The 69666-nt window shown below is 46.8% G+C and overlaps 2 protein-coding genes, 1 non-coding gene and 1 pseudogene across 8 annotated transcripts; 3 read left to right on the forward strand and 1 right to left on the reverse strand.

The window, feature by feature from the left end:
- Positions 1–12988: 12988 nt before the first annotated feature.
- SP1 (Sp1 transcription factor) lies at positions 12989–40451 on the forward strand. 3 transcript variants are annotated; one of them, XM_064377139.1, is made up of 6 exons: positions 12989–13110; positions 14462–14619; positions 14910–16422; positions 34050–34218; positions 37169–37368; positions 38125–40451. In XM_064377139.1, exons 1-6 carry the CDS (start codon positions 13104–13106, stop codon positions 38436–38438), a joined length of 2361 nt encoding a protein of 786 aa, XP_064233209.1. In that variant the 5' UTR covers positions 12989–13103; the 3' UTR covers positions 38439–40451. The 3 variants fall into 3 exon arrangements, with proteins under 3 accessions (XP_064233209.1, XP_064233210.1, XP_012305741.2); XM_064377140.1 differs by having other exon boundaries at positions 15054–16422; XM_012450318.3 differs by lacking the exon at positions 12989–13110 and adding an exon at positions 13661–13849.
- Positions 29615–30516, reverse strand: LOC105715867 (small ribosomal subunit protein uS5-like; annotated as a pseudogene).
- A 13862-nt stretch (positions 40452–54313) lies between the features above and the next one.
- AMHR2 (anti-Mullerian hormone receptor type 2) lies at positions 54314–63598 on the forward strand. Of its 4 annotated transcripts, XM_012450321.3 has the most exons (11): positions 54314–54630; positions 54935–55117; positions 55354–55545; positions 55810–55887; positions 56096–56214; positions 56330–56560; positions 61126–61240; positions 61377–61549; positions 61755–61902; positions 62070–62206; positions 63109–63598. In XM_012450321.3, exons 1-11 carry the CDS (start codon positions 54582–54584, stop codon positions 63349–63351), a joined length of 1668 nt encoding a protein of 555 aa, XP_012305744.1. In that variant the 5' UTR covers positions 54314–54581; the 3' UTR covers positions 63352–63598. The 4 variants fall into 4 exon arrangements, with proteins under 4 accessions (XP_012305744.1, XP_012305748.1, XP_012305743.2 ...); XM_012450325.3 differs by lacking the exon at positions 63109–63598 and having other exon boundaries at positions 62074–62207; XM_012450320.2 differs by lacking the exon at positions 54314–54630 and having other exon boundaries at positions 54661–55117.
- Positions 56956–57062, forward strand: LOC135275459 (U6 spliceosomal RNA). Its single transcript, XR_010343092.1, has one exon. It is a non-coding gene; the product is annotated as a U6 spliceosomal RNA (small nuclear RNA).
- Positions 63599–69666: the final 6068 nt, after the last annotated feature.

Below are 69666 nucleotides of genomic sequence, written 5' to 3' on the forward strand. Positions count from 1 at the left end.
TTGAGACCTTTGGTCAGGCACACTTCTCAAGCTGTGTTTATTTTCTAACCTTTAGAAAGGGATAATATATCTACAGATGTTAGTTATGAGTTTGTGAGTGACTGGAGAAATTCTTCCTAGGACACTCCCAGGGACCTTTGCCCAAGCACGTCCGATCGCCTACAGCGGCGGGGGAGGGGAGGGGAGCGCAGCGCGCTGGCAGGCGGTGGTGAAGGTTAGCGCTTCTAAGTAGGGCATCTGGGGCGCATGCAGCGGTGCGAAAAACCCCTCTTGGAGACAGAAATCTGTGACGCTCCTGTCCTCTCCCTCCTTCCTTTCTCCACTATTTTCCTGACCATACCAAGAAGGAATTAACGTGGTGTTCCAGGGCCTTTCACCTACAGGAGCCACCCACTCGCCCAGTTTTTTTCCCTGGGGCAGTGAAGGCCTCCGGAAGAAGCGCTGAGAGGTCAGGCGTCAGGCCTCCACGAACCTAGGCTAGCTTCTCGGGCTCGAGGGAGGGAGGTCAAACCAGGAAGGAGGGGTTTGCGGCTGGGGAAAGCCAGAGGCCCCACCCCTAGCCGGAAACTGTGGGTGGAGAGGCCCCAGTCCAGCCCACGCGTCTTACAGCTCCGGGCGGGGCCGGAGAGGCCGGCAAGCCCCACCCCATTCCTCTGGGCACCTCGTGGCCCAGGCGGGTTTGTTTACGAATCCGGCTCCCTCCTCCTCCAGCCCAGCCTCCGCCCGCCCCCAGGGTGGCCCCAGTTCCGTGGGAGGGGGAAACAGAGCCAGCCCCTGGCCCGCTCTCGCCTCTCCTTCCCTTCCTTCCTCCAGCCTCTGCCGTGATTCCCGGGGAGCGCAGTTCCTTTTCCCACACCTGTCGGGGCCATGCTCCTTTTCTGGGAATGGGGTGGTGTCCCTTTCTCCTCAACTCTGGACTCTGGAGCGGACTCAGGGCTACTTGTCTCAGGAGAGGAAGGAGGAAAGGAAACTGCTTCACTTTGGTTAAAAGAGGAACTTTTTTTTTTTTTTTTTAACAGAGCTGGGCCAGGCCTGAAGGCTCACACCTGTAATCCCAGCACTTTGGGAGGCTGAGGCCGGCGGACCACTTAAGGTCAGGAGTTCGAGACCGGCCTGGCCAATATGGTGAAACCCTGTCTTTACTAAAAACACAAAAATTAGCCGGATGTGGTGGCACAAGCCTATAATCCCAGCTACTGGGAAGTGTGAGGGTGAAGAATTGCTTGAGCCAGGGAGGTGGAGGTAGCAAGGAGCCGAGATCATGCCACTACACTCCAGCCTGGGCAACAGATCCAGACTTAAAAAAAAAGCTAAATGTTTAGCCACCAGGCAGGACCCCATCACCCTTAGGGTGCAGGGGTCTGGGTATGTGTGGGTACCACAGTGAGGGGTTAGTTCACATTAAGCAGGCCTTCCTGGGGGTGGGGGGATGGCAAGCCTAGGTTCCCTGAGGAGCCTTAGGGGTTTGAGTATTTGGGGAAGGGAAGGGAAATGTTTTAATTATATGTTTATTCCAATCTGGAATTCCTAGGGGTCAGATTTAAATTTTCAGGAAAGCTGTATGTCTGATCTGTTTGGGGTCTAAGATAGTCTCTGACCCTCCTCAGTTCCCTGAGCCTGCCTTCTCCAGTTCTGAAGAAAGCACATGGATTGCCGGGCGTGGCGGCACGTGCCTGTAGTCCCAGCTACTCGGGAGGCTGAGGTGGGAGGATCGCATGAGCCCAGGAGTTCTGGGCTGTAGTGTGTTATGCCAATCGGGTGTCTGCACTAAATTCAGCATCAATATGGTGACCTCCTGGGAGCGGGGGACCACCAGGTTGCTTAAGGAGGGGTGAACCAGCCCAGATCGGAAACGGAGCAGGTCAAAACTCCCGTGCTGATCAGTAGTGGGATCGCGCCTGTGAATAGCCACTGCACTCCAACATAGCGAGACCCCGTCTCTTTACAAAAAAAAAAAAAAGGGCCGGGTCGGAAACGGAGCAGGTCAAAACTCCCGTGCTGATCAGTAGTGGGATCGCGCCTGTGAATAGCCACTGCACTCCAACATAGCGAGACCCCGTCTCTTTACAAAAAAAAAAAAAAAAGGGCCGGGTGTGGTGGCTCACGCCTATAATCTTAGCACTTTGGGAGGCCGAGGCGGGTGGATCACGAGGTCAAGAGATCGAGACCATCCTGGTCAACATGGTGAAACCCCGTCTCTACTAAACATACAAAAAATTAGCTGGGCATGGTGGCGCGTGCCTGTAATCTCAGCTACTCAGGAGGCTGAGGCAGGAGAATTGCCTGAACCCAGGAGGCGGAGGTTGCGGTGAGCCGAGATCGTGCCATTGCACTCCAGCCTGGGTAACAAGAGCGAGGTGGCTCATGCCTATAATCCCAGCACTTTGGGAGGCCGAGGCGGGTGGATCACGAGGTCAAGAGATCGAGACCATCCTGGTCAACAAGGTGAAACCCCGTCTCTACTAAAAAAAAAAATACAAAAATTAGCTGGGCATGGTGGCGGGCGCCTGTAGTCCCAGCTATTCGGGAGGCTGAGGCAGGAGAATTGCTTGAACCCAGGAGGCGGAGGTTGCGGTGAGCCGGGATCGCGCCATTGCACTCCAGCCTGGGTAACAAGAGCGAAACTCCGTCTCAAAAAAAAAAAAAAGAAAGCACATGGATTGTGAAACTTCCAGTCTCTCAGCAATTTCTCTTCCTCTTCCTCACCATGCCTCCAACTACTGTTGGTTTTATTTGGTAAAGGATCTTCCAGCTCCAGAGACCCTCAAATGGGCTTACTGACAGGGAATATTACAAAAGGTTGAGCCAGAGTTCAGCTCCAACATTAATTAAATTGTGTTCCTGACCATGCCTCCCAATCCTCACACAAAAACTCTCATTTTATCCCCAGCCTTTCTCATCCAGGGCCTTTAAGACCACCACAGCCACAGACTCTGCAGAACTGAATTAATGCCTTCCTAGTATTACTAGGTGCAGCCTAGGCACGGATGAATCATAATGCTTCTCAGATAAGGAAACAAAGACACAGCAAAGGTACAGAATGAGTCATTTTAAATCATGTTAATATAAAGAATATCAGCAGGGCGAGGTGGCTCACGCCTGTAATCCCAGCACTGGGTGGCCAAGGTAGGCAGATCACCTGAGGTCAGGAGTTGGAGACCAGCCTGACCAACATGGAAAAAACCCCTTCTATACTAAAAATACAAAATTAGCCAGGCATGGTGTCGTATGCGTCTAATCCCAGCTACTTGGGAGGCCGATGCAGGAGAATCACTTGAACTCAGGAAACGGGGGTCGCGGTGAGCCGAGATTGCACCATTGCACTCCAGCCTGGGCAACAAGAGCCAAACTCTGTCTCAAAAAAAAGAAAAGAAAAGCAAAAAGAATATTAGCAGCCAGTTAGCAGCAGCCAGACCTGAATTCCTCACAAGCTCTGGGTTTACCAACTAGAAAGAAGCCCGTCTTGTTTCAGTTTCTTTTTAGATCAATTTTTTGCCTTTCCAGGGCTCTTAAAGGACTTCGGGGGATGTATGTGATGTTCCATCCAGCTTCTATAGTCCTAATTGCACTGAGTGAGCTTAGCCTGCTTATCACAAACTTGTGATGTGGAAAGTCTAGGCTTGTTTTCTTGTTCAGAGAAGTGAAAAGTAAGAATTTAGAAGACTGCAGGACTTTACTATTTTGTCAAAAGACTTTTTTTCTAGCCTCTTTTATCCTAGAGTAGGCAGGAAATGTAAAAGAATTTCAGTTAGTCCACTTTGTACTTAGCTGTAGTTGAGAGTTTACTGCGAGGGAACGTTACAATGACCTTGTAAAAGGAGGGCTTTAACCACCTGTGTATTATATTTTCTAAAATGTTCTTTTATTTTTTTGAGATGGAGTCTCACTCTGTCACCAGACTGGAGTTCAGTGGCGTGATATCGGCTCACTGCAACCTCCACCTCCTGAGTTCAAGTGATTCTTCTGCCTCAGCCTCCCGAGTAGCTGGAATTACAGGCGCACGCCACCACACCCGGCTAATTTGTGTATTTTTAGTAGAGTCGGGGTTTCACTATGTTAGTCAGGATGGTCTCAATCTCCTGACCTCACAATCCGCCTGCCTGGGCCTCCCAAGTGCTGGGATTACAGGCGTGAGCCACAGTGCCTAGGTTTTTTTTTTTTTTTTTTTTTTTTTTTTAAGACAGAGTTTTGCTCTTGTTGCCTAGGCTGGAATGCAACAGCGCAGTCTTGACTCATCACAACCGCCGCCTTCCAGGTTCAAGTGATTTTCCTGCCACAGCCTCTGGAGTAGCTGGGATTACAGGCATGCGCCACCACGCCCAGGTAATTTTATATTTTTAGTAGAGATAGGGTTTCTACATGTTGTTCAGGATGGTCTCCAAAAGTGCAGGCATTATAGGCGTGAGGGCGTGAGCCACCGCGCAACCCGGCCATTTTTGTTTTTTGTTTTTTTGGGGATGGAGTTACACTTTTGTTCCCCAGGCTGGAGTGCAATGGCGCCATCTTGGCTCATCGAAACCTCTGCCCCCCGGGTTCAAGTGATTCTCCTGCCTCAGCCTCCCGAGTAGCTGGGATAACAGGTATGTGTCACCACACCCGGCTCATTTTGTATTTTTAGTAGAGACAGGGTTTCTTCACATTGGTCAAGCTGGTCTCGAACTCCCGACTTCAGGTGATCTGCCCACCTCGGCCTCCCAAAGCGCTGCGATTACAGATGTGAGCCACCAAGCCCAGCCTGTAAAATGTTCTTAATTATCAGTTTGCTAAGTGGGAGACTGATGAAAGCTGAGGATTGGCTTCAAATTCAGGAAGAGGCTTGGAGCAGTGGCTCACACCTGTAATCCCAGCGCTGTGGGAGGCCAAAGGAGGGCAGATCACTTGAAGTCAGGAGTTCAAGACCAGTCTGGCCAACTTGGTGAAACCCCGTCTCAACTAAAAATACAAAAAATAGCTGGGTGTGGTGGTGCACGTCTGTAATCCCAGCTACTCCAGAGGCTGAGGCAGGAGAATCACTTGAACTCAGGAAGCAGAGGTTGCAGTGAGCTGAGATCACACCACTGCACTCCAGCCTGGGCAACAAAGCAAAACTCCATCTAAAAAAAAAATTAGCCAGGCTTGGTGGTGTGTGCCTGTAGTCCCAGCTACTCGGGAGGCTGAGGTGGGAGAATCACTTGAACCTGGGAGAGGGAGGTTGCAGTGAGCTGAGATCGTGCCACTGCACTCTAGCCTGGGCGACAAGAGTAAGACTCCATCTAAAAAAAAAAAAAAAAAAATGGCTGGGTGCAGTGGCTCATGCCTGTAATCCCAGCATTTTGGGAGGCCAAGGACGGCACAGATCACAAGGTCAGGAGTTTGAGACTAGCCTGACCAACTAGTCTCAAACATGGTGAAACCCCGTCTCTACTAAAAATACAAAAAATTAGCCGGGCATGGTGGTACAGGCCTGTAATCTCATCTACTCAGGAGGCTGAGGGAGGAAAATCACTTGAAACTGGGAAGCGGAGGTTGCAGTGAGCACTCCAGCCTGGGTGACAGAGTGAGACTCTGTCTCAAAAAAACAAAAATCAGGAAGAGTGATTTAACTTTTTTTCTTCTTCTTTTTCTTTTTATTTTATTATTATTTTTTTAGAGATGGGGTTTCACCATGTTGGCCAGTCTGATCTTGAACTCCTGACCTCGTGATCCACCCACCTTTGCCTCCCAAAGTGCTGGGATTATAGGCGTGAGCCACTGCACCTGGCCTTTTTTTTTTTTTTTTTTTTCTGAGACAGAGTTCCACTCTTGTTGCCTAGGCTGGAGTCAATGGCACGTTAGTGGCTCACTGCAACCTCCTCCTCTTGAGTTCAATTGATTCTCCTGCCTCTCAGCCTCCCAAGTAGCTGGGATTGCAGGTGCCCACCATCACACCCAGCTAATTTCTTTTTTCTGTATTTTTAGTAGAGATAGGATTTTACCATATTGGCCAGGCTGGTCTCGAACTCCTGACCTCAAGTGATCCAGCAGCCTCAGCCTCCCAAAGTGCTGGGATTACAGGCATGAGCCACCATGCCCGGGTGAGTGATTTAACTTTTATAAGGCACCCAAATGAAAACTGAGAATCAATCTTAGTATTATCATACCTGGAGACCATTCAGAATGGTGGATTAGGCTTCCCCTCCCACTTAACAAAAGTGCTTACTGGGACTCAACTGTATTCCAGGCCCTGAGAATCCAAAGTGAAAAGGCATTATCCCTGCCCTCAAATAGCTTAATCTAGTTGGGGGAGACCAGATACTTAGATACCTCTAATGGAGGCAAATAAAAAGAACACAGTGGCCAGTGTATTCAACGACTGAGGGAGGTAAGAAAGGCTTCATATAAGTTATTATTATTATTTTTTTTTGAGACAGAGTTTCACTCTTGTTGCCCAGGCTGGAGTGCAGTGACTCGATCTCAGCTCACTGCAACCTCCGCCTCCCTGATTCAAGTGATTCTCCTGTCTCAGCCTCCCGAGTAGCTGGGATTAGAGGCATACACCACCATGCCCAGCTAATTTTGTATTTTTAGTAGAGACAGGGTTTCTCCATGTTGGTCAGGCTGGTCTGGAACTCCTGACCTCAGGTGATTCACTCGCCTTGGCCTCCCAAAGTGCTGGGATTATAGGTGTGAGCCACAGTGCCCAGCCAAATCATTCTTATAAAAGATAAGAATTTTAAGTGCGGTGTGGTGGTTTATGCCTGTAATCCCAGCACTTTAGGAGGCTGAGGTAGGAGGATCCCTTGAGCTCAAAAGTTCAGGATCAACTGGGCCACATAATGAGATCTTGTCTCAACAAAATATCAAAAAGTTAACCAGGCACAGTGGCTCACACCTGTAATCCCAGCAGTTTTGGAGGCTGAGGCGGGCAGATCACCTCAGGTCAGGAGTTCAAGATCAGCCTGGCCAATGTGGTGAAACTCCGTCTCTACTAAAAATACAAAAAACTGGCCGGGCATGGTGGTGGGCACCTGTAATCCCAGCTACTTGGGATGCTGAGGTAGGGATAATTGCTTGAATGGGAGAGGCAGAGGTTGTAGTGAGCCAAAATCACGCCACTGCATTCTGGCCTGGGCAACAGAGCAAGACTCCGTCTCAAAAAAAAGAAAAAATGGCAGGACTTGGTGGCTCATGCCTGTAATCCCAGCACTTTGGAGGCCTGGTTGGGTGGATCACCTGAGGTCAGGAGTTCGAGACCAGCCTGGCCAACATGGAGCAACCCCGTCACTACTAAAAATATAAAATTAACCAGGCATGGTGGCATATGCCTGTAAACCCAGCTACTTGGGAGGCTGAGGCAAGATAATCGCTTGAACAGGAGATGCAGTGATAGGTGGGGGATGTGATGAACCAAGATCACGCCATTTTACTCCAGCCTGGGCAATAAGAGTGAAACTCCATCCCAAAAAAGAAAAAATTAACCAGGTGGTGTGTGTGACTGTCACCCCAGCTACTCTGGAGGCTGAGGGGTGAGGATGCCCTTGAGTCAGGGAGGTCAAGGCTGCAGTGAGCTATGATCCCACCACTGCACTCCAGCCTGGGTGAGAGTGAGACCCTGTTTCAAAAAACAAACAAAAAACAAAAAAATGGCTGAGGAACAGTGGCTGAAACCTGTAATCCCAGCATTTGGGAGGCAGAGGCGGGCAGATCAGGAGGTTAAGAGATTGAGATCATCCTGGCCAACGTGGTGAAACCTTGTCTTTACTAAAAATACAAAAATTAGCTGGGCATGGTGGCCTGTGTCTGTAGTCCCAGCCACTCTGGAGACTGAGGCAGGAGAATCACTTAAATCCAAGAGGCAGAAATTGCAGTGAGTCCAGATTGCGCCACTGCACTCCAGCCTGGCGACAGAGTGAGACTCTGCCTTAAAATAAATAAATAAGCCAGGTGCGGTGGCTCACGCCTGTAATCCCAGCACTTTGGGAGGCCGAGGTGGGTGGATCACGAGGTCAAGAGATTGAAACCATCCTGGTCAACATGGTGAAACCCCGTCTCTACTAAAAATACAAAAAATTAGCTGGGCACGGTGGCGCGTGCCTGTAATCCCAGCTACTCAGGAGGCTGAGGCAGGAGAATTGCCTGAACCCAGGAGGCGGAGGTTGCGGTGAGCCGAGATCACGCCATTGCACTCCAGCCTGGGTAACGAGCGAAACTCCATCTCAAAAATAAATAAATAAATAAACAAACAAAAGAATTTGGTAGCCCAGGAGGACAGGCTGAGTGAACTTTGGTTATAAAGTTCTGGGTTTTAGCTGGGTGTGGTGGCTCACGGCTGTAATACCAGTACTTTTTTTTTTTTTTCCTGAGACTGAGTCTTGCTCTGTCCCCCAAGCTGCAGTGCAGTGGCACAATCTCAGCTCACTGCAACCTCCGCCTCCTGGATTCAAGCAGTTTGCCTGCCTCAGCCTCCTGAGTAGCTAGGATCACAGGCGTGCACCATCATGCCCAGCTAATTTTTGTATTTTTAGTAGAGACAGCGTTTTGTCCTGTTAGCCAGGGTGGTCTCCAACGTCTGACTTTGTGATCCACCTGCCTTGGCTTCCCAAAGTGCTGGGTTGGCAGGCATGAGCCACTGTGCCTGGCCTACTTTTTTTTTTTTTTTTTTGAGAAGAGTCTCTGTCACCCACTGGAACTCCTGAGCTCAAGCTATCCTCCCACCTCGGTTTCTGAAAGTTCTGTGATGTATCACTTTCAGTTTTCCTAGGAGACCCAAGAAAGCATGAATTTTAGGGGGGCACTTCAACAAAGAATAAAGTAAAGGGCAAGAGAATGCAGTGGACAGTAGTAATGGCTGATGAGCCCGAATATGTGCAGGGAAGATCACTAAAAGCATTGACAGCCATGCTGGAACATTTTACCACTTGGTACATATGAGGCTTGCCACATCATAGCCAAACATAAATCACATTCATATGAGTTGTTTTGAAGTCAAACAACCATCATATGATCGCATTTTTTTTTTTTTTAATAAAGATGGGTATTGGCCGGGCATAGTGGCTCACGCCTGTAATCCAAGCACTTTGGAGGCCAAGGCGGGTGGATCACCTGAGGTCCGGAGTTCAAGACCAGGCTGACCAACATGGTGAAACCCCGTCTTTTGATTAAAAAAAAAAAAAAACAAGATGGGTTTCACCATGTTGGTCAGGCTGGTCTTGAACTCCAGACCTCAGGTGATCCGCCCGCCTTGGCCTCCAAAGTGCTTGGATTACAGGCGTGAGCCACCACGCCCAGCCCATATGATTGCATTTAAAAAAAATTCTTTTTAGAAGTTCTTTTTCTCTTTTTTTTTGAGACAAAGTATTGCTCTGTCGCCAGGCTGGAATGCAGTGGTGGGATGTGGGCTCACTGCAACCTCAGCCTCCTGGGTTCAAGCGATTCTCCTGCTTCGGCCTCCCGATAGCTGGGACTAAACAGAGCAGTCATAATTTAACCAAAGTATTTGAGCCTCAGTTTTCTCATCTATAAAAGGGGACAACTATCTCTTAAATTGGTAGAAAGAACTAATTTAGACAAATATGTGAAATGTTTAGAATACTCCTCCACAGTGTTAGTTTCTCTCCCACCCCCAAGCAAGTTTAGGTGTGTATCCATAGTTGCTTAATGCAGTAAACAGCTATTAGAATCTCCAGAGCTTGGTTTACAAAGATGAGTAATGCAGATTCTTCATTCCAGGAAATTTCTCCCTTTCTGGAAGTTTCTTTTCTCTAGTTTCTTCTCTTGGTGTTGTTTTTTTAAATTTGCTTTTTGAGACCAAATCTTGCTCTTTCGCCCAGGCTGGAGTGCAGTAGTGTGATCTCTGCTCACTGCAACCTCCACCTCCTGGGTTGATGTGATTCTCCTGCCTCAGCCTTCTGAGTAGCTGGGACTACAAGCATGTACCACTATGCTGAGCTAATTTTTGTATTTTTAGTAGAGACAGGTTTTCACCATGTTGGCCAGGCTGGTCTCAAACTCCTGGCCTCAAGTGATCTGCCCACCTCAGCCTTCCAAAATGCTGGGATTACAGGCATGAGCCACTGTACCAGGCCTTCTTGGTGTGAGTTAAACTGGGTTTAAGGACTAATCATTTGAAAGAGCTACTCAAAAATAGGGTTAGGATGAAAGTCTAGGAATCTGCCTTTTTTGAAAAAGAACCCCAGAGGATTCTGAGAGTGTGTGACACTACGTTTTTTGTTTTTTGAGAAATGTTTTCGCTCTTGTTGCCCAGGCTGGAGTGCAAAGGCATGATCTCAGCTCACCTAACCTCAACCTGCGACTCCCAGGTTCAAGTAATTCTCCTGCCTCAGCCTCCCAAGTAGCTGAGCTGGGATTACAGGCATGCACCCCCATGCCTGGCTAATTTTGTACTTTAAGTAGAGATGGTGTTTCTCCATGTTGGTCAGGCTGGTCTGGAACTCCCGACCTCAGGTGATCTGCCCGCCTTAGGCTCTAAAAGTGCTGGGATTACAGGCGTGAGCCACCGCGCCCTGCCGGTGACATTATGTTTTGAGAAACCTTGATATAGGCCGGGCGCGGTGGCTCACGCCTGTAATCCCAGCACTTTGGGAGGCCGAGGCAGGTGGATCACGAGGTCAAGAGATCGAGACCATCCTGGTCAACATGGTGAAACCCCGTCTCTACTAAAAAATACAAAAAAATTAGCTGGGCACGGTGGTGCATGCCTGTAATCCCAGCTACTCAGGAGGCTGAGGCAGGAGAATTGCCTGAACCCGGGAGGTGGAGGTTGCGGTGAGCCGAGATCGCGCCATTGCACTCCAGCCTGGGTAACAAGAGCGAAACTGAGTCTCAAAAAAAAAAAAAAGAAAAGAAAAGAGAAACCTTGATATAGTGAGAGATGCAATTAATTGTCTTATAATCTGATAAATTTTTAAGAGGTATATAAGAGGATGATGCCTTATGAGCTGTCCTGGGAGTAGGGGCAGGATTTTTTTTTTTTTATGAGCTAGACGGTAGAAATCAAAAAGCATTTACTTATTTAAAGACAGTGTATCGCTCTGTCATCCAGGCTGGAGTGCAGTGGCACTACCTCAGCTCACTGCAGCCTCAACCTCCTGGGCTCAAGTGATCCTCCCACCCCAGCCTCCAGTGTAGCTGGGACTACTGGCGCACATCAGCAGGCCTGGCTAAGTTTTGTATTTTTTGTAGAGATGGGGTTTCACCATGTTGCTCAGCCTGGTCTTGAACTCCTGGACTCAAGCAATCAGCCCGCCTCGGCCTCCCATAGTGCTGGGACTATGGGCCTGAGCCACTGCACCCAGCAGCATTGTTTAATTGTTCTGAAGAAATTATAGAAAACTTTTTGTGGAACTATTCTGGGTTGGAAGGTAACACTACAACTCACTTGCTTTGTGACCTTGGGTAAGTTATTTTTCAGCCTAAATGTCTTCACTTATAAAAAAACATAATGTAGCTAATACTTAATAAAATCTTCCTTATAAGGATGACATGGAATACCAACTGCTTCCTTGACTTAGGCACCTAACACGGTAGGCAGTCAGCAATCGCTTCACCTTTTTCAGGTCCTGTCTAAAGCAGCAGAGGCCTTGGTTCCTACCTTCAAAGGGCTTAAAATAGGAGAATTCCGATTTTAAAACAGAAGAACATATAAACAAGTGACAACATAAAAGATTACTAAAGGACATGACCTCATCGTGTCATTGACAAGCTATCAAGGCGGGCTCCACCAAAACAAGGATTACAAGAGGAGGCCGGAAATCCAGGTGCCTGCAGTAAAGTTTCTTAACCTTCGTGATTGCAAAAACCAGGAGCTCAGCTATCTTGCTTTATGCACAGGCGGTATTTACCATTAAGGGGGAAAAATGGAAGTGACTTATTTGCACCTTAGCCTCAAAGCTCTTGAAAAGTTAACCAGCCGTAAGTGGTTACCGCCTTTGTCTGGGGGAACTTAATAAAATGGCGTTTTCTCGACTCTTACGGAGACTGCATATTGGTCAGCTCAGTATTAACTTATTTGGTGAGCGCTGTCCCCAGATCTCGTCCCGCCTGCACTAGCAAGGCTTGCGGCGAGATTGATGCATCTGCCTGCCTGTCCGCCCGCCCCGGGAGGGGGTAAGATTTGAGAGGTACTTTATTCATAGAGACAGTTAAATGAAGACATAAACAAGTCCTGATGTTGAGACAGAACTGCGCGCCGAACGCCTTGGCTCCAACACCTGTTGAGCCGCAGGACTCCGCTAAAGCATCCCACTAAATAACTGCAAAGACGTCCCCCGAAGAGGGCCAACATGGCGACGGTCTCCTCTTGGCACAACCCTCTTCCCTCCCTCATGATGGGCGGCTCCAGTAACTCCCATTGGCCAACTAGGAGGCGGTGCCAGGCTTACTTCGTCCCCTCATTGGATTGAATAACTGAGGGAGCCGCCAATTCTCCTCTGCCCACTCCGAGTTTCCGCCCTCAGAAATAATTCTGCGTTTAATTGGATTTTAGTTCACGTCAATATGTGTCCTTTCCTGTCTCTTTTTCAGTCTTAATCCAATCATAACTTCCCTGGCTGCCCGCCTGATTTCTGATTGGTTTTAATCAGCTTCATCCTATCCTAGTCCTGCCTATTTCTTACCTCTCCTCCCACTAGGATTTTGCCCAAGCACATCCCGGATTCTGGTTGGCCGTTGTTCTGTCATTCCTATCAAAGTTTTCCCTATCCCTACGTCTCAGGGAGCCCGCCTGCCGGTTGACTGGTTTTTTTTCACGCCAATCACTTCCAGTTCCCGCCCATCTTCACTTCCTGCATCTTTCATTGGCTTTTAACACTGAGAGGGCGGTCTTTTTGGGCGGACACCAGGCACGCAACTTAGTCATACACGCCTTAGAGAGCAAGCTTTTCTTGCCATTGGATTATCTCACCGTCTTTCTTCTGCAAGTCCCTCCTTTCCCCCTCCCTCATTGGGCGGGGCAGCAGCGAAGGGGCGGAGCCTAGGTTGGGCTTGTGGCGCGCTGCTCCCTCCTCCTTACCCCCCCCCTCCCTGTCCGGTCCGGGTTCGCTTGCCTCGTCAGCGTCCGCGTTTTTCCCGGCCCCCCCCAACCCCCCCGAACAGGACCCCCTTGAGCTTGTCCCTCAGCTGCCACCATGAGCGGTAAGGATGAGTCCACTCCAAGCTTAGGGGTGGGAGGGGAGTGAGGGGGCGCGCGCGAGGGCCGACCGGGCGATCCCCGCCGTGAGGGGGGGCGGGCGGGAGGCGGCGGCGGCGGCCTAGGTCCCGCCCGGGGCGGAGGGAAGGGAGGGAGACGGGGCAGTGACGGGGCCTCCGAGGAGGAGGGGGATGGGCCGCCCGCCCCGGGGGAGGGGGCAGCGTGGCCTCGCCCGCCCCCTGCCCGCCCCGGCCACGGGGGACGGGCTTTACCCCCCACTACTCGGCCGCCAGCCTGAGCTCCTCCCGCCGGGGGCTGGAGCCGCGGGGGCGGCCCGAGTAGTGAAGGCCCCGCCTGGGCCTACCGCCTGCCTGGTCCGCCCCTGATCCAAGGCCCTCCTCCCCCCACTTTCCGTAGATTTCCCTTCCCCCCCACCGTCCCGCCCTTTCCACGCCCCTCACCCCGAAACCGCCCTTTCCCTCAGGGCCCGCCCTCCGCCCCGAAACCTCCTGATTACTAACCCGTAGACCCCTTTAGTCCCTTATCAGTATTCACAAATGGTTTCCTACTCACATTTTTTATTTCTTTTTTCTCCCTTTCCCCTCTCCTCTTGTTATTTTTCTCACTTGGATTTTTCTTTCTCCGTCTCTTTTTTTTTTTTTTTTTGAGATAGAGTTTCGCTCTTGTTTCCCAGGCTGGAGTGCAATGGCGAGATCTGGGCTCACTGCAACCTCTGCCTCCCAGGTTCAAGTGATTCTCCTGCCTCAGCCTCCCGAGTAGCTGAGATTACAGGCCTGCGCCACCACGCCCGGCTAATTTGTATTTTTAGTAGAGACAGGGTTTCTCCATGTTGGTTAGGCTGGTCTTGAACTCTCGACCTCAGGTGATCTGCCTGCCTCGGCCTCCCAAAGCGCTGGGATTACAGGCGCGAGCCATTGCGCCCGGCCTCTCCATCTCTTTTAACCTTAATTTTAGCAAGCTTTCTATCCACCCACATGTTGTTTTTTGCCTTACCTATTCTTTTCTTTTGTTTCCCCCAGGATACTTTTTCTCATTTTGAAACTCTTTCAACATGCCTACCGTCCTTCACATTTCCTATCCCCAAAGCACTTTTTGAATGCTTTCTTAGTTTAATTTTGTGCAAGGGAGAATTGAGGCCCACTTTTGGCACCACTGAGCCTATTTCATGTCTTGCGTGCCCTGCAGCTCCCCTCTGTCCTCTAATCCATTTTCTTTATACTGGCGCCTTTCGCCTTCTGTTAGTCATTGCTGTTTCATCATAGCCTCCTTTTATCCTTGCTACTTCACTTCTTTTCTTCCCTCAAGTTTAAGTTGCTTGTTTTTTAATTCTTTCAGACCAAGATCACTCCATGGATGAAATGACAGCTGTGGTGAAGATTGAGAAAGGAGTTGGTGGCAATAATGGGGGCAATGGTAATGGTGGTGGTGCCTTTTCACAGGCTCGCAGCAGCAGCACAGGCAGTAGCAGCAGCAGTGGAGGAGGAGGAGGGCAGGTAAGTGATCATCACAGAGTGGGGAAGGTGTTGAGAGGATGTAAATATTATTAGATAGTTGCCTTACTCTTCACAGAAAGCTTTTTAGGGAGGGACTAAAACATTTTATAGGTGAGGAAGTAAGCACAGAGATTGGAGATCCCCAAAGACAGCAGTTTCAGCAATACAGATAGGTGTTTCTGTTTTTTGCTCCTTGTCTGCACTACGTTGCTGTTTATTTGTTGTATACTGCCCCCTAGGCTGGCAGCTGGGTGTCACTAACTCCTTTCCTCTCCCTTATTTTCGGCCAGGAGTCCCAGCCATCCCCTTTGGCTCTGCTGGCAGCAACTTGCAGCAGAATTGAGTCACCCAATGAGAACAGCAACAACTCCCAGGGCCCAAGTCAGTCAGGGGGAACAGGTGAGCTTGACCTCACAGCCACACAACTTTCACAGGGTGCCAATGGCTGGCAGATCATCTCTTCCTCCTCTGGGGCTACCCCTACCTCAAAGGAACAGAGTGGCAACAGTACCAATGGCAGCAGTGGCAATGAATCTTCCAAGAATCGCACAGTCTCTGGTGGGCAGTATGTTGTGGCTGCCACTCCCAACTTACAGAACCAGCAAGTTCTGACAGGACTACCTGGAGTGATGCCTAACATTCAGTATCAAGTAATCCCACAGTTCCAGACCGTTGATGGGCAGCAGCTGCAATTTGCTGCCACTGGGACCCAAGTGCAGCAGGACGGTTCTGGTCAAATACAGATCATACCAGGTGCAAACCAACAGATTATCACAAATCGAGGAAGTGGAGGCAACATTATTGCTGCTATGCCAAACCTACTCCAGCAGGCTGTCCCCCTCCAAGGCCTAGCTAATAATGTACTCTCAGGACAGACTCAGTATGTGACCAATGTACCAGTGGCCCTGAATGGGAACATCACCTTGCTACCTGTCAACAGCGTTTCTGCAGCTACCTTGACTCCCAGCTCTCAGGCAGTCACGATCAGCAGCTCTGGGTCCCAGGAGAGTGGCTCACAGCCTGTCACCTCAGGGACTACCATCAGTTCTGCCAGTTTGGTGTCATCACAAGCCAGTTCCAGCTCCTTTTTCACCAATGCCAATAGCTACTCAACTACTACTACCACCAGCAACATGGGAATTATGAACTTTGCTCCCAGTGGATCATCAGGGACCAACTCTCAAGGCCAGACACCCCAGAGGGTCAGTGGGCTGCAGGGGTCTGATGCTCTGAACATCCAGCAAAACCAGACATCTGGAGGCTCACTGCAAGCAGGTCAGCAAAAAGAAGGAGAGCAAAACCAGCAGACACAGCAGCAACAAATTCTTATCCAGCCTCAGCTAGTTCAAGGAGGACAGGCCCTCCAGGCCCTCCAAGCAGCACCATTATCAGGGCAGACCTTTACAACTCAAGCTATCTCGCAGGAAACCCTCCAGAACCTCCAGCTTCAGGCTGTTCCAAACTCTGGTCCCATCATCATCCGGGCACCAACAGTGGGGCCCAATGGACAGGTCAGTTGGCAGACTCTACAGCTGCAGAACCTCCAAGTTCAGAACCCACAAGCTCAGACAATCACCTTAGCCCCAATGCAGGGTGTTTCCTTGGGGCAGACCAGCAGCAGCAACACCACTCTCACACCCATTGCCTCAGCTGCTTCCATTCCTGCCGGCACAGTCACTGTGAATGCTGCTCAACTCTCCTCCATGCCAGGCCTCCAGACCATTAACCTCAGCGCGTTGGGTACTTCAGGAATCCATGTGCACCCGATTCAAAGCTTGCCGTTGGCTATAGCAAATGCCCCAGGTAAGGCTTCCAATCTTTTGCATTTATTGGGAAGTAACTCTAGCATCTTAGCTGAAACTTGAGTTTAAAGAAGGGAATAGAGCCTTTTGAGATAACACTTTGTTGAGGACTAGTCGTTTAGGCAAATAAATTAGAGAAATATAGATTCTGTTAAAGTAATTTGGAACTGAAGTAAAGGAAACTTCTCCAGTTAGTTTGATGAGAAAGGAGCACTTCTGAGCAATACTCTGGAGTCTGTGTACCACTCAGTGTTTTTGGTGCTGCAGAATAAGGGTTGACAAACTTTTTCTGTAAAGGGTGAGATAGTAAATTTTTTAGGCATTGTGGCCCAGATGTCACATTTTCTTTTTTTTTTTCCCCCCCACGCTTTATTTTTTTGGAGACAGTCTCACTCTGTCACCCAGGCTGGAGTGCAGTGGCTCTATCTCGGCTCACCACAACCTCCGTCTCCCGAGGTTCAAGCAAATTTCCTGCCTTAGCCTCCTGAGTAGCTGGGATTATAGGCACCCGCCACTATGCCCGCCTAATTTTTTGTATTTTTTACTAGAGATCAGGTTTCACCCTGTTGGCCAGGCTGGTCTTGAACTCCTAACCTCATGAGCTGCCTGCCTCAGCCTCCCAAAGGGCTGGGATTACAAGCATGAGCCACCCAGCCCAGCCTCTGCACCCCTTTAAAAATGTAAAACTGGCCGGGTGCGGTGGCTCACGCCTGTAATCCCAGCACTTTGGGAGGCCGAGGCAGGTGGATCACGAGGTCAAGAGATCAAGACCATCCTGGTCAACATGGTGAAACCCCGTCTCTACTAAAAATACAAAAAATTAGCTGGGCATGGTGGCATGTGCCTGTAATCCCAGCTACTCGGGAGACTGAGGCAGGAGAATTGCCTGAAACCAGGAGGTGGAGGTTGCAGTGAGCCGAGATTGCGCCATTGCACTCCAACCTGGGTAACAAGAGCGAAACTCCGTCTCAAAAAAAAAAAAAAATGTAAAACCGACAGGGAGCGGGGTGGGGGAGGTTGTAGTGAGCCTAGATTCCGCCATTGCACTCCGACCTGGGCAGCAAGAGCAGAACTCTGTCTCAGAAAAAAAATAGATAAATAAAAATGTAAAACCATTCTTAGCTCTAAGACCTTCTTTGGCCTGTGGGCCAACTCCTCGATAGGATAAAAATTGATTATGAGTGGGGTGTGGTGACTCACGCCTGTAATTCAAGCACTTTGAGAAGACAGGTGGGTGGCTTGAATTCAGGAGTTCAAGACCAGCTTGGGCAACATTTTGAAACCCCCGTCTCCAACAAAAATACAAAAATTGGCTGGGTATGGCACATGCCTATAGTCCCAGCTACTCTGGAGGCTGAGGCTACTTCGGAGGTTGCAGTGAGCCAAGATTGTGCCACGGTACTCTAGCCTGGGCGACAAAGCAAGATTGTTAAAAAAAAAAAAAATACAAAAATTAGTCAGGCAGCTGGGTGTGGTGGCTCATGCCTGTAATCCCAGTACTTTGGGAGGCAGAGGAGGGCAGATCACCTGAGGTCAGGAGTTCAAGATTAGCTTGGCCAACATGGTGAAACCCCTTCTCTACTAAAAATAGAAAAAATTAGCTGGGTGTGGTGGCACGCACCTGGTAGTCTTAGCTATATGGGAGTCTGAGGCCAAGAATTGCTTGAACCTGGGAGGCAGAGGTTGCAGTGGACTGAGATTGCCTCACTGCACTCCAGCCTGGTCAATAAAGCAAGACCTTGTCTCAAAAAATAAAAATAGTCCAGGCGTGGTGGCTCACGCCTGTAATCCCAGCACTTTGAGAGGCTGAGGCAGGTGGATCATGAGGTCAGGAGTTTGAGACCGGCCTGGCCAACATGAAACGCCATCTCTACTAAAAATACAAAAATTACCCAGATGTAGTGGTGGGCACCTGTAATCCCAGCTACTTGGGAGGCTGAGGCAGGAGAATTGCTTGATCCCAGTAAGCTGATATCCACCACTCCACCCCAGCCTGGGTGACACAGTGAGACTCCGTCTCTAAATAAATAAATAAAATAAAACTTGATTATAAACTTGACCTGTTTGTAGAACACAGATTAAATCATCAGATATTTCTTGTGAACTGTAACTCCTAATTGAAAGGAAAATGTTGTAACGGATTCCGGAATGATTTTTCAACAAAATAAGTTGCCTGGTTAATATTAACCAGAATATCTCACACTCTGAGTGTGCTAGTTAATCAGGGTTTAATTTTTTTTAACTCCTAGTTATCTTTTTTTATTTTTCTTTGGAGTCTTGCTCTGTTGCCCAGGCTGGAGTGCAGTGGTTTGATCTACGCTTACTGCAACCTCCACCTCCAGGGTTTAAGCAATTCTCTGCCTTAGCCTCCCTAGTAGCTGGGATTACTGAGGCCGCCACCACGCCCTGCTAAATTTTTTTTTTTTTTTGAGACGGAGTCTCGCTCTGTCACCCAGGCTGGAGTGCAGTGGCGCACTGTTGGGTCACCACAACCTCCGCCTCCTGGGTTCAAATGATTCTCCTGCCTCAGCCTCCCAAGTAGCTGGGATTACAGGTATGCGCCACCATGCCCGGCTATTTTTTGTATTTTTAAGTAGAGATGGGGTTTCACCATGTTAGTCAGGCTGGTCTTGAACTCCTGACCTCGTGATCCACCCACCTTAGCCTCCCAAAGTGCTGGGATTACAGGCGTGAGCCACTGTGCCCGGCTCTAAATTTTTGTATTTTTAGTAGATACAGGATTTCACCCTCTTGACCAGTCTGGTCTTGAACTCCTGACCTTGTGATCCACCCACCTTGGCCTCCTAAAAGTTCTGGGATTACAGGCATGAGCCCCCGCCCGGCCAGCTCCTAGTTATCTTAAAAACAAAATCTCATAGCTTCCCTTCACACTAACAAATGAGTGTCCTAGGTGATTCTGATACTTCCTAGGTAGAGAGTAAGTTTCTAGACTGCTTTGAAAGTACTATGTATGGTTAGGAAGGGAGGAAAAGGAAAGGGAATGAGATAAGTTGGGGACTGGAATGGAGTGGAGGAGGTAGGATTGAGAAGAGTTAAGAATGAGGAGAGCATCAAAGGAAATAAAAATCTGGGAAGAATGTTGAATTGGTTGACCATAATGTTCAGCCTCTTTCATTTTGAACTAATGTTTCATTATTGGTTAATTTGAAATTTAAAACAGAAAACAGTTCTATGTAGACCATATCTTTTTTTTTTTTGAGACGGAGTTTCGCTCTTGTTACCCAGGCTGGAGTGCAATGGCACGATCTCGGCTCACCGCAACCTCCGCCTCCTGGGTTCAGGCATTTCTCCTACCTCAGCCTCCGGTAGCTGGGATTACAGGCACGTGCCATCATGCCCAGCTAATTTTTTTGTATTTTTAGTAGAGATGGGGTTTCACCATGTTGACCAGGATGGTCTCGATCTCTTGACCTCGTGATCCACCCGCCTTGGCCTCCCAAAGTGCTGGGATTACAGGCGTGAGCCACCGCGCCCGGCCTTTTTTTTTTTTTCTTTTTTGAGATGGAGTCTTGCTCTGCTGCCCAGGCTGGAGTTCAGCGATGCAATCTCTGCTTACTGCAGCCTCCCTCTCCTGGTTCCAGTGATTCTTCTGCCTCGGCCTCCCAAGTAGCCGGGATTACAGGTGCATGCCACCATGCCCAGCTAATTTTTTTTGTATTAGTAAAGACGGGGTTTCACTGTGTTGACCAGGCTGGTCTCGAACTCCCAACCTCAAGTGATCTGCCTGCCTTGGCCTGACTGTATAATTTTAAGTTCCATCGTATGGAGCTAATCTTTAATAAAGCACAATAAAAAGATACACATACAGTTTTGTTTTTGTTTTTTTAATTTTTTTCTTTTTAAAGATGGGGTTTCACCATGTTGGTCAGGCTGGTCTTGAACTCCCGACCTCAGGTGATACTCCTGCCTTGGCCTCCAAAGTGCTTGGATTACAGCCATGAGCCACCACACCCAGCCTACACACACAGTTCTTACTTTTTTTTTTGAGACGGAGTCTGGCTCTGTCGCCCGGGCTGGAATGCAGCGGCATGATCTCAGCTTACACAACCTCTGCCTCCCAGGTTCAAGCTATACTCCTGCCTCAGCCTCCTGAGTAGCTGGGCCTACAGCGTGTGCCAGCATGCCTGGCTAATTTTTTTTTTTTTTTTTTTTTTTTATTTTAGTAGAGGCAGGGTTTCACTATGTTGGCCAGGATGGCCTCAATCTCCTGACCTCATGATCTGCCCTCTTCCGCCTCCCAAAGTGCTGGGATTACAGACTTGAGCCGCTGTGCCCCACCACACATACATTTTTATATTCTAGCATAGTTATACAAATATGGAAAATAGTTTAATATCACCAAACTTGCAGTTCTTTTGGCATATACATGCGGGTTTATAAATTGTTTTACTTTTGTTACCGAGTCCTCATTTTATTTAGACTGATTCTTACGTAAGTGAGGGAAACAAATAAGCAACCATATTTCCTGCCTCCTACAGTTTTGGTGAATTTGGAGGGAAAGTCTGCTTAAAGTCCCTGACTTTCTTTTTTTTTTTTTTTTTTTTTAAAGACGGGGTTTCACCATGTTGGTCAGGCTAGTGCTGAACTACCGACCTCAGATGATCTGCCTGCCTTGGCCTCCAAAGTGCCTGGATTACAGGCATGAGCCACCACGCCCGGCCAAGGTCCCTGACTTTCTTACAGTCCTGTGGTGTGTTTAGAGAGACTACATGATTGCAAAGTATTGATCCTGAGTAAGATAGAAAAAAAAAAAATACTACATGTTGAACTTTAACAAGACAGTAATTTTCTTAGTTAATTGAAATCTTAGAGCTGGAAGGAATAAAAGTTATCTAGTACAACTGCCTTATTTTCTAGATGAGGAAATTGAGGTAGAGAGAAGCACTTAAGTAATGAGACAACAGCCAGAGCTGGGGTTAGTTCTACAAGTCTAGGGTGTAACCTCTTTTACTAGGGACTTGAAAAATTATTTAGATTGTTAAAAACGTATTCGAAAAGGTGTTTTTGCTTTCAGATTTAATGCTCTAGAACTGACAGGTGTTTTTATAAATTAAAATTGATGGGAGTAGAAATGAGAAAAGTTTTATAAAAACTGAGGTCAAGGCTGGGCATGGTGACTCAAGCCTGTAATCCCAGCACTTTGAGAGGCCAAGGCAGGCAGATCACTTGAGGTCAGGAGTTCAAGACTAGCCTGGCCAACATAGTGAAACCCTGTCTCTACTAATAATACAAAAATTAGCCGGGTGTGGTGTCATGTGCCTGTAATCCCATCTGTGTGAGAGGCTGATGGAGGGTGAGGGGAGCGGAGGTGTGAGGTGAGCAGAGGTGTGAGGTGGAGGTTGCAGTGAGCTGAGATCATGCCACTGTACTCCAGCCTGGGTGACAGAGAGTCTGTCTCAAAAAAAAAAAAGAAAAAGAAAAGAAAAAACTGAGCTAGACAGCATAGAAAATTTGACACTTCTGGGTAATTAATCTACACCATCATGTTTGTTTTCTTTTTTTTTTTTGAGATGAAGTCTCACTCTGTCACCCAGGCTGGAGTGCACTGGCATGATCTTGGCTCACTGCAACCTCCATCTCCCAGGTTCAGGCAATTCTCCTGCCTCAGCCTCCTGAGTAGCTGGGACTACAGGTGTGCACCACCACGCCCAGCTAATTTTTGTATTTTTAGTAGAGACGGGGTTTCACCACGTTGGTCAAGCTGGTCTCAAACTCCTGACCTCATGATCCGCCCGTCTCGGCCTCCCAAACTGTTGGGATTACAGGTGTGAGCCACCTTGCCCGGCCCATCATGTTCGTTTTCCATTTGCTCTTTGATTGAAGTATCCAGTTTTGCTCTTCTTCAAAGCAGACTGTGGATTATTCCTTTTAATTATTTGGATCCTTGGAATTTCTAAAAGGCTATAACTTAGGCTCTAGAGAACAGTTATGAGGCATCTCATTGCTAAATCATGCTGTGGGGAAGTCTGCCAGGGCTACCTACTTGTTATTGATGGTCTCTGAGCTGAAGAAAATGCATGTGTTTCTGTAAGGTAACAGGAACTTAACATTCACTAATGAGAGAATGAGGCATTGACAAGCTGTTTTGTGAGAGATTGTTTGCTTCATTAATAGAGGTTTTTGAAAATCCAGGTTTCCTCCTTTCTGGCTAGTAATAATTGTGCAGCATTTTTCCTCTTTAATTGATCTTTTTCCTTAATGAAAGATAATAAAATCATTTCCTGGAAGCTTAGTGCTTTTCAGTTTTTGCCTTCCTGCTACAAAGTATCTTGTTTTAGCCAGGCATGGTGGCTCACACCTTCAATGCAGCGCTTTGGGAGGTCAAGGCACGCAGATCACTTGAGCTCAGGAGTTCAAGATCAGCCTGGGCAACATAGGGATCCCCTGTCTCTACACAAAAAATACAAAAATTAGCTGGGCATGGTAGCACATGCCTGTAGTCCCAGCTACTTGGGAGGCTGAGATGGGAGGATCGCCTGAGCCCAGGAGACTGAAGATGCAGTGAGCTGTGATAATGCCATAGCACTCCAGCCAGGGCAATAGGGTGAGTCCCTGTCTGGAAAAAAAAAAGAAAAAAAAAAAGGTGGCTCACACCGTAATCCCAGCACTTTGGGAGGCCAAGGTGGGTGGATCATGAGGTCAAGAGATGGAGACCATCCTGGCCAACATGGTGAAACCCCATCTCTACTAAAATTACAAAAAATTAGCTGAGCGTGTTGGTGAATGCCTGTATTCCCAGCTACTTGAGAGGCTGAGGCAGGAGAATGGATTGAACCTGGGAGGTGGAGGCTACAGTGAGCGGAGAATGCGCCATTGCACTCCAGCCTGGGCAACGAGCAAAACTCTGTCTCAAAAAAAAAAAAGTTATCTCATTTTACCACCCTTCTCTGATAGTTATTTTACTGTAAAATATAACCTTTTGGCAATATGTTCAACTTCTTGGTGGTATGATGTAGAAAGAACATTGGATATGAAAGCATGTTGTATGATGCATGTATATATCAATGTACAAAGTGAGATATATTACATGATTGTGGGAGACTGCAGCTTCCTTGATGTTCACTTAGTCTGTTTACATTTATTATTATTATTATTATTATTATTTTGAGATGGAGTTTCACTCTTGTTGCCCAGGTTGGAGTGCAATGGCACAATCTTGGCTCACTGCAACCTCCACCTCCCAGGTCCAAGTGATTCTTCTGCCTCAGCCTCCCAAGTAGCTGGGATTACAGGCACCCATGACCACACCCGGCCAATTTTTGTATTTTTACTAGAGATAGGGTTTCGCCATGTTGGCCAGGCTGGTCTAGAATTCCTGACCTCAGGTGATCCGCCTGCCTAGGCCTCCCAAAGTGCTGGGATTATAGGTGTGAGCCACCTTGCCCCGCCAAAATGATCTTTTTCTTTTTTTTTTTTTTGAGATAGTTTTGCTCTTGTCGCCCAGGCTGGAGTGCAGTGGCACGATCTCAACTCACTGCAACCTCTGTCTATGGGATCCAAGCTGTTCTCCTACCTCAGCCTCTCAAATAGCTGGATTACAGGCGCTTGCCACCATGCCTAGCTTATTTTTGTATTTTCAGTAGAAATGGTGGTTTCGCGATGTTGGCCAGGATGGTCTTGAACTCCTGGCCTCAACTGATTTGCCTGCCTTGGCCTCCCAAAGTGGTAAGAATACAGACATGAACCACTACGCGTAGGCTGAACCAGCCATCTTTGTGTTCCTGTGTTTTTCATGGCTCTGTCCCTTGTGGGTGATAGTGAGGAGGGACCACCCAGTAAACTGAGTTTAATTTCCAGACTATGAAATTATCTATGAACTCTTAGTTTTTTTAAAAGTCATCAATGAATTTTTTTTTTTTTTTTTTTTTTTTTTGAGATGGAGTCTAGCTCTGTTGCCAGGCTAGAGGAGTGCAGTGGTACAATTTCAGCTCACTGTCACCTCCGACTCCCTGGTTCAAGCCATTCTCCTGCCTCAGCCTTCCGAGTAGCTGGAATTACAGGCACACGCCACCACACCCAGCTAATTTTTGTATTTTTGTATTTTCACTATGTTGGCCAGGATGGTCTTGATCTCCTGGCCTCCCAAAGTGCTGGGATTATAAGCATGAGCTTTTTTTTTTGACACCCTTCCTCTTTATCAGCACCTTTTTCTTTCATTTTGTAGTCATATTTTCCCAGATCTTTACTTTATTTTATTTTTCATTTAAAGCCTCAGATTTTTTTCTTAGCCACTGCTGAGTCCTGAAACTCTTGCCCCAAGTTGAGGGGGAGCTGGCTTTTAAAGATTAAATTTGGATGATTTCTTGTGAGTTCTGTCTAATAAAGAGTACAGGGCTAGGCTTTGGCAGAAGAGTAGAATACATTTCCTTGATGGATATAATTCACTCACGAACCAAATTTCAGATACTAAAAATAAAAATTTCACATCTGCTGGGTTTTATTGGGGTCAGGAAAATGTCTTCTTAGAAGTTAAGTTGAATGTGATACCAGGTTTGGTTTGCCAAGGGTGTCACTAAACTTGAGGTCAGATTGCTGAGATCTAATTTGTTTAAAAGTTGTGTTTTAGTCTAGTACAACTGGACATTAATGAAAAGTAGGTTTAGATGATTTAAATGTCTTAGCAGTTATAATTTTCGTTCAAAAGGTCATGAGATAATTTTCTGTTTTAAGATACTTTGTCAAATACAATATCAAATGTTTCTGCATCTTTTGTCTTTACCTAGTATTGTACTTGTTTCTCTTTTTAATTTAAAAAGTTTGTTTTCTAGAGATATCAGCACAAGTATATATCAATATATATCAAACAAAGATATATACTTGTTTTTTAGGATGTTTAGTGCTTTTTTTAAAGGATTATTTCCGTTTAAGTAGGAAAGATGTCATCTGAAATCTTAAGTGCTTTGATTGATTTGAAAATCAGTGGGATATGAGAAGACAGTTTCAGACCTTTTCAATTGCTCCTATTTATTCATTCCAGTGGCTTTCTCTAAATGATGTCATTGTTAAATCACGTTGCCTTGTGTAATGTGGCCATTTTAGTTCTTAATTAAATAACAAGAGTACAAAAGTGCCTTCTGTTTCAGAAAAGTTTTCTATCTGTTCTATCTTCCTTTCCCTTTGTTTCATTTTGTAAAGTAGCATGTAAACGTGCAACTAATAATTTAGTTCTGCTCATTACTTGTTTCTAGTTTTTGTTTACCCACTTTGAAAATGTTTTAAAATGTAAGGTGAACATCTGTAGAAAAGCTTTATTACATAATGCTTTTTAAGTTACTTATTGAGTGTCTGTCAACATTAGTGGATAGTAGTTGAGTTTTTTCATTTTGCTATTTAATTGAAAAACAAGCACATTATTTTTCATATTTTTTATAGAAAATGTTACAATAGTATTCTTTAACATTTAGCAGTATACAGGGTCTGGTATGCTAAAAGATTACTTTAAAATATATTTGACCACACTATGATATGACTATATTGTTAATACTGTGCTAGATTTTAGATTCACCTTTGTTACATAATCCTGAGGTTTGGGATACAAACGATCTTGATACCCAGGTCGTGAGCATAGTACCCAGCAGTTAGTTTTTCCACCCTTACCCCTTACCCTCCCCTATCTAGTAGTCCCCAGTGTCTATTGTTGCCATCTTTATGTCCATGAGTACCCAATGTTTAGCTCCCACTTATAAGTGAGAACACGCAGTATTTTGTTTTCTGTTCCTGTGTTTATTCACTTAGGATAATGGCTTCCAGCTGCATCCCGACATGGATGCAAAAGATATGACTTCATTCTTTTTTATGGCTGTCCTGAAAAATGTTTCTGTAGAAAGTTTTTAAGTGTATCTTTGAGTTCGTTGCAAATCTGTGCTGTAATTTGGATTTGTTCTTTTGTTCCAGTGTTTTTTGGACTCTTGGGAAATTGGGCAGTATTACTTGTTTGACAGGTTTGGATGTGCATATCTAACTTATTGTGAATCCTCCTTCTCATCTATATACAAAATAATAATTTAACTACTTTGGAGGAGGAGTTTGTGTGTGTGTGTGTGTGTGTGTGTGTGTGTGTGTGTGTGTGTGTCTCACTCTTGTTGGAATGCAGTGGCATGATCTTGGCTCACTGCAACCTGTGCCTCCCAGGTTCAAGTTATTCTGCCTCAGCTTCCTGAGTAGCTGGGATTACAGGTACCCACCACCATGCCTGGCTAATATTTGTACTTTTAGTAGAGACAGGATTTTGCCATGTTAGCCAGGTTGGTCTTTAACTCCTGATCTCAGGTGATCTGCCCACCTCAGCCTCCCAAAGTGCTGGGGTTACAGGTGTGAGCCACCGTGCCTGGCCTTTCCCCCCACCCGCGAGTTGGAGTTTTGCTCTTGTCACTCAGGCTGGAGTGCAGTGGCATGATCTCTGCTCACTGCAACCTCCACCTCCCTAGTTCAGGTGATTCTCTTGCCTCAGCTTCCCAAGTACAGGCCCAGCTAATTTTTTTTTTTTTTTTTTTTTTTTTTTTTTGAGATAGGGTTTCGCTCTTGTTGCCCAGGCTGGAGTGCAGTGGCTTGATCTTGGCTCACCGCAACCTCCACCTTTTGGGTTCAAGCGATTCTCCTGCCTCAGCCAACCAAGTAGCTGGGATTATAGGCATGTGCCACCACGCCCAGGCTAATTTTGTATTTTTAGTAGAGACGGGGTTTCACCATGTTGGTCAGGTTGTTCTCGAACTCCCGACCTCAAGTAATCCACCTGCCTCAGCCTCCCAAAGTGCTGGGATTATAGGCGTGAGCCACCGCACCTGGACGAATTTTAAAATATTTTTAGTAGAGACTGAGTTTCACCACATTGGCCAGGCTGGTCTCCCTGACTTCAGGTGATCTGCCCACCTTGTCCTCCTAAAGTGCTAGGAATACAGGTGTGAGTGCCCCCACCCCCACCCCTTGCCTGGCTGTTTTGTTGATTATTTATTTATTTTGGTGACAAGTTCTCACTCTGTTGCCCAGGCTGCTCACTGCAGCCTTTATCTCCTGGGCTCAGGTGATCCTCCCACCTCAGCCTCCCAAGTATCTGGGATTAGAGGCACAAGCCACCACAGCTAATTTTTTTTTTTTTTTTTTTTTTTTTTTTGAGACAGTTTCCCTCTTGTTGCCCAGGCATGCAGGTGATTCACCCGCCTTGGTCTCCCAAAGTGCTGGGATTACAGGTGTGAGCTGCTGCACCTGGCCGATATTTAGTCTTTGAAATCAAGGTCAACCGTGTCACATCTGGTGTTTAGAGAGATTAACCCCACCCCCTGTTTTTTTTAAATTAGGGAGATGTGATCTGTTTTCCTGACTGTTCCTTGTTTTTTCCTTGATATGCTTGAGACATTGTTAGAGCAAAATTTATCTTCATAATTGTTGCCCACCTGCCCATCTGTTGTTTTTCATATTATGCTGGAAATTCCCTTCACTGCCTTCCTGTTCCCCTACCCACCATTTCGGACTTAAAAAAAATATGTATGTGCGTATATATATACATTTATATATCCTGATGTATTTTTAGGAGATATGGTTTAACAACTTTTTAAAAGATGATAAAGGGCCCAATATTTATTTATTTATTTATATGAGATGGCGTCTCACTCTGTTGCCCAGTCTGGAGTGCAATGGCACTATCTCGGCTCAGTGCAACCTCTGCCTCCCAGGTTCAAGTGATTCTCTTGCCTCGGCCTCCCAAGTAGCCAGGACTACAGGCGAATGCCACCACACCTGGCTAATTTTTGTATTTTTAGTTGAGATGGGGTTTCACCATGTTGGCCAGGATGGTCTCGATCTCTTGACTTTATGATCTGCCTGCCTTGGCCTCCCAAAGTGCTGGGATTACAGGTATGAGCCACCTCGCCTGGCCCCTTTTTCTTTTCTTTTTTTTTTTTTTTTTGAGACAGAGTCTTGCTCTGTCACCCAGGCTGGAGTGCAGTGGCATGATCTTGGCTCACTGCCTTACTGCAACCTCTGTCTCTCCAGTTCAAGTGATTCTCCTGTCTCAGCCTCCCAAGTAGCTGGGATTATAAGTGTCCACCACCACACCTAACTACTTTTTTGCATTTTTAGTAGAGATGAGGTTTTACCATGTTGGCTACGCTGGTTTTAAACCCCTGACCTCAAGTAATCCGCCTGCCTCGGCCTCTCAAAGTGCTAAGATTACAGGTGTGAGCTGCTGCGCCCTGACAGGGCCCAATATTTTTTTTTCTTTTCTTTTCTTTTTTTTTTTTAAGAGTGAATCGCATTCTGTTGCCCAGGTTGGAGTACAGTGGCATGATCTTGGCTTACTGCAACCTCTCCCTCCTGGATTCAAGCAATTCTCCTGCCTCAGCCTCCTGAGTAGCTGGAGTTACAGGCACATGCCACCACGCCCAGCTAATTTTTGTATTTTTAGTAGAGACAGGATTTCACCATGTTGGGGTCTCGAACTCCTAACCTTGCGATCTACCTGCCTTGGCCTCCCAAAGTTCTGGGATTAGAGGCACCCTGCCGGCCCAATATTTCTTATGACTACTGGCAGTATGATAATTTCTGAAAGTACTCTGCTTAGAGTTTCTTGCACTAATTAAAAAAAAAATAAATTTTATGTAGATCATTTGCCTTAAAGAAGATAAAAAGCCCTTAACTCTGAAAACTGTGTTTGGAAATTTTCCAAATCATCAAATTTCTTTTTTTTTGAGACGGAGAGACCGCCTCGCACTGTTGCCCAGGCTAGAGTGCAGTGGCGCAATCTCGGATCACTGCAACCTCTCCCCCTTCCAGGTTGAAGCGATTCTCCTGCCTCAGCCTCCTGAGTAGCTGGGACTACAGGCACCTGCCACCACACCTGGCTAATTTTTGTATTTTTAGTATAGACGGGGTTTCACTGTGTTGGCCATTTTTAAGAGAAATGGGGTCTCACTATGTTTGCTTGGCTGGTCTTGAACTCCTGACCTCAGGTGATCCACCGGTGTCGGCCTCCCAAAGTGCTAGAATTACAGATGTCAGACACCTGACCTGACCTGACTTTTTTTTTTTTAGACACTAGGTTTCTCCATGTTGGTCAGGGTGGTCTTGAACTCCCAACTTCAGGTGATCCACCCACCTCAGCCTCCCAAAGTGCTGGGATTACAGGCGTGAGCCACCGCACCCAGCTCTGACTTTTTTTTTTTTTTTGCAGTGTTAATTCACTTTATTTTTATTGTATAAAAACCGTATGTTGTAGCCACAGCTGGAGCTTGGGTCCTCTGCCTGGAGACTCTGGCGTGGGTCTTGACGAGGTGGTCAGTGAATTCCTGATAGTGAGACTTGGTGAATACAATCTCCTTCCAGAGGTCGGGGGTCAGGTAGCTGTAAGTCTTAGAGATGGCATCAAAGGTGGCCTTGGCGAAGTTGCCCAAGGTGACAGTGCATCCCCTGGCTGAGGTGTAGCAGTCATCGATACCAGCCATCATAAGCAGCTTCTTGGGCACAGGTGCTGAGATAATGCCAGTACCCCTGGGCACGGGGATGAGGCGCACCAGCACAGAGCCACAGCAGCCTGTCACCTTGCAAGGGACGGTGTGGGGCTTGCTGATCTTGTTCCCCGAGTAGCCTCTGTGCACGGGGACAATGGAGAGCTTGGCCAGGATCATGGCCCCACGGATGGCAGTGGCCACCTCCTTGGGACACTTAACACCCAGACCGACATGACTATTGTAGAGTCCCCAATAGCAACAAACACCTTGAACCTGGTGCTCTGGCCAGCACAGGTCTGCTTCTGCACCGGCATAATCTTCAAAACCTCATCCTTGAGAGAGGCCCCCAGGAAAAAGTCAATGATCTCAGATTCCTTGATGGGCAGAGAAAAGAGATAGATCTCCTCCAGACACTTGATCTTCATGCCTTTGACCAGGCGGCCCAACTTGGTGACAGGCATCCACTCCTTATCCTCGGCCTTGCCTCTGCGAGCTCCGCAGCCTTGACCCTGGCCCCGTCCACGGCCGCGACCCTGGTCCCAAATGCCACTGCCGAAACCTCTGCGGAAGCCACCAAGGTCCCCCATCCCAGGGCCTCCGGGCCCCCCTGCCGCAGCGGCGTCATCCGCCATTTGGTGTTTTATCAGAGAAGAAGCGACTTTTTTTTTTAAGAGATGGTGGTCTTGCTGTGTCATGCAGGCTAGGGTGGGTGCAGTGTCATGATTATAGGTTACTGCAGCCTCAAACACCTGGACTCAAGCAGTTCTCCTGCTGTGGCCTTCCAAAGTGCTAGAATTACGGATGTGAACCACTGTGCCTGGCCCCGGCTGACTCTCTTGTTAGGGGGTAATGCAGCTGGTGGCCTTAAAGCCAGTTCTCATTTAGCATTCTGAAAATTCTAGACCTCTTAAGCATTATGCCCTTCAGGCCGGACACTGTGGCTCACCCCTGTAATCCCAACACTTTGGAAGGCTGAGGTGGGTGGGTCACCCGAGGTCAGGAGTTCGAGACCAGCCTGGCCAACATGGCGAAACCCGCAACTCTACTAAAAATATAAAAATTAGCTGGGTGTCGTGGTATGTGCCTGTGATTCTCTGAGGCAGGAGAATCGCTGGAACCTGGGAGGCAGAGACTGCAGGGAACCAAGATTGTGCCACTGCACTCCAACCTTGGTGACAGAGCAAGGCACTGCTCCCCACCCCCGAAAAAAAGGGCCAGGTGCAGTGGCTCATGCCTGTAATCCCAGCACTTTAGGAGGCTGAGGCGGGCAAATCATGAGGTCAGGAGTTCGAGACCAGCCTGGTCAATATGGTGAAATCCCATCTTTACTAAGAAAAAAAAAAATTAGCCAGGCATGGTGGCGGACGCCTGTAATCCCAGCTACTCGGGAGGCTGAGGCAGGAGAATCACTTGAACCTGGTAGACAGAGGTTGCAGTGATCCAAGATTGTATTACTGTACTCCGACTCCATCTCAGAAAAAGAAGAATGAGAAGGAGAGCTTTATTAGGCATAGTAACTCAAAATTATGTTGAAGAGCTGAAAAGAGTAGGGATTAGGTACAGAAGTAAAATCAAGAGCCTGGATTTCTAGATGTTAAGTCTGTCCTACCTCATTTACTTATTATTTTCTTTCCTTTAAAATAGATAAAGCTGGCCGAGTTAACACCTTGCATTTATAGAAATCTTTTTTGGTTGTTTGTTTTTTTTTGAGATGGGCTCTCACACTGTCACCCAGACTGGAATGCAGTTTGTACAATCACAGCTTATTGCAGCCTCCACCTCCTGGGCTCAAGTGATTATCCTGCTTCATTCTCCCAAGTAGTTGGGACTCCAGGCACACGCCACCATGCCCAGCTAATTTTTTTTTTTTTTATAGAGATGAGGTCTTACTATGTTGCCCAGACTGGCCTCAAACTCCTCGGCTGAAGTCATCCTCCTGCCGTGCTCTCTCAAGGTGCTGGGATTATAGGTGTGAGCCACCACGCCTGCCCAGACATCTTAAATATGTGGATAGAGTTGCTAACTTATTTACAAGATGCCATGATAGACGAATACTTATTTATAGTAAATGCTTCAAAAATTTGAGAAAGGCCAGGCAGCTGTGGCTAACACTTGCAATGACAACACAACACTTTGGCGGGCTTGACTGGAGGATCACTTGAGCCAAGGAGTTCGAGAACAGCCTGGGCAACATGGCGAGACTTGGTCTCCTTAAAAATAAGAAAGAAGTCTTGAGAAGAATGTTATCTGTCACTTTATAAGGTACTACTTTTTACCAGTGGCCTAGAGCTATGTTTGAAAATGTCGGATATGACCAACTGAGTGATGATGAGAGTCTAAAAAATTTTAGCATAAATTATTTATTTTTTTGAATTGGAATCTGGTTCTGTTGACGGGGCTGGAGTGCAGTTGAGTGATCATAGCTCACTGCAACCTTAAACACTTTGGCTCAAGCAGTCCTCCTCCCATCTTAGCCACCTGAGTAGCTGGGACCATAGGCACCTGCCACCATGCCCAGCTAATTAATATTATTATTATTATTATTATTATTATTATTATTATTATTTTGGCAACGAAATCTTGCTCTGTTGCCCAGGCTGGAGTAAATGGCACAATCTCAGCTCACTGCAGCCTCTGCCTCCCAGATTCAGGCAATTCTCCTGTCTCAGCCTTTCGAGTAGCTGGGATTACAGGTGTGTGCCACGATGCCCAGCTGATTTTTTTTTTTTTTTTTTTAGTAGAGACAGTTTTACCATGTTGGCCAGGCTGGTATTGAACTCCTGACCTCAAGTGATCCAACCACCTTGGCCTCCCAGAGTACTGGGATTACAGGCGTGAGCTACCATGCTTGGCCTATTATTATTTTTTTATAGACAGAGTGTTTCTGTGTTGCCCAGGCTGGTCTTGAACTCCTAACCTCAAGCAGTTCTCTTGCCTCAACCTCCCAAAGTGCTGAGGTTATAGGCAGAACCATATATAAATATATTGTCATTGCTGGTTCAAAGTAGGTTATAAGCAGAACCATATGTAAATATACAGACATTGCTGGTTCAAAGTAAATGTACATTTAAATTTTTAATATTTTCAAATTGGCCTTCAAAAAGGTTGTACTAATTTATCACCATCTGTGTATGAAAATGCCTGTTTCTGATGAGGCGTGGTGGCTCATACCTGTAATCCCAGCGCTTTGGGAGGCCAAGGCAGGTGGATAACCTGAGGTCAGGAGTTCAAGAACAACCTGACCAACATGGTGAAACCCCGTCTCTACTAAAAAAAAGAAAAAGAAAAATTAGCTGGGCATGGTGGCGCATGCCTGTAGTCCCAGCTGCTCGGGAGGCTGAGGCAGGAGAATCACTTGAACCAAGGAGGCAGAGGTTGCAGTGAGCCCAGATCACACCACTGCACTCCAGACAGAACGAGTCTATCTCAAAAAATAAAAAACGAGAGACAGATAAGGAAGGAGGGAAGGAAGGAAGGAAGGAAATAAATGTCTGTTTCCCTGTACCCTTACCAATGCTGTATATTATTAGAGTTTGAATTTTTGGTAATCTGATTGGTGAAAACTTACAAATGCATTATAAGTGGAGTTGCATTTTAAAAATTATAACTGAGATTTGATCAGATTTTTACATATTTATTGGCTCTTGGTATTTTCTTTTCTTTTTGGAGGTTGGAGAGGGGACGGAGTTTTGCTCTTGTTGCCTAGGCTGGAGTTTGGTGGTACCATCTTGGCTCACTGCAACCTCTGCTTCCCAGGTTCAAGCCATTCTCCAGCCTCAGCCTCCCAAGTAGCTGGGATTACAGGCATGCGCCACCACACCCAGTTAGTTTTGTATTTTTAGTAGAGACGGGGTTTCTCCATGTTGGTCAGGCTGGTCTTGAACTCCCGACCTCAGGTGATCTGGCTGCCTCGGCCTCCCAAAGTGCTGGAATTTCAGGCATGAGCCTGTCCGGCTCTTGGTATTTTCAATGATGATTCTTGAGATTTCATTGAGTCTTCAGGTGTCATTGAATGGAATAGCTAAACATAAAAAAGGTTCAAAACTTGTGGTACTGTGAATCTGGGATGTCAATTCAAAAGAAATGATGCTGTGAATGTAGGGTATTGCTGAGATGCCTATGATAACCTGCACATGTCACATGTTGACCCTTTTCTCAATTTCAGGTGATCATGGAGCTCAGCTTGGTCTCCATGGGACTGGTGGTGATGGAATACATGATGACACAGCAGGTGGAGAAGAAGGAGAAAACAGCCCAGATGCCCAACCCCAAGCTGGTCGGAGGACCCGGCGGGAAGCATGCACCTGCCCCTACTGTAAAGACAGTGAAGGAAGGTGAGTTGACCTAGCCAATTTCTTAAAAATATAAAGAAAAATTGGCCGGGCATGGTGGCCCACGCCTGTAATCCAAGCACTTTGGAGGCCAAGGCCAAGGCGGGCGGATCAAGTTAATTTTTTTTAGGATTTGATACTCAGAGCTAGGTGCAATGGCTCATGCCTATAATCATAGCACTTTGGGAGGCCATGATAGAAGGATCACTTGAACCCAGGAGTTTGAGACCAGCCTGACCAACAAAGTGATAGCCCATCTCTACAAATTTTTTTTTTAAAAGACGGAGTCCTCCTCTGTTGCCCAAGTGTGAGTGCAGTGGCATGATCTTGGCTCACTGCAACCTCCGCCTCCCAGGTTCAAGCAATTCTCCTGCCTCAGCCTCCTGAGTAGCTGGGACTACAGACATGTGCCACCACACCTGGCTAATTTTTGTATTTTTAGGACAGATGGAGTTTCACCATGTTGGTCAGGATTGTCTTGAATCTCCTGACCTCAGGTGATCCGCCTGCCTCGGTCTCTCAAAGTGCTGCAATTACAGATGTGAGTCACTGCACCCGGCTCTACTACAAATTTTAGTGGGAATATTTTACTGACAATAAAAAGAGGAAATGAAATTTGAGACAAAGTCTTGCTTTGTTTCCCAGGCTGGAGTGCAGTGGTGCAATCTTGGCTCACTGCAGCCTCCACCGCAGGTTCAAGTGATTCTCCTGCCTCACCCTTCCGAGTAGCTGAGACTATAGGCTCGTGCCACCACGTGCAGCTTATGTTTTGTATTTTTAGTAGAGACGGGGTTTCAACATGTTAGCCAGGATGGTCTCAATCTCCTGACCTTGGGAGTTGCCGAACTCGAACTCCCAAAGTGCTGGGATTACAGGCATGAGCCCCCTTGCCTGGCCAAAAAAAAAATTTTTTTAGAGACAGAGTTTCACTCTTGTTGCCCAGGCTGGAGTGCAATGGCATGATCTTGGCTCACTGCAACCTCTATCTCCTGGGTGCAAGCAATTCTCCTGCCTCAGTCTCCCAAGCAGCTGGGATTACAGGCATGTGCCACCACGCCCAGCTAATTCTGTATTTTTAGTAGAGATGGGGTTTCACCATGTCTGTCAGGCTTGTCTCGAACTCCTGACCTCAGGTGATCCTTCCACCTTGGCCTCCCAAAGTGCTGGGATTACAGGTGTGAGCCACTGCATCCAGCCTTTTTTTTTTTGAGACGGAATCTCACCAAGCTAGAGTACAGTGGCAGGGTGATCTTGGCTCAGTGCAACCTTCACCCCTGGGTTCAAGTGATTCTCTTGTCTCAGACTCCTGAGTAGCTGGGACTACAGGTGCGTGCTGCCACGCCCAGCTAACTTTGATATTTTCAGTAGAGACAGGGTTTTACCATATTGGCCAGGATGGTCTCCATCTCTTGACCTTGTGATCTGCCCACCTCAGTGCTGAGATTGCAGGCTTGAGTCATCCTCAGCTGGCCTAACTTAAATTTCTTTATAGAGATGGGGTCTCCCTGTGTTGCCCAGGCTGGTCTCAAATTTCTGGGCTTAAGCAATCCTCCTGCCTCGGCCCCACAAAATGTTAGGATTACAGGTGTGAGCTACCTTGCTCAGCCTAGAAGACTTTTTTAAAAGAAGCATTGGCTGGGCATGGTGTGATCCCAGCACTTTGGGAGGCCAAGGCGGGCAGATCACCTGAGGTTGGGAGTTCAAGACCAGTCTGACCAACATGGAGAAACCCTGTCTCTACTAAAAATACAAAAGTAGCTGGGTGTGGTGTCGTGCGCCTGTAATCCCAGCTACTCAGGAGGCTGAGGCAGGAGAATCACTTCCCGGGAGGCGGAGGTTTTGGTGAGCTGAGATCGTGCCATTGCACTCCAGCCTGGGCAACTAAAGTGAAAGTTCATCTCAAAAAAAAAGCCTCTGGCCTGGCACAGTGGCTCACACTTGTAATCTCTGCACTTTGGGAGGCAGAGATGGGCGGATTCATCACCTGAGGTCAGGGGTTTGTGATCGGCCTGGCCAACATGGCTAACCCTGTTTCTACTAGAGATAGAAAAATTAGTTGGGCCTGGTGGCGTGCACTTGTAGTCCCAGCTACTTGAGAGGCTGAGGCCAGATAATCTCTTGAACCTGGGTAGGAGAGGGAGAGGTTGCAGTGAGCTGTGATCATGCTACTGCACTCCAGCTTGGACGACAGAGTGAGACTTCATCTCAAAAAAACAAAACAGAATGAACAACAACAAAATGAAGCCTTAGCTAGGCACGGTGGCTCACGCCTGTAATCCCAGCTGTTTGGGAGGCCCAGGCGGGTAGCTCACAAGATCAGGAGATCGAGACCATCCTGGCTAACACAGTGAAACCCCATCTCTATTAAAAATAAAAAAAATTAGCCGGCGTGGTGGCCCACGCCTGTAGTCCTAGCTACTTGAGAGGCTGAGGCAGGAGAATCACTTGAACACAGGAGGCAAATGTTGCAGTAAGCTGAGATTGTGCCACTGCATTTCAGCCTGGGTGACGGAGAGAGACTCAGTCTCAAAAACAAAAAAAAAGGAAGCCTTTTTCAAAAATAAAAGTTTGGTCACACCTGTAATCCCAGCACCTTGGGAGGCTGAGGCGGGCAGATCACAAGGTCAGGGGTTCGAGACCAGCCTGACCAACATGGTGAAACCCAGTCTCTACTTAAAAATACAAAAATTAGCCGAATGTGGTGGCGCGCCTGTAATCCCAGCTACTTGGGAGGCTGAGACAGGAGAATTGCTTGAACCCGGGAGGGGGAGTTTGCGGTGAGCCAAGAGCGCACCATTGCACTCTAGCCTGTGCGACAGAGCGAGACTCTGTCTCAAAAAAAAAAAAAGTTTGAGTAAGTTTGGTGTAGGTTGGGTAATTGCTGTTGATACTTTGTGGTTCTTTAGTTTCTGTCTCTAGAATGAATGATGAATAGTTGTATTCTCATTTTTAGGGGTTCAGGGGATCCTGGCAAAAAGAAACAGCATATTTGCCATATCCAAGGCTGTGGGAAAGTATATGGCAAGACCTCACACCTGCGGGCACACTTGCGCTGGCATACTGGCGAGAGACCATTTATGTGTACCTGGTCATACTGTGGGAAACGCTTTACACGTTCGGATGAGCTACAGAGGCACAAACGTACACACACAGGTGAGCAAGAGCCTGTGGGAGAGAAAAATGTAATAGATCAGAATGAAAAACACAAAATACACTTACAAAATAACTAAAATTTATTAGCAACTTAATTTGAAACTGAATTATATGGGCCACAAATGGAATTGGAGTTAATCTGGAAAACTTTTTAAGAAGGAAGGAGGGCCGGGTGTGGTGGCTCACGCCTGTAATCCCAAAACTTTGGGAGGCCAAGGCGGGTGGATCTCTTGAGGTCAGGAGTTCGATACCAGCCTGGCCAACATGGGGAAACCCCATCTCTACTAAAAATACAAAATAGCCAGACTTGGTGGCCGGCACCTGTAATCCCAGCTACTTGGGAAGCTGAAGCAGGAGAATCACTTGAACCCAGAAGGCAGAAGTTGCAGTGAGCTGAGATTGCCCCACTGCACTCCCACCTGGGTGACAGAGCAAGACTCTGTCTCAAAGAAAAAAAAGGAAGGAGCTAGATTTTGAGTGGGATTTTGAAGGCAAAGTATTGAAACCATTACTCTTAGTCCCTGCCTTGCCTTACTTTTCTGCTAAGTTCTGCCATCCTTACTGAGTACTCCCTAACCTTTATCTACTTTTCTTCCCTGTCCCCCCAACCAAAAGGAAAAGATACTTCAAGATTTTTCTTGTTTTTAATCATCTTGTCATACTGGCCTTATTCAGCCTAGTAGAGTTTGAAAGCAGTGAATTAGGTAAGGTAATCTCACTTCCTACCATGTCAGCTTCTTTTCTTCCTTTACCTAGGTGAGAAGAAATTTGCCTGCCCTGAGTGTCCTAAGCGCTTCATGAGGAGTGACCACCTGTCAAAACATATCAAGACCCACCAGAATAAGAAGGGAGGCCCAGGTGTAGCCCTGAGTGTGGGCACTTTGCCCCTGGACAGTGGGGCAGGTTCAGAAGGCAGCGGCACTGCCACTCCTTCAGCCCTTATTACCACCAATATGGTAGCCATGGAGGCCATCTGTCCAGAGGGCATTGCCCGTCTTGCCAACAGTGGCATCAACGTCATGCAGGTGGCGGATTTGCAGTCCATTAATATCAGTGGCAATGGCTTCTGAGATCAGGCACCTGGGGCCAGAGACATATGGGCCATACCCATCAACCCTGGGATGCAAGGTAGCATGGGTCCAAGAGACATGTGGGAAGAGAGAGCCATGAAGCATTAAAATGCATGGTGGTGGGAAGAATTGGGAGAGGGATACAAGAGAAGAGATGGGGTCCTGGCACCCATCTGTATCATCAGTGCCTCTTTGAAGGTGGGAAACAGTGAAAATTCTGTTGGCGCCACCCTTTGATGAGCATTTGTTTGACCCCAGTTTCTTCTTAAACTTCTTTCTCCAGCCTACCCTTCCTGTGTTTCTCTTCTCAGCTCTTCCATGATGGATCACCCCCCCCCATTTCCTAAAGCCATCATGCCTTGATAAATATATATGATCATTGAAATACTTTTTAACAAAAAACAGATTCTATATTATTATATATATATATATATATAAAGATATATAGAGATGCATTCACAGGGGTTGGCTGGGAGGAGGAAGAAGACCATTCTGTGACCAAAATACTTTGGTCATTTTTTTTTTAATATTGCCTTATTTCCCTATGGCTGAGCCTTGTTGTGACACATCAAGCTTTTCTGTAGATGTTGTCTTGGCTTCCCACCAGAGTAAGCATTCATATGCTCTGCTTTTAGTTTATATATACATACATAATGTTTTTCCTTTCATTATTTTGTCTTTTTATTTGGGATCAGCTTCTTGCACTCCTTTCCTGACTCAACTGTTGCCATCTCACATTCTCTCATCTGATCACTTCATGTTTTATTTTTGTTAGTGCCTGGATGAGGCACTTCTGTCAATTTTTTCAAGACCTTAGTTCCAGCAGCAGAATGGAAAAACCCTGAAGCCCAGGCTGATGCTTGAAGTAGCTGTGGAGGGAGTATTAAAAATACTACTGACGCAGGCACCTTCTTGGTGCTGGAGAGTCAAAGGCATCTCCCTTCATTAGCTGTTCTAAGCATTGAGAATTAGGAGTCTTTCAGTGGAATTGTACAAGAGACCCTTTGAAGATAATAATCTTGGCTAAGTTTGTATGAACTGTCAAAAAATGGTCCAGTAATAGGTAGGGGGCTTTCACTAGGAAAATCATGTGCTGAGAAGAGGAAATGACTCATGGTAGTCAGGTTCAGGAGCTAGTGGAGTATTTGGACTTTGATACCACTATCTTCCAAGGTAGCTCTAAGTTTTAATGTGGGCTTCTGAGTTTATATTCTGAAAGGAAATACACTTCTTCTTTTGAACATCCCCACTAGGTTCTTTTCCATTATTGAGAAGGAGCATCAGCCAATGAATCTGTTCCAGGTTTCCATTCTGCAGAACTCCTCCAGAGCATGTGCTAGTGGCAGGACAGTGGTTCTTACAATCTTTTCCCTTAACTTTTCATTGTATGTTCTTGGGTGCTTCCTAAGGGAAAAGGAAGCACATGATCATTAAGAATGATAGCCCAGAACAAAAAGAAATCTTGTCTTACCACTGTGGTTTATAGGAGAGATTGGGAGAAATCATCCTGTTTTCTCCATGACCTGATTGCAGAAGAGACTGATCCAAAAATTATAACGGCAGGGAACCCAGTGCATTTGGCACTGAGATTTAAATGCAACCAGAATTGTCCTCAAGGCCCAGCCATAAAAGCATTGTCTCTCTCAACCTTCTGGTACCTTGTTAGAGAGCTTTTCACTGTGAGGAAGTATGGAAAAATGGTTGTGTGTGTGTGTGTAATCTGTTAGGTTGGGGATAGGTTTTCTGCTAGCCAATATTAAAAGAGACCTGCAATAAAAAAAATTACCCTGATCCGATAGAAAGCAAGTGTTTTTGTATGACTGTGTGCGTGAATGTGTGTTTATGCCTGTATATGTCTACACACAGATGAGAAATTATATTTGAAATTGTTGGAAAATAAATTCAGATCAAAATGCCTTTCAGGCCCACTACCTAGAAATCTATCTTAAAACCTGGATATGTTCCTAAGGTCATTTCTTTGCTTATGCTAAATTAATTATAATTGTGAATGGAGGATGTTCTACTGTACTTTTTTAAAAAAGAAACTATTTTTGTGTTTGAAAATGAAACCAACATCCAGATCTATAGCAGAGTCCTTATTCTTTTCATAAATCTTTTTACTTTGGCTACAAATAGATGATGGTATGATTCTATTATATATTTTATATAAAATCCATCCAAATTAAGTTTTGGGTAAATGTGTTGTTGTTTAACCTGAAATACAATAATTTAATACTCTAAACAATAGTTCACTCCATTTGGTCCTTTCTCCACAGATGTAATTCTGTTTTAAGCTCAGGAACTATTGCAAGGAACTTTCCCCAGATCAAATTCTATTAACCCTGACATACAAGTCATCCATGCCCAGCCACTATCATACACTTTATTCTCACTGAAAGGCAGAATTCAGAACCTGTTATTTTATGTCTGTAATCATGTACTTAGGCATCTTTTGGAGGAAAGGGGCAGGGTAACTCACTGGAGTACACAGTATTTTGCTAGTGCATTTCAAGGAATGGAATCTTCTCCAGTATGAAATTATTAGATATAAACTAGTGTAATGATGCTGAGGATATAAGTTTTTAGAAGGTAATTTGATACTTCTCTTGAATGGAAAGCTGCTGGTTTACCCTCAACCCTCTTTATTAGCATTACCATGAGTGCATTTATATCTAATTATTTCCACTTGCCCTGTTCTCACCAAGGAAGCTCCAGATCCAGTATCTTGTTAGACCCCCAAACAGAATCAGCTTCTTTTGTCTCCTAGCAGTAGTGAGCCACTCAGTCTTTTCCACGGGAAGTTAGGAGCCTACATTCCTTGAGTTAGGAGCTCATTACAGAAAAACCTCCTTTCCCTGAACTTCTGGCCAATAGAAATTAATGTAACTGACAGGTAAATTGATTCTGAATTTTTTTTCAAGTTTTTTTCATTTTTTTGAATGAGTTTTTCAAATTTTTTTAGATGACCAAACCTTGCAGGGCAGGGGATGCCCAGAAGAGTGGTGAGATAGTAAAACACTCATTTCCTCATCCTTTCAGGTTGCTCATTCATATTCATTTGCTTGTCACTGACTGTCTCATTTTTTACCCAGAACAGTAACAACACACACCATCTTCCTTCAGGGACTCCCAACAGGCACTCTGTGAGTGCTACACAGAATGCAATTTAATGGATATTTCTCAGCCTGGTTCAGAATAAATTGAACCTTTGATCCCAGAAAGTATATATTAAAGTGTGGGGTAAAGATTATGATTAGGGGAGGGTTGGAGACAAAAGCTGTAAATTACTATGGCTGATTTATTTCTACTATATACATATATATTTTTTGCTTTTGTATATCCTATATAGGAAACTAAGCATTGTATTTTTTTTTAAATCTAAGAAAGCACTATGAACTGCAGGTGTTTGACTTTCAAAATATATTTTGTATTCTTAATATCTTCATGTCGTGTGAATACTGGAAGCTGCAGATCTTTGCTAGGATGCAATAAATTTATATACTTTTTGAGGGGTTCTTCTGGGGGTGCTAATCAGGCCCCTTTTATGCTTAGGGGGAGCCCTGGTGCTACTTGCTTGAAATTTTCAGTTGTAAGTACCCTGATGCCTTTTGGACCTTGGGATCAGATCAAGAATTTTGGAGATCAGGTACCAAGGAAATAAGGACAGTCTAGCTGCCTCAAGTGAGGGGTCCTTTGCAAAGCTCTCTTTCCCCCTCACTGAAGCTGGGTAGCTTCTTGGGGTTGAGAGGGAAAATGTGAAATCTCAGAATTTATCTCCCTTAGAAGAGAGCCAGTAACTTATGTACCAGGATGAAAGGTGGCAGCAGTAGCTTTGGGGAAAGGGAGGAGGATATGGCACTTCTCCAACCCCGGAAAACATTGCTTTTGAAAACTGCTGATAAAATATGAGCCGGTTATTACTTCTGTTTGGGAGACTGTGCTCTCTCTGGTGCCTCTCTTGGCTCTACTCCACAGATACCAGACCTCTTCTCAGAGGATGAGCAGACCAGCTTTGAGGTTGACCTGTTTCTCTTTGTCTGCCTTCCCAAAACACCAGCCCCCAGGAAGAGATTAAGCAGCCTTAAGCTTAAATTCCTACTCCCTCTTCCAAATTTGGCTCACTTGTCTTAGATCCAAGTCAGGGAAAGGAAAAGAAGGGGGGGTCCCTGACTTTATTACTTACTCCCCTAAGTCTTCTCCGCTCTGATTTCCCCAAACCCAGAAAAATTTTCTCCACAATGTTCATTTGAAAGAGGAGTATTTTGTTCCATTTTCCCTTTCCTCATTATCAAACAGCCTCAGTCTTCCTTGTCTCTGCTAAGGGAGTAGAGGTGTAATGATCTGCCCCTCAACTGCCCTAAGTCCTAGCTAAGTATCAGGGAAAAAAAAAAGAAAAAAAATGCCTAACAAATGGGATTAGACTAGGGCTGCAAGTAGTGAGGATTTTGTTGATACCTCTCCTGGGATGTGTGCTTTCCCATATCTTGCCTTCAGGAATTACACTGTGCCTTCTTCCCAGGGATACAGGCTGTCTTCCCAGTGTTCCAATTTCCCGTAACTGCCCTTGAACATTGTGGACAAGGGCAGGTCTTCATATTTCTGATCATCCCTTTCTCCCAGTGAAATCCCATAGCCCTTACCTAGAGTCTAGGGCACAAAGACTTTGGGGAAGATACGCTGAGATTGACCTGAGGAGACATCTACACACACCAGTGGCAGCTGCCCCAGGGCCTGCTTCCTCTTCCTGTCTGTCATCCTCTGTAAGGGAGGGGTGGTGCTCTGATCTCTGGTGCCTAAAAACCCAAGTTTATTTCTCTTTCTTAACACTGGCAATAACCAGTCCACACCACTGTTGCCTTTTAAAACCTCTTAATCTCATGCTGTGTTTGTTGTTGATTCCAATCCAATTATCACCAGGGCTGTGTGGGTAAATGCTTTTAAATGCTCTCTCATCTTGCTCTTCCCCATCACCACCCAACTCTTAGGTATGTATGATGCTAATCTTGTCCCTAAGTAAGTTTCTTCCTGCTCCTTTTGTATCTTCCTTCCTTGTCTTTCCTACCTTTTGTCTCTGGGTGTTTTGGGGCTTTTTTTTTTTTTTGGCCTTTTGTACAAAGATTAGTTTCAATGTAGTCTGTAGCCTCCTTTGTAAACCAATTAAAAAGTTTTTTAATAAAAAGCCATGTCTCTGGTGTATTGAGGAGGGTTGGGAATGGGGAGAGTATATGTTTAAAACTTCATACTCTGAACCTAACAAAGGTTTCCAGCTACACTGTGTTGTGCTCCCATAGTGCAATTGCCCTACACTTAACTCCCGGATAAATGGTTTTGTGATCAGATCAATGTGCCACAACTACATGGAAATGTGGAGGACTAAGTCAAACAGGCAGCACTTTTTTTTTCCCCCCATATGCTTTCTTATTTTTGAATAATTTTAGATTTACAGAAAAGTTGCAAAGCTAGAACAGAGTTTCCATATAATCCTTACCCAGTTTCCCTCATCGTTAACCATGACCATGGTACATTGTCAAAATTAAGAAACTGGCATTGAGCTGGGCATGGTAGCTCACGCCTGTAATCCAAGCACTTTGGAAGCCAAGGCGGGCGGATCACCTGAGGTCGGGAGTTCAAGACCAGCCTGACCAACGAGGTGAAACCCAGTCTTAAAAAAAAAAAAAGAAAGAAAGAAATGGGGATTGGTACATTACATTAAACCCCAGAGTATGGGTTTCACTAGTTTTTCCACTGATGTGTTCTTTCTGTTCCAGGATCCCTTCCGGGGTACCACATAGCATTTACTCATCATGTCTCACCAGTTGACTCTGAGAGAGTTTCTCAGTCTTTCCCTTTTTTTCATGACCTTGACAGTCTTTGGGAGTATTGGCCAGATATCCTGTAGGATATCCCCCAATCTGGGTTTGTCTGATGTTTTGTCCATTGTTTTTTTTTTTTTTTTTTTTTTTTGAGACGGAGTGTCGCTCTTGTTACCCAGGCTGGAGTGCAATGGCACAATCTTGGCTCACCGCAACCTCTGCCTCCTGGGTTCAGGCAATTCTTCTGCCTCAGCCTCCTGAGTAGCTGGGATTACAGGCACGCACCACCATGCCCAGCTAATTTTTTGTATTTTTAGTAGAGACGGGGTTTCACCATGTTGACCAGGATGGTCTCGATCTCTTGACCTCGTGATCCACCTGCCTTGGCCTCCCAAAGTGCTGGGATTACAGGCATGAGCCACCGCGCCCGGCCGTTTGCCTGTTGTTAACACTTAGTTTATGAGCTTACCTAGAGACTGAGATTATCTACATCTATTATCTGGAATTTTTTTTTCCCTCCCAGCTTCCCAAGCTTATGGTGGAATTCCGTAAGAAAGGGAGGTTTGAGGCTGGGCACAGTGGCTCACGCCTGTAATCCTAGTACTTTGGGAGGCAGAGATGGGTGGATCACAAGGTCAGGAGTTCAAGATCAGCCTGGCCAAGATGGTGAAACCCCATGTCTACTAAAAATACAAAAAAATTAGCTGGGTGTAGGCTGGGCATGGTAGCTCACGCCTGTAATCTCAGCACTTTGGGAGGCCGAGGCGGGTGGATCACAAGGTCAGGAGATTGAGACCATCCTGGCTAACATGGTGAAACCCCTGTCTCTAAAATAAATAAATAAATAAATAAATAAATAAATGAATAAATGAATGAATGAATGAATGAATGAATGAATGAATACAAATTAGCTGGGCTTTGTGACATGCACCTGTAGTCCCAGCTACTCAGGAAACTGAGTCAGCGGAATTGCTTGAACCTGGGAGGTGGAGGTTGCAGTGAGCCATGATCAAGCCACTACACTCCATCCTGGGCGACAGAGCGAGACTCGGTTTCAAAAAAAAAAGGGAGATTTGTCTCTTCTCCCTCATTTATTTAGTCAATTTATATTAGTATGTATTACTGTGTATTTTACATGTGGATTGTAATCCAATACTATTTTGTTGCTCAAATTTTTCCAGCTATGGCCATTGGGAGCTCTTTCATGTTGGCTCCTGTATCCCTTTGATATATCTATATTCTTTTGTTTTCTGATAACTTTTTTTTTTCTCTGTTGCCCAGGCTGGAGTGCAGTGGCGCTATCATGGCTCACTGCAGCCTCAACCTCCTGGGCTCAAGCAATCCTCCCACTGCAACCTCCCATGTTAGCTGGACTACAGGCACTCACTGCCACAACCAGCTAATTTTTGTGTTTTTGGTAGAGATGGGTTTCACCATGTTGGCCAGGCTGGTCTCAAACTCCTGACCTCAAGTGATATGCCTGCCTCAGCCTCCCAAAGTGCTGGGATTATAGGTGTGAGCCACTGCCAACATTCTCAATTACTTTATTCATTTGATTTCCCATTTCCTTTGTCAGTCCCTCAGCCACTGGTAAACTCAGCTGTTTTGATTCCTTATATAGCCATTAGCAATATAACGTTTTAATATTTGACTTTATTCGTGTTTTTTGTTCTGGGATGTGTTTTTGTTTCTACAGCCTTGAGTAAGCCCTTAATAGTTGCATCATGTATTCATTCAACAAACATTTATTGAGACTTTACTGTATGCTTAGTTTGAGGATTAAAAAGTTAAATAAGGCTGGGTGCCGTGGCTCATGCCTGTAATCCCAGTACTTTGGGGGACCAAGGTGGGTCGATCACTTGAGGTCAGTAGTTCAAGACCAGCCTGGCCAACATGGTGAAACCCCATCTCTACTAAAAGTACAAAAATTAGCCAGGCATGGTGCCAGATGCCTGTAATCCCAGCTACTCAGGAGGCTGAGGCAGGAGAAATCCTTGAACCCCGGAGGCAGTGGTTGCAGTGAGCCAAGCTCGCACCACTGCACTCCAGCCTGGGTGACAGACTCCCTCTCAAAAAAAGTCCTTTATATTGACAATGAAAAAGTTTGTTATTTATTTTTTTTAATTTATTTTTTATTTTTAAAGGCTAGTCAAGTGAAGCAGTGGGAGTGCAGAAGGAACAAAGAAATCTGTAACTGGTTGTGATCAATTAGTTGTAAACACCACTGCACTTGGACCAGCTGAAAAAGTTTTAAAAAGGCCCTGACACCAAGAACTTCATAGTTTCACAAGTAAGGCAGATACCATGAACTGTTAGTTTGCCAATCCTGACCGCATTTTCAGCAGATAATTTGCCTTTTAGTTCACGGAGAAAATGGAGGCTCAAATTTCCTCAAATTTCCCTCTCCATACAGACATCTATTTTTCACCAATTTACTCTTTTTTTTGAGATGAAGTCTTGCTCTATCACCCAGGCTGGAGTGCAGTGGCATGACCTTGGCTCACTGCAACCTCTGCTTCCAGGTTCAACCTATTCTCCTGCTCCATCTCCCGAGTAGCTGGGATTACAGGTGTGCGCCACCACACCTGGCTAATTTTTGTATTTGCAGTAGAGACAGGGTTTCACCATGTTGGCCAGGCTGGTCCCAAACTCCTGACCTCAAGTGATCCACCCACCTTGGCCTCCCAAAGTGCCGTGAGCCTCTGCACTCAGCCCCATCTTTCTTTTTAGTAGAGTAATATTTTTTTTCTTTGTAAGGCCAACCCTGCCACTTGTGCTCTCAACCTGTTTCTTAGACTTATTTTTGTTCTTTGTTGCAGTATCTTTTATCTTCAGTCTCTCCTTAGTTCCCTTTTGTCAACCTATAAGCATGTTCAGGCTGGGGGCAGTGGCTCGTGCCTGTAATCCCAGCACTTTGGGAGGCTGAGCTGGGTGGATCACCTGGGGTCAGGAGTTTGAGACCAGCCCAGACAACATGGTGAAACCCTGTCTCTACTAAAAGTACAAAAGTTAGCTGGGCATGGTGGTGGGCGCCTGTAATTCCAGCTACTTGGGAGGCTGAAGCAGGGAGAATTACTTGAACCTGGAGGTGGAGGTTTAGTGAACCAAGATCTTGCCATTGCACTCCAGCCTGGGTGACGGAGCAAGACTCTGTCTCAAAAAAAAAAAAAAGAATGTTCAAATATTCCCCCTTCCTCCATTTTGAAAAACCTCAGCTTCCTCTTCAAGCTACTGATTAGTTTTTTCCATTTCCAAAGTTAGTGAAAGTAGTTTACACTCATTTTTCTCTTCCTTTATTCAATCCTCAGGCTACTTTGTGGGTTTGTTTTTTGGTGTGATTTTTTTTTTTTTTCAAGACAAGATCTGGCTTTATTGCCCAGGTTGGAGTGCAGTGGCATCACTCTTATCTCAGCTCACTGTTACCTCCACCCACTAGGCTCAAGTCATCCTCCCACCTCAGCCTCTCAAGTAGTTGGGACTACAGGCGTACACCATTACACCTGGCTAATTTTTGTATTTTTTGTGAAGGCAGGTTTTTTTTGTTGTTGTTTGTTTGTTTGTTTGTTTGTTTGTTTTTGAGACGGAGTTTCGCTCTTGATACCCAGGCTGGAGCGCAATGGCGCGATCTCGGCTCACCGCAATCTCCGCCTCCTGGGTTCAGGCAATTCTCCTGCCTCAGCCTCCTGAGTAGCTGGGATTACAGGCACGCGCCACCGTGCCCAGCTAATTTTTTTGTATTAGTAGAGACGGGGTTTCACCATGTTGACCAGGATGGTCTCGATCTCTTGACCTCGTGATCCACCCGCCTCGGCCTCCCAAAGTGCTGGGATTACAGGCTTGAGCCACCGCGCCCGGCTGTTTGTTTGTTTTTTGAGGTGGAGTTTCGCTGTTGTTACCCAGACTGGAGTACAATGGCGCGATCTTGGCTCACCGCAACCTCCGCCTCCTGGGTTCAAGCCAATCTCCTGCCTCAGCCTCCCGAGTAGCTGGGATTACAGGCAGGCACCACCATGCCCAGCTAATTTTTGTATTTTTAGGAGAGACGGGGTTTCACCTTGTTGACCAGGATGGTCTTGATCTCTTGACCTGTGATCCACCCGTCTCGGCCTCCCAAAGTGCTGGGATTATAGGCGTGAGCCACCGCACCCGGCCTGTAAAGACAGGTTTTTTTGCCGTGTTGCCCAGGCTGGTCTTGAACTCATGATCTCAGGTGATCCACCTGCCTCAGCCTCTCAAAGTGCTGGGATTACAGGCATGAGCCACTGTGCCTGACCCAGGCTAGTTTGTTCAGCATCCATCATTTACCAGAAATTTTCCCATTAGCATCAGCCATTTGGTTGCCAGCTCCAGTGATCTTTCAGTCATTAACCTCTTAGATCTCACTGCTTCAATGTGCTGCCTTTGACTGCTATATCTTAGAGCTTTCTTCTTACAGAATGCAACACTGATACACTCTTGGTTCTCCTTCAACATTTCTCTATTTTTTAGTCTCCTTCATAGCCACTTATTCCTCTGTCTCTTAAGTATTTGTGCCCTGTCTTGTGTCCTTTTCTTTCTCTACCTTTTTCCCCCTTAAACAAGTCCCATCCACTCTAAGGATTATGTCCATGTTGGTGACTCCCAAATTGGGAGCCCTAACTTTTCTCTTGACCTGGAAGTCTGCTGGCTAGACATTTTCATCTGGATGTCCTCCAGATAAACTCAACATGGTAGAAGGGGAAATATTTCCTGTGTTTCACATCTCCCTTAATAATATCACCCACCACTCCTTGATCACTCAACCTCAGAATCATCTTTTAGTTCTCCCTTTCACCTACTAATACTCATTTGATTACCAATCCTGTCAATATTACCTATACAGTACATAGCAAATTTTTCCCCTTTTATTTTCATGTCCACTGTCCCAGTACTCACTTTGTTTACTGCTTAGGTCTTGCAACTGATCTCTTCAAACCCCAGTAGTCATCCATCTTCCACATTGCCACCAGGCCCCTGCCTAAAATTCTTTGCTTTTGGAAAAGTCTAAGCTCCGTGATACATAATTGAAAACCTTTCCAATTTGGTCCGTCTCTCTCTAAGGTGATTTTCTGCCTATCTCATACTGCTTGCTCCTCACTCCTTCCACCTCTAACACACAAGGCTTTGTGTTTATGTCTCTGTGCCTTTAATCTTGCCATTCCCTTTGCTTAGAACAGCTGCTCTCCTTTTACCATTGTGTTTACTTTTGAGACTATTTAAAAATCCCCTTATCTGTGAAACTCTCTGGGTAACTTTCTTCTCTTCTATGCCCTAGGCAGAATCTATTTGTATAGCCCTTTGCTCACACCTCTAGTAGGAAATAGTTTTCTGGTTGCTTATCTGATACATCTGCCTGTATTTCTACACTATGAGTTCTTGGAGGGCAGTAATCACATCTTTGTAGGCCCAGCACCTAATGAAATACGTTTTTTCAGCCATGCACAGTGGCTCATGCCTGTAATCCCATTACTTTGGAAGGCTAAAGCAGGTAGATCACCTGAGATCAGGAGTTCAAGACCAGCCTGGCCAACATGGTAAAACCACATCTCTATTGAAATACAAAAAATCTGGCCAGGCGCGGTGGCTTACACCTGTAATCCTAGCACTTTGGGAGGCCGAGGTGGGTGGATCACCTGAGGTCAGGAGTTCAAGACCAGCCTGGCCATCATGGTGAAACCCCATCTTTATTAAAAAAAAAAAAAAGAAAGAAAAAGAAAATACAAAAAATTAGCCAGGCATGGTGGCAGGCATCTGTAATCTCAGCTACTTGGGAAGCCGAGGTCAGGAAGCCAAGGTCAGGAGAATTGCTTGAACAGGAGACAGAGGTTGCAGTGAGCTGAGATCACACTACTTTACTCCAGCCTGGGCTACAGAGGAAGACTCTGTCTCAAAAAAAAATGGAAATACTTTTTAAAAAATTTAAATAATATATAAGTACACAGGTTTGAATAGCTTAGAAAAAAATAAATACATAAAAATTAAACAAATTTTTTTGTTTTTTTTTTTTTAGAGCCAGGGTTTCACCATGTTGGCCAGGCTGGTCTCAAACTCCTGACCTCAGGTGATCCTCCTGCCTCGGCCTCCCAAAGTGCTGGGATTACAGGCGTGAGCCACCGCGCCCGCCCAAAAATTTTTTAAAATAAAAAATTTTAAATAAATATGGGGGTCTCACTATGTACATTGTCCAGGCTAGTTTCAAACTCATGGCTTCCCAAAGTATTGGGATTACAGGCATGAGCCACAGTGCCCAGCCTCTAATACCATCTTAACTCTAAAACCTAACAGCCCAGAGCAGGTATAGTTCCTATAAACCTGACTGGAATGTTTCTATCGTGGAAAGAATTAGTTATTCAAAGCTCTGGGGGAGGAGACTGCCTTTCTGCCTGATCCTTAGCCTGCTCCCACTCTGGAGGAGATAGTCTCCTGAGACATTCCAGACATAAGAAGCTATTTCACCTTCAAACCTCCCCTCAACCCCCACCACACACAGCACCCCAGACTTATCTGATCTGGGAGCCAGTGAAGGAAAGCAGCTGGAAGTACAACATTCCACCTTACTGGCAAGGCCCTGCAGACTCCTGGAAGGGACCAAGAAAGGATGGGCGGCTGTCTCCAGCCCTGGTCATTCCTCTAGCTGTTGTTTCACAACTACTTTCTCTTCCTTTCATGTGCAGATGCCCAGAAGAAAGGCCCCAGAATCAAAAAGTCAGTCCTCAAGCCAGGTGCAGTGGCTCACACCTATAATCCCAGCACTTTGGGAGGCAGAGGCAGGCAGATCACCTGAGGTCAGGAGTTCAAGACCAGCATGGCCAGCATGGTGAAACCCTGTCTCTACTAAAAATACAAAAAAAATTATCTGGGCATGGTGATGTGCCCCTGTATCCCAGCTACTCAGGAGGCTGAGGTACAAGAATCATTTAAACTCGGGAGGCAGAGGTTGCAGTCAGCCGAGATTGTGCCACTGCACTCCAGCCTGGGTAACAGTGAGACTCCATCTCAAAAAAAAAAGAAAAAAGAAAAGAAAAAGAAAAAAAAAAAAAAAGAGAGAGAGAAAGAAAAAAGAAAAGAAAAAGTCAGTACTCAGACTATCATCCCTGGTCTAAGCCAGATCATTCCAAGAAAAGGGTTTCCAGGCAGCCACTAGGGGGACAGAAAGCTAGGGAAACATAAATCCCCACTGACTCAAATCTCAGGGAGCCAGATGCTCACAGGTGTGGAAGTGATTACGTATTTCTGCCGTTTCTTTTCTTTTTCTTCTTCTTCTTTTTTTTTTTTTTTTTTTTTTTTTTTTGAGACGGAGTTTCACTCTTGTTACCCAGGCTGGAGTGCAATGGCACGATCTCGGCTCACCGCAACCTCCGCCTCCTGGGTTCAGGCAATTCTCCTGCCTCAGCCTCCTGAGTAGCTGGTATTACAGGCATGCGCCACCATGCCCAGCTAATTTTTTGTATTTTTGGTAGAGACGTGGTTTCGCTATGTTGACCAGGATGGTCTCGATCTCTTGACCTCGTGATTCACCTGCCTCGGCCTCCCAAAGTGTTGGGATTACAGGCGTGAGCCACCGCGCCCGGCCTTTTTTTTTTTTTTTTTTTACACAGAGTTTCGCTCTCGTTGCCCAGGCTGGAGTGCACTGGCGCAATCTTGGCTCACCGCAACCTCTGCCTCCTGGGTTTGAGCAATTCTCCCGCCTCAGCCTCCTGAGTAGCTGGGATTACAGGCATGCGCCACCATGCCCAGCTAATTTTGTATTTTTAGTAGAGATGAGTTTCTCCATGTTGGCCAGGCTGGTCCGAACTCCGACCTCAGGTGATCCGCCACCTTGGCCTCCCAAAGTGCTGGAATTACAGTCATGAGCCACTGGAGTTTCCTGGAGTTTCTTTTCTTTTTCTTTCCTTCTTTTTTTTTTTTTTTTTTTTTTTTTTTTTTTTTTTTTGAGACAGACAGAGTCTCGCTCTTTCGCCAGGCTGGAGTGCAGTGGCTGGAGTGCAATCTCCGTTCACTGCAACCTACGCCTCCTGTGTTCAAGCGATTCTCCTGCCTCAGCCTCTCGAGTAGCTGGGGCTACAGGCGTGCACCACCACTCCCAGCTAATTTTTTGTATTCTTAGTAGAAACAGGGTTTCACCACGTTGGTCAGGATGGTCTCGATCTCTTGACCTCAGGTGACCTGCCCTCTTTGGCCTCCCAAAGTGCTGGTATTACAGGCATCAGCCACCGCGCCCGGCCTATTTCTGTTGTTTCTTTCTCTGGGAAAGAGTCTGGTGGAGTTGGACTCTTCGGTCTCTATTGCAGAACAAGCCATAGCCCTCTCCTCCCATCTCCATGCTGAAACTCTCCACATCCTGTGCCTGCCCTTCACATTTTATAGTCCCTGCAGCTTAGTAAATATACAAGGTGTACTATGTGTATTAGTCATCAGAGGAGGTGCTTTCTGCCCTCTCACCGCAGCTGGGAATTTCTCCTCTGCTGACCTCTGGTGGTGATAGTTTGAACTGTACCCTCCCTTTTTAGTTGGCCTGTTGGCCATCAATTAATGGTGCATATTTTCTCAACAATTTAAATTCAAATGTTGGCCGGGCGTAGTGGCTCACGCCTGTAATCCAAGCACTTTGGAGGCCAAGGCGGGCGGATCACCTGAGGTTGGGAGTTCAAGACCAGCCTGACCAACATGGTGAAACCCTGTCTTAAAAAAAAAAAAAAAAAATTCAAATGTCCAAGTATAGTATGGTTAAGTGGTAATTTTTTTTTTTTTTTTTTTTGAGACGGAATCTTGCTCTGTCGCCCAGGCTGGAGTGCAATGGTGCAATCTCAGCTTACTGCAACCTCTGCCTCATGAGCTGAAGCAATTCTCCTGCCTCAGTCTCCCGAATAGCTGGGATTACAGGCACGAACCTTTGCGCCCAGTTAATTTTTGTATTTTAGTAGAGACGGGGTTTCACCATATTGGCCAGGCTGGTTTTGAACTGGTGACCTCAGGTGATCCACCTACCTCAGCCTCCCAAACTGCTGGGATTACAGGTGTGAGCCACCACACCCGGCCCAGTAATTTTTTTTCATTGTTGAATTTTGTATGTGTTTCAGGCAGTATAGTGTAATGCAAACAACAGAGCCTGGACTTTGGAGTCAGACTTGCCTAGGTTCAAATCCCAGCTCTTTCCTAGCTGAATGACCTTGGGCAACTCACCTAAGCTCAATTTTCTTACCTATAAAGTGGAAATAATAATAATAATAAATATTTCAGGGAGAATTAGATGAGATTATTGTAAAATGTATAGCTCTAGCTGTACCCTAGCACATAGTAGGTGCTTGATAAGAAATCTGCTACCACCTCAATAGTGGTTATTTGTTCAGCCTATGAAGCAATGTGATTTTTTTTTTAGTAAAATCCACATAGCAAAATTTACCATTGTTACTGTTTTCAATGTGTTTTTAAGAAATTCTGATAAATTGGCCTGGGCGTGGTGGCTTATGCCTGTAATGCTAGCACTTTGGGAGGCCGAGACGGCAGATCACAAGGTCAGGGGTTCAAGGCCAGCCTGGCCGACATAGTGAAACTCCATCTCTACTAAAAATACAAAAATTAGCCAGACGTGGTGATGGGTGCCTGTAGTCCCAGCTACTTGGGAGGTTGATATAGGAGAATCGCTTGAGCCCAGGAGGCAGAGGTTGCAGTGAGCCGAGATTGTGCCACTGCACTCCAGCCTGGGTGATACAGCGAGACTCTGTCTATAAAAAAAAAAAAAAAAAAATCTGATATACTTTCTGATTCTTAAGTTTGGAAAACAAGGTAACCTCTAGTATGGGCTGTGAGGCATTCCTCTGCCCAAGCAGCTACAGATGTGAACCCTGAATATAAAGGGATCTTAGGCTAGAAAGGATCTTGGGCAGAGCTGAATGACTCTAAGCATTTGACCTCACTTTGGTTTCCTACTGAAAAGAGTCAACAGAGTCCGCATCTTCTTCCAAGGTCAGCAAAGGGCAGAGATTTGAAATTAGGCATCACTGGGTTCTCAGCTGGGCCTCCAAGGTCCCCTCCTCCCACTATGCAGAGCAAAGAGGAGGCTGCAGAAGAGAAGAGGATATAAGATTGGTTCTCTGCTCCTCCCTTTCTTTCCCTGCTTTCCCCACACTCACCCTCTCCCCCACAGCAGCCTTCTCCCCCACAGAGGCTGGGAAAGCATGAGGGGGGCGGAGTTGGGGACTGAGGGATCAGAAGTCCCACGATGCCCTGTATCTGAAGAAAGCTTTGGCCAGGGGCAGCTGTGCTGTCTCATAATCTCCTCCTCCTGCTGCTCCTGCCATCCTCCAGCAAGATGCTAGGGTCTCTGGGGCTTTGGGCATTACTTCCCACAGCTGTGGAAGGTAAGTGTTGACAGGGAGGGGCAGGGTCTTTCCATCCACCCAGCGAGGGAAAGGGGTGCTTGAAGCAACAGCCACCCCTTTGGAAGAGTGGTGAGTGGGCTGGGTGAGTGAAGATGCAGGATAGAGCCATGTGTCCCCATGGCAGGGCTCAGGTTCCAGGCCTCTGCTGACCCTGGTTCCTCCTGTGACTTTACCATACTGATGCTGGGATGTGAAACATGTTTTGTCTGTTCTTTTGGCCACTTTTCGGCCTCTACATTCACTCCCATCTTGAATACTTTCCTTTGCCCACCCTGGGCCTCAGCACCCCCAAACAGGCGAACCTGTGTGTTCTTTGAGTCCCCCGGAGTGCGGGGAAGCACAAAGACCTTGGGAGAGTTGCTAGATGCAGACCCAGAGCTCCCCAGAGCTATCCGCTGCCTCTACAGCCGCTGCTGCTTTGGGATCTGGAACCTGACCCAAGACCGGGCACAGGTGGAAATGCAAGGTGAATGGCAAAGTATATGGTAGGCAATAGCTAGGGTGGGACACAGACACATCCTGGGGTGTGGGTGGCAGCCAAGGGGGAAGGGGAGAAATAGAATATGTGGTGGGAAAGAAAAGCCCATGAGAGATGGAAGGGATGCCTCTGACAGAGAAGGGATTTATCCTGTTTCCACACCCCTTTGTGCTTTCTACCTGGCTCCTTCTTTCTCTCCTCTTCCCCTAATCCCACCCCATCAGGATGCCGAGACAGTGATGAGCCAGGCTGTGAGTCCCTCCACTGTGACCCAAGTCCCCGAGCCCACCCCAGCCCTGGCTCCACTCTCTTCACCTGCTCCTGTGGCACTGACTTCTGCAATGCCAATTACAGTCATCTGCCTCCTCCAGGGAGCCCTGGGACTCCTGACTCCCAGGGTCCCCAGGTCACCCCAGGTAGCCACCCAAGGGTACTGGAACCTGGTGGGGGCTGGGGCCCAGGTTAGGATGAGAGGTGGAACCAGTGCTAGTTCTCACCCTACTCCCACCCCATACTTTCCTCCTCCTGGCCTTGGGAAGTTGGTTGCCCTGGTGACTGGGAGATAAGGGGTCTTGTGACCAGGGTGGGGGTGGGTTGAGAAGCAAACTCTCAGGAGGGGAAGAGCAGAGAGCAGGTTTGGGTCAGGGTTCGCCAGTCTGCATTCTTGCCTTGATGTCCAGGTGAGTCCATCTGGATGGCACTGGTGCTGCTGGGGCTGTTCCTCCTCCTCCTGCTGCTGGTGGGCAGCATCATCTTGGGTACTAATCCACCCCATCCCTCCCTTGTGACCGCAGATTGCCCCAAAGCTCTGACCCCTCTCCAGGCACCCCTGACCGCATGGTCTTGGGATCTTTATAGCCTGATTCCCAGACTCCCATTACCTCTCACAAAGCTGCCTTTCCACAAAGTCCCCTTTCCTGTCCCCATGCATGCGCACCCTGACCCTAAGGCTATTCTCTGTTCCAGCCCTGCTACAGCGAAAGACTTACAGAGTGCGAGGTGAGCCAAAGCCAGAGCCAGGGCCAGACTCAGGCAGGGACTGGAGTGTGGAGCTGCAGGAGCTGCCCGAGCTGCGCTTCTCCCAGGTGCCCCAGGGAGGGAGAGAAGGGCTCCTCTGGGCACTCCTGGAGGTTGTGCTGGGGAGGAAGGCTTGCCCTGGTATAGCTCAGAGGCCCACACTCAGCACAGTGTCCCTACCAGGTAATCCGAGAAGGAGGTCATGCAGTGGTTTGGGCCGGGCAGCTGCAAGGCAAACTGGTTGCCATCAAGGCCTTCCCACCGAGGTCTGTGGCTCAGTTCCAAGCTGAGAGAGCATTGTACGAACTGCCAGGCCTACAGCACGACCACATTGTCCGATTTATCACCGCCAGCCGCAGGGGCCCTGACCCCCTGCTCTCTGGGCCCCTGCTAATACTGGAACTGCATCCCAAGGTGAGCATCAAGGAATGTATATGTGTGTGTGTGCCTGTGTGTATGTATGGAGGTGGGGGCTACACAGCAGCTGGGTCCTGTTCACGCTTCTGCTTTAGATTTTCTCTTTTCTAAAACATTAAAAATGGCCACGCGAGATAGCCCACACCTGTAATCCCAGGACTTTGGGAGGTAAAGGTGGATGGATCACTTAAACCCAGGAGCTCAAGACCAGCCTGGGCAACATGAGGAAACCCCATCACTGCAAAATTACAAAAATTAGCTCAGCATGGCGTTGCACACCTGTAGTCCCAGCTACTCAGGAGGCTGAGGTGGGAGGATTGCTTGAGCCTGAAAGGTTGAGGCTGCGTGAGCCGCGAGCATGCCACTGCACTCCAGCATGGAAGAGCAAGATTGTGCTCGCTTCAGCAGCACATATACTAAAATTGGAACGATACCGAGAAGATTAGCATGGCCCCTGTGCAAGGATGACACGCACATTTGTGAAGCGTTCCATATATAAATAAAAAAAAACAGAGCAAGACCATCTCAAAAAATAATAATAGGGACCAGGCGCTGTGGCTCACGCTGGTAATCCCAGCACTTTGGGAGGCCGAGGTAGGCGGTTCATGAAGTCAGGAGATCAGACCATCCTGGCCGTGGTGAAACCCCGTCTCTACTAAAATAAAAAAAATTAGCTGGGTGTGGGTACACGCCTGTAGTCTGAGCTACTCAGGAGGCTGAGGCAGGGGAATCACTTGAATCGGGGAGACTGAGGTTGCAGTGAGCCAAGATTGTGCCACTGCACTCCAGCTTGGTGAAAGAGCAAGACTCCATCTCAGAATAAAATAATAATAATAATAGGCTTGGTGTGGTGGCACATGCCTGTAATCCCAGCACTTTGGGAGGCTGAGGCGGGGGGATCACTTGTGGGCAGGACTTCGAGACCAGCCTGATCAACATGGTGAAAGATCATCTCTACTAAAAATACAAATATTAGCCAGGCATGGTAGCAAGTGCCTGTAATCCCAGCTACTCAAGAGTCTGAGACACAAGAATCAACCCAGGAGGCAGAGGTTGCAGTGAGTTGAGATTGTGCCACTGCACTGCAGCCTGGGTGACAGAGCAACACTCCATCTCAAAAAAAAATTAATAAAATAATAATAATAAACGTTAAAAATAATTAGGCTGGCTGGGCATGGTGGCTCATGCCTGTAATCCGAGCACTTTGGGAGGCTGAGGCAGACAGATCACAAAGTCAAGAGATCGAGACCATCCTGGCCAACATGGTGAAACCGCCATCTCTGCTTAAAAAAAATACAAAAATTAGCTGGGCATGGTGGTGCACACCTGTAACCCCAGCTACTTGGGAGGCTGAGGCAGGAGAATCACTTGAACTCTGGAGGCAGAGGCCACAGTGAACCAAGATTGCACCACTGCACTCCAGCCTGGTGACAGCAACACTCTGTCTCAATAAATAAATAATTCGGCTAGTTGTGGTGGCTCAAGCCTGTAATCTCAGCACTTTGGGAGGCCAAGGTGGGCAGATTGCTTGAACCCAGGAATGCAAGAACAGCCTAGGCAACACTGTGAAATCCCACCTATACAAAAAACAAAAAATTGTCACATGTGGGTGGTCCCAGCTATTCAGGAGGCCGAGATGGGAAGAGCACCTGAGCCTGGGGAGGTCAAGGCTGGCAGTAAGCTGAGATTGTGCCACTGCACCCCAGCCTAGGTGACAGAGTAAGACCCTATTGCAATAATAATGATATTTTTTATTATTTTTTCTTTTTTATTACATAAACAACACATGTTTTTTGTTGTTGTTGTTTTTTGTTTTTTTTTTGAGACGGAGTTTTTACTCGTTACCCAGGCTGGAGTGCAATGGCGCGATCTCGGCTCACCACAACCTCCGCCTCCTGGGTTCAAGCAATTCTTCTGCCTCAGCCCCCCGAGTAGCTGGGACTACAGGCGAACACCACCACACCCAGCTAATTTTTGCATTTTTAGTAAAGATGGGCTTTCACCATGTTGACCAGGATGGTCTCGATCTCTTGACCTCGTGATTCACCCGCCTCGGCCTCCCAAAGTGCTGGGATTACAGGCGTGAGCCACCGCGCCTGGCCTTTTTTTTTTCTTTTTTTTTGAGACAAAGTCTTGCTCTGTTGCCCAGGCTGGAGTGCAATGGCATGAGCTCAGCTCACTGCAACCTCTGCCTCCTGGGTTCAAGTGATTCTCCTGCCTCAGCCTCCCCAGTAGCTCGGGTTACAAGCATCCAACACCTTGCCTGGCTAATTTTTGAATTTTTACTAGAGACAGGGTTTCACCATGTTGCCCAAGCTGGTGTCAAACTCCTGACCTCAGGTGATCTGCGCTCCTTGACCTCCCAAAGTGCTGGGATTACAGGCATGAGCCACTGTGCCCAGTCAAAAAAACCCTAAAAAACAAACAAAAAACCCCAACGTTGTTAAAGAAATACCTCCAGGCACAGCCCTCCAAACTCATTCATATATTAATTCAACAAATAATTATGAACTATATGTCAGGCACTATGCTAGAGGCCAGGAAAAACACGGTCCCTGCCTTTACAAATCTTACAGACTAGCAGAGGAGACAGAAATGGATCAAGTAAACATAAGTGTCAAATGTCAAGTGTGCTAAGTGCTAGAAGACAGCACCACTGAACTATAAGAAAGAATAATAAGATGTGAGTTGACGGGGAGAGCAATGAACAATAAGAAGTAACGGTAGGCAGAGGCCAGCCACACCAGGCCCTATGGGCCTGCTAAAGATTTGGGACTTTTGGCCGGGCACAGTGACTCACGCCTGTAATCCCAGCACTTTGGGAGGCTCAGGCAGGTGGATCACCTGAGGTCAGGAGTTTGAGATCAGCCTGGCTAACACGTTGAAATCCCGTTTCCACTAAAAATACAAAAAAATTAGCCATGCGTGGTGACACGTGCCTGTAATCCCAGCTACTTGGGAGGCTGAGGCAGGAGAATCAGAGAGGCGGAGGTTGCAATGAGCCAAGATTGCACCATTACACTGCAGCTTGGGTAACAAGAGCAAAACACCATCTCGAAAAAAAAAAAAAAAGGCCTGGTGCAGCGGCTCACACCTGTAATCCCAGCACTTTGGGAGGCTGAGGTGGGTGGATCACCTGAAATCAGGCAGGAGTTCAAGACCAGCATGGCCAACATGGTGAAACCCCATCTCTACTAGAAATACAAAAATTAGCTGGACATGGTGGCCCGTGCCTGTAATCCCAGCTATTCGGGAGGCTGAGGCAGGAGAATCACTTCAGCCCACCAGGTGGAGGTTGCAGGGAGCTGAGATTGCACCATTGCACTCCAGCCTGGGCAACAGGGCGAGACTACGTCTCAAAAATAAATTTGGGACTATTTAAGCTTTTATATAATTTCCCATCTGCTTCCTGCTAGGTATTACACTACATACTCTTTTTCTTTTTGTTTTTGAGATGGAATCTCGCTTTGTCACCTAGACCAGATGGAGTGCAGTGGCATGATCTTCGCTCACTGCAACCTCTGCCTCCAGGTTCAAATGATTCTCCTGCCTCAGTCTCCCAAGTAGCTGGAATTACAGGAGTGTGCCACCATGCCCAGATAATTTTTGTATTTTTAGTAGAGATGGGGTTTCACCATGTTGGTCAGGCTGGTCTTCAACTCCTGACCTCTTCTTTTATTTTCTTTTTCTTTTTACTTAAGAGTGGACATGAGCCGGGTGCAGTGACTCACGCCTGTAATCCCAGCACTTTGGGAGGCTGAGGCAGGTGAATCATGAGGTCAAGAGATCGAGACCATCCTGGTCAACATGGTGAAACCCCATCTCTACTCAAAATACAGAAAATTAGCTGGGCATGGTGGTGCGTGCCTGTAATCCCAGCTGCTCAGGAGGCTGAGGCAGGAGAGCCTGAACCCAGGAGGCAGAGGTTGTGGTAAGCCGAGATAGCGCCATTGCACTCCAGCCTGGGTAACAAGAGCGAAACTCCATCTCAAAAAAAAAAAAAAAAGACGGAGTTTCACCATGTTGGTCAGGCTGGTCTTGAACTCCCGACCTCAGGTGATCTGCCCACCTTGGCCTCCAAAGTGCTTGGATTACAAGCGTGAGCCACCATGCCCGGCCTTCGATGTCTTCTGAATCAGTATAACTGTTGGTTATTAATAAGTAACCCTGAGTCAGAGTGTTTGGATTCAAGCTCCACTCCTGCCTAATCAACTGATTCAAGCGTGTTTCCTTAGCTCTCTAAGGAAAAGCTCTTCATCTGTTAAATGGGGGTGTGATAGGAGAACCTACCTCCTAGGGTTGTCACAAGGATTACAGGAGGCCATGTACACTGGGCCCGGACCACAGTAAGTGCTCAGTACCCTTGACCCAGAGTTACTATTTTTTCATGTCAATTGATGCACAGTCTTACTCCTTCCACCAATTGTCTCTGCCAGCATCCGTCAGTGTGTCTGTCTGCTGGGGAGATGCAGGGAGAAGACTGTCGATTGATGTCTGCTCCCTGGAATGGATCAGCTGCCTCCAGCTTTGTGTACCATCCTCTTCTCTCTGCTTTCCCCCAGGGCTCCCTGTGCCACTACTTGACCCAGCACACCAGTGACTGGGGAAGTTCCCTGCGGATGGCACTGTCCCTGGCCCAGGGCCTGGCATTTCTCCATGAGGAGCGCTGGCAGAATGGTGGGTGAGCTGGGCATAGGGAGTCAAGGGAGCCACACTGCTGTTTCTGATTCTCCCTTAGTTTGGAGGTGAATGATTGGGTCAAAAGAGAGAGGAAGAAGATCCATGGTCCTCCAACCTTGGAATTCCCCCACAGGCCAGTATAAACCAGGTATTGCCCATCGAGATCTGAGCAGCCAGAATGTACTCATTCGGGAAGATGGATCCTGTGCCATTGGAGACCTGGGCCTTGCCATGGTGCTTCCTGGCCTCACTCAACCCCCTGGCTGGACCCCTACTCAACCACAAGGCCCAGCTGCCATCATGGAAGTGAGTTCTCTGGATAACTGGTGAGGCCCAGGATGATGGTGGTGCTGCTGATGGCAGTGCCGCTGTTGTGTGTTAATAGTTATAGCAATACCTGTAGCATTTGAGACATTGCTGAGTCTGTGGTTGCGGGGATATTGCATGGACCATTGCTGCAATGAGGGTTGCCACAGAGATGATTCTTGGCCCTTTGTGCCTTGCTCTCCAGGCTGGCACCCAGAGATACATGGCACCAGAGCTCTTGGACAAGACTCTGGACCTACAGGATTGGGGCATGGCCCTCCGACGAGCTGATATTTACTCTTTGGCTCTGCTCCTGTGGGAGATCCTGAGCCGCTGCCCAGATTTGAGGCCTGGTAAGGATGGGTGGTACCGTTCCCCTCCCTGGGTACCCCCCTGCCCATTCTAGGTTCACCCCAGCATGACCTGGTCCCAAGAAAGCTCTGCTCTTCCCCCTCTTGGCCTTTCTACATGGTAGGCCCCCTAGGGCTAACTGACACCCATCCCCTCTACCTTCCTCCAGACAGCAGACCACCACCCTTCCAATTGGCCTATGAGGCAGAACTGGGCAGTACCCCCACCTCCGATGAGCTATGGGCCTTGGCAGTGCAGGAGAGGAGGCGTCCCTACATCCCATCCACGTGGTGCTGCTTTGCCATAGTAAGAGGCCCAGGCTGTTGGGCTGGGGACCTGGGGAGTTGGGGCTGGGCATGGGCTTCAAGAATGTCTCTGTCAGGGCCTGTCTGTCTATTCCTATCTCCTCTCATCTCCCATCACTCCTTGTTCAGGCTTAGCTGGAACTGGGCAAGCTTGCTCTCCCCCTCAGTTCATCCTCTTCCACTCTTAAGTCTCACACACTCCATTCCATCTACCTGAGACACACACCTTCTTCCTGCTCAGCCTTGCCCAACCTGCTCTCCTCTCTACCATCAGTTAGCTCTGTTCCTCAGTCCCCTCGTTCAGGAAGCCCTCTTTGGCTTTGTTCTTGCCTTGAGTTCTGCCCTGTCCACTCTCCTGATTACAGTAAAGCCCAAAAATCAATTCAATAAGTCCCCATTCTGTCATGCACTGATAATGTTTCTGCTGTGACCCAATAAAAGACAGTTGTGGGTATAAAGGGTGAAAGCAGTGGCCTCACAGTGAAAATTCAGGACTTTGCATCAATACTTTTTTTAACAGAATGTCTCTTCTCTTGCTATCTGATCTGAACTTTCCACTGCACAAGTCAGTTAGGTTAGCTAACAGAAACCAGGCATTACTTGCAGAAGACTCTAGTTCTCTGAGCAGAAAGAGAGTAATTTCCCAGTAGCATATTAAGCTGTCAACCTATATTAACTCCTCAGAGGAAATGGCGGGCTGTATGGAAGGCCCCCAGAGAGCCTGTTTCATAGGGAACAAGACTCAGAGGGCTGGAGTTCAGCAAGAGGGAGAAGATGGAGGCTCCAGGAAAAATCAGAAATGGAGTGTTGAAAACAGGAAAGTGATGGACATTGAAGATGCCTTTTAACCCTGGGGCCCACTCAAGATCCTAGGATCAACCCTCCCCCTATCATTCCTACCAGGACCCTGATGGGCTGAGAGAGCTCCTAGAAGACTGTTGGGATGCAGACCCAGAAGCACGGCTGACAGCTGAGTGTGTACAGCAGCGTCTGGCTGCCCTGGCCCATCCTCAGGAGAGCCATCCCTTCCCAGAGGGCTGTCCACATGGTTGCCCATATCTCTGCCCAGAAGACTATACTTCAACTCCTGCCCCTGCCATCCTCCCCTGTAGGTCTCAGCGGAGTGCCTGCCACTTCAGTGTTTAGCAAGGCCCTTGCTCCATGAATACCCAACCTGCCTGTACCCTTTCTCCCATGTAAATATGCAATTTATGTGTAGTCAATGTACATGCCAACATAAATATGGCAATTGTATAGCTGTCTTGTCTGTCTCACCACTGCCTTTCCCACCTGCCAAATCCTTGGATTCTTCCGCAGGCATCCAGTCCATGGCAGTTCTGACCAGTGACTAAGGGTAGGTATGCACAGGAAACAGAATAAAGTCAGCTTTCCTGACGCATATCCTTGGGCCTTTCTCTATTCCTGTAATCCAGGGACCCTCTTGTCTCTCTCCTCTTCCACCAACATTTATTTTTATTTATTTATTTTTTTTTTTGAGACAGAGTCTCACTCTGTCACCCAGGCTGGAGTGCAGTGGCATGATCTCGGCTCACTGCAACTTCCGCCTTCCAGGTTCAAGCGATTCTGCCTCAGCCTCCCGAGTAGCTGGGATTACAGGTGCATGCCACCATGCCCGGCTAATTTTTTGCATTTTTAGTAGAGATGGGGTTTCACTATGCTGGCCAGGCTGGTCTTGAATTCCTGATCTCATGATCCTCCTGCCTCGGCCTCCCAAAGTGGTAGGATTACAGGCGTGAGCCACCAAGCCCGGTTTATTTATTTATTTTTTGGAGCCAGATTATCTGTCCAGGCTGCAGTGCAATGACACAATCACGGCTCACTGCAACCTTGTCCTCCCTGGGCTCTTGTGTTCCTCCTGGCTCAGCCTCCTGAGTTGCTAGGGCCACAGGCATGCACCACTATACCCAGCCAATTTTTTATTTTTTGAAGAGATGAATTCTTGCTGTGTTGCCCAGGCTAGTCTCGAGCTCCTGAGCTCAAGCAGTCCTCCTACCTCAGCCTCCCAAAGTTTTGGGATTACAAGCATGAACCACTGCATTCGGCATTTTAAATTGTTTACTATTTTTATTTTTATTTTATTTTATTTTTTTATTTTTATTTTTTTTTGAGGCGGAGTTTCGCTCTTGTTACCCAGGCTGGAGTGCAATGGCGCGATCTCAGCTCACCGCAACCTCCGCCTCCTGGGTTCAGGCAATTCTCCTGCCTCAGCCTCCTGAGTAGCTGGGATTACAGGCACGCACCACCATGCCCAGCTAATTTTTTGTATTAGCAGAGACGGGGTTTCACCATGTTGACCAGGATGGTCTCGATCTCTTGACCTTGTGATCCACCCGCCTCGGCCTCCCAAAGTGCTGGGATTACAGGCTTGAGCCACCGTGCCCGGCCTACTATTTTTATTTTTGAGATAAGCTCTTGTTCCGTTAACCAGGCTGTGATCATCGCTCACAGCATCTTTGACCTCCTAGGCTCAAGCGATCCTCCCATCTCAGCCTCCCAAGTAGCTGGGACTACAGATGCACACCACCACACCCAGCTAATTTTTGTATTTTTTTCATAGAGACAGGGTTTTGCCATGTTGCCCAGGCTGGTCTTGAACTCCTGGGCTCAAGCAATTCACCTGCCAAGGATTCCCAAAGTGCTGGGATTACAAGTATGAGCCACCACACCCAGCCTCAAAATTTATTTTCAAAGGTAGTATCTCATGGTGGGCACTGGGGAAAGAAAGGCAAACACAACAAAATCACTGCCCTAAAGGTGCTCAAGGACCTACCTGCACGTCGCATTGTTGGGGTCCTGTACACTGTCCTGGGGTAACAGGAGAGACTTGAGCAGGAATGCTTCACAGAGCACAGGATGCTTGAACTGTGTCTTAACTGAGCAGGAGTTTCCCAGGAGCATGTTCTTGTCCCTTCCTGTGACCCAGCTCTTATCCACATCCAGTCAGTTCTCAAGTCCCACTGAGGCTGCCTAGGCAGGGCCTACTTCTTCTTTTTCTTTCTTTATATGTTTTTTGAGACAGAGTGTTGTTCTGGTGCCAGGCTGGAGTGCAGTGGCAGGATCTTAGCTCACTGCAAGCTCCGACTCCCTGGTTCATGCAGTTTTGTGCCTCAGCCTCCCGAGTAGCTGGGACTACAGGTGCGCGCCGCCACGCCCAGCTAATTTTTTTTTTTTTTTAGTAGAGATGGGGTTTCACCATGTTGGCCAGAATGGTTTTGATCTCCTGACCTCGTGATCTGCCCTCCTCAGCCTCCCAAAGTGCTAGGATTACAGGCATGAGCCACCAAGCCTGGCCTTTTTTTTTTTTTTTTTTGAGATGGAGTCTCGTTTTATTCCCCAGGCTGGAGTGCAGTGGCTCAATCTTGGCTCACTGCAACCTCCACCTCCCAGGTTCAAGCAATTCGTCTGCCTCAGCCTCTCGAATAGCTGGGATTACAGGTGCGCACCACCATGCCTCGCTAATTTTTGTATTTTTAGTAGAGACGGGGTGTCACTATATTGGTCAGGCTGGTCTCGAACTCCTGACCTAGTGATCCACCCACCTCGGCCTCCCAAAGTGCTGGGATTACAGGTGTGAGCCACCGTGTCCGGCCAATCCCAGCTCTTTGGGAGGCTGAGGTGGATGGATCACGAGATCAGGAGTTTGAGACCAGTCTGGTGAAGATGATGAAAACCCATCTCTACTAAAAATACAAAAATTAGCCGGGCATGGTGGCAGGCGCCTGTACTCCCAGCTACTCAGGAGGCTGAGGCAGAAGAATCACTTGAATCCAGGAGGCGGAGGTTGCAGTGAGCCGAGATCGCACCATTGTGCTCCACCACGGGTGACAAAGTGAGACTCTATCTCAGAAAAAAACAAAAAACAAAAAAAGAATATGTATATCCAAGTTGTCGTAGACCTTAGAAAACCTTCCAAATTATTTCAAGTATTTTGCAAAAAGCTAATATAAAAATACATCAAAACGTAGTCTTTTTTTGTTTTGTTTTGAGACCACAGCTCACTCTGTTATCCAGACTGGGTGCAGTGGCATGATCTTGGCTCACTGCAACTTCTGTCTCCCAAGCTCCAGTGATCCTCCCACCTCAGCCTCCTGAGTAGCTGAGATTATGGTGTACACAATCACACCCAGCTAATTTTTGTATTTTTTGTAGAGACAGGGTTTCGCCATGTTGCCCAGCCTGGTCTCGAACTCCTGAGCTCAAGGGATCCACCAGCCTCGGCCTCCTAAAGTGATGGGGTTACAGGCGTGAGCCACCTCGCCCGGCCAAAATGTAGTCTTATTATATAAGATACTAACGTTGGGAGAAGCTGGGCAAATGTTACAATTTCTTGTGTGTCTAAAACTATTTCAAAATAAAAGAATATCTAGGCAATACCACTCAGGACATACGCACAGGCAAAGATTTCATGATGAAATCACCAAAAGCAATTGCAACAAAAGCAAAAATTGACAAATGGGATCAAATTAAACTAAAGAGCTTCTGCACAGCAAAAGAAACTATCATCAGAGTGAACAGGCAACCTACAGAATGGGAGAAAATTTTTATCATCTGACAAAGTGTCTAATATCCAGAATCTACAAGAAACTCAAATTTACAAGAAAAAAAACAAACAACCCCGTTAAAAAGTGGGCAAAGGACATGAATAGACACTTCTCAAAAGAAGACATGCAGCCAACAAACATATGAGAAAAAGCTCAGCATCACTAACATTAGAGAAATGCAAATCAAAACCATAATGAGATACTATCTCATGCCAGTCAGAATGGTGATTATTAAAAAGTCAAGGCTGGGCACTGTTGGCTTACTCCTGTAATCCCAGCACTTTGGGAGACTGAGGTGGGCGGATTACCTGAGGTCAGGAGTTTGAGACCAGCCTGGCCAACATGGCGAAACCCTGTCTCTACTGAAAATACAAAAAATTAGCCAGATGTGGTGGTACGTGCCTGTAATCCCAGCTACTTGGGAGGCCGAGGCAGGAGAATCCTTGAACCCAGGAAGCAGAGGTTGCAGTGAGCCAAGATCACGCCACTGCACTCCAGCTTAGGCAACAAGACCAAAACTCCATCTCAAAAAAAAAACAAAAAAAAACAAAGGCCGGGTGTGGTGGCTTACGCCTGTAATCCCAGCACTTTGGGAGGCCGAGGCGGGTGGATCACAAGGTCAAGAGATCGAGACCATCCTGGTCAACATGGTGAAACCCCGTCTCTATTAAAAATACAAAAAATTAGCTGGACACGGTAGCGCGTGCCTGTAATCCCAGCTACTCAGGAGGCTGAGGCAGGAGAATTGCCTGAACCCAGGAGGCAGAGGTTGCAGTGAGCCGAGATCGCGCCATTGCACTCCAGCCTGGGTAACAAGAGCGAAACTCCATCTCAAAAAAAAAAAAAAAGTCAAGAAACAACAGGCCCGGCCTGGTGACTCACGCTGGTAATCCTAGCACTTTGGGAGGCCAAGGTGGGTGGATTGCTTGAGGTCAGGAGTTTGAAACCAGACTGGCCAACATGGTGAAACCCCGTTTCTACTAAAAATACAATAAACAAACAAACAAACAAACAAAATAACAGGTGTAGTGGCAGGCACCTATAATTCCAGCTACTCAGGAGGCCAAGGCAGGAGAATTGCTGGAACCTGGGAGGCAGAAGTTGCAGTGAGCCAAGATCTTGCCACTGCACTTCAGACTAGGCAACAGAGCAAGATTCCATCTTGAAACAAAAAAAAACAAAAACCAGATGCTGGCAAGGTTGTGGAGAAATAGGAACGTTTTTACACTATTGATGGGAATGTATATTAGTTCAACCATTGTGAAAGATGATGTGGCGATTCCTCAAAGATCTAGAGCCAGAAACACAATTTGACCCAGCAATTCCATTACTGGTATATACCCAAAGGAATATAAATAATTCTATTACAAAGATACATGCATGCATATGTTCATTGCTGCACTATTCACAATAGCAAAGAGATGGGATTAATCCAAATGCCCATCAAGGATAGACTGAATAAAGAAAATGTGGTACATATATACCATGGAATACTATGTAGCCATAAAAAGGAATGAGATCATGTCCTTTGCAGGGACATGGATGAAACTGGAAGCCATTATCCCCAGCAAACTAATGCAGGAACAGAAAACCAAACACCATATGTTCTCACTCATAAGTGGGAGCTAAACGGTAAGAACACATGGACACAAGGAGGGGAACAACACACACTGGGGCCTGTCGGAGGGAGGAGCGGGGGGAGGGAGAGTATTAGGAAAAGTAGCTAATACATGCTGGGCTTAATACCTAGGTGATGGGTTGATAGGTGCAGCAAACCAGCATGGCACACATTTAACTATGTAGCAAACCTGTACATCCTGCACATGTTCCCCAGAACTAAAAATAAAAATTAAGAGAAAAAAAGTTTAAAATATTTCAAAGGCTTTAGTTTAATATGACAAATTTGGCATAAAATTCTTTGTCTTTAAATTTTTTGTATCCCATTTTTTTTTTTTTTTTGGAGACAGAGTCCTGCTGTGTCGCCCAGGACACTATCTCGGCTCACTATAGCATCTTCCTCCCAGGTTCAAACGATTCTCGTGTCTCAGCCTCCCCAGTAGCTGGGATTACAGATGTGCGCCATCACGTCCAGCTCACATGTCCAGCTCATTTTTTGTATATTTAGTAGAGACCCGGTTTTGCTAGGCTGGCTGGGCTGGTCTCAAACTCTTGGCCTCATGTGATCCACCCGCCTTGAACTCCAAAAGTGCTGGGATTATAGGCATGAGCCACTATGCCAGGTCTACTTATTTCTAAGTATTTAATTTTCATCATGGTTTATTCTTTCTATGGTTATTTGAAAGGCAATTTATTTATTTATTTAGAGATGGAGTCTTGCTCTGTTGCCGAGGCTGGAGTGCAGTGGTGCAATTTGGGCTCACTGCAACCTCCATCTCCCAGGCTCAAGCAATCCTCCCATCTTGGCCTCCTGAGTAGCTGGGACTATAGGCGAGTGCCACAACCCTTGGCTAATATTTTATTTTTGTATAGATGGAGTCTCACTATGTTGCCCAGTCTGGTCCTGAACTCCTGGCCTTAAGTGATCCTCCAGCCATAGTCTCCCAAAGTGCTGGGATTACAGGCATAAACCACTGTGCCCAGACTGGATGACAGTTAAACAATCCTAGAACTTTGGGAGGTCAAGGTGGGTGGATCACTTGAGGTCAGGATTTCAAGACCAGTCTGACCAGCATGATAAAACCCATCTCTATAAAAATACAAAAATTAGCTGGGCGTGGTGGTGGGAGTTTATAATCCCAGCTACTCAGGAGGCTGAGGCAGAAGAATTGCTTGAACCTGGGAGGCGGAGGTTGCAGTGAGCTCAGATCACACCCCTGCACTCCAGCCTGAGTGACAGAGCGAGACTCTGTCTCAAAAAAAAAAACCTAGCTGTATGTTT

The sequence above is a fragment of the Aotus nancymaae genome, unplaced genomic scaffold (genome assembly GCF_030222135.1).
Source record: "Aotus nancymaae isolate 86718 unplaced genomic scaffold, 86718_ANA_hifiasm-v0.15.2.pri h1tg000016l, whole genome shotgun sequence".
Classification (NCBI taxonomy): Eukaryota; Metazoa; Chordata; class Mammalia; order Primates; family Aotidae; genus Aotus; species Aotus nancymaae.

Coding starts and splice junctions, on each gene's coding strand:
- SP1 (XM_064377139.1), top strand. Junction 16,423..34,049: donor GGCTATAGCAAATGCCCCAG/GTAAGGCTTCCA, acceptor TCTCAATTTCAG/GTGATCATGGAGCTCAGCTT. Junction 34,219..37,168: donor TGTAAAGACAGTGAAGGAAG/GTGAGTTGACCT, acceptor TCTCATTTTTAG/GGGTTCAGGGGATCCTGGCA.
- AMHR2 (XM_012450320.2), top strand. CDS start 54,769: ATGGCAGGGCTCAGGTTCCAGGCCTCTGCTGACCCTGGTTCCTCCTGT. Junction 56,561..61,125: donor TACTGGAACTGCATCCCAAG/GTGAGCATCAAG, acceptor GCTTTCCCCCAG/GGCTCCCTGTGCCACTACTT. Junction 61,903..62,069: donor CTGCCCAGATTTGAGGCCTG/GTAAGGATGGGT, acceptor ACCTTCCTCCAG/ACAGCAGACCACCACCCTTC.